The 69782-nt window shown below is 40.1% G+C and overlaps 2 protein-coding genes across 3 annotated transcripts; one reads left to right on the forward strand and one right to left on the reverse strand.

The window, feature by feature from the left end:
- Nucleotides 1–4356: 4356 nt before the first annotated feature.
- On the reverse strand, nt 4357–18869 carry GMFB (glia maturation factor beta). Of its 2 annotated transcripts, none has more exons than XM_004738817.3 (7): nt 18726–18869; nt 13840–13936; nt 12001–12050; nt 11314–11363; nt 10745–10827; nt 9670–9743; nt 4357–8058 (listed from the first exon to the last, which is right to left on the reverse strand). In XM_004738817.3, the coding sequence occupies exons 1-7, from the start codon at nt 18726–18728 to the stop codon at nt 7987–7989; spliced, it is 429 nt and encodes a 142-aa protein (XP_004738874.1). In that variant the 5' UTR covers nt 18729–18869; the 3' UTR covers nt 4357–7986. The 2 variants fall into 2 exon arrangements, with proteins under 2 accessions (XP_004738874.1, XP_004738873.1); XM_004738816.3 differs by having other exon boundaries at nt 10745–10830.
- Nucleotides 18870–29615: 10746 nt separating this feature from the next.
- On the forward strand, nt 29616–60078 carry CGRRF1 (cell growth regulator with ring finger domain 1). Its single transcript, XM_004738815.3, has 6 exons — nt 29616–29827; nt 43526–43665; nt 50497–50674; nt 50829–50976; nt 58234–58341; nt 58728–60078. Exons 1-6 carry the CDS (start codon nt 29724–29726, stop codon nt 59046–59048), a joined length of 999 nt encoding a protein of 332 aa, XP_004738872.2. The 5' UTR covers nt 29616–29723; the 3' UTR covers nt 59049–60078.
- Nucleotides 60079–69782: the final 9704 nt, after the last annotated feature.

The raw sequence follows: 69782 nt of genomic DNA on the forward strand, positions 1-69782 counted from the left end.
AAATGTCATTTTCCCCCAAATTAATTTATATTACCATGATTGTAATCAATACCCCAATGTGATCTGGAGCTAAATTAAAGTTGACCTTAAGGGGCACGTGGCTTCGGCACAGGGCATGACCCCAGGGTCCTGGGATCAAGCTGCATAGGGTTTCCTACACAATGGGAAGCCTGCTTCTCCCTCTTCTGCTCCCCCTGCTTGTGTTCCCTCTCTCACTGTCTCTCTCTGTAAAATAAATAAATAAAATCCTTAAAAAAAAAAAATTAGGATAATTTGAGCCTTTGAGAAAGGGCTAGACTACAGTCTAGAAAGAGATACCGCAGTCCTCAACGTTCTCCGGTTCCCATCACTAAGCCTAAGGAAGGAGGGGAAGTAGTGGTTACGAGGATTCAGAAAGAGAAGTCTGTCAAGTGGATGAATGACTTTCCGTGGAAGGCCACTGCCTGCCGAGCCCCTAATGGAGTGATGAAAGGAATAAGTACCTGTCTTCCCTCTCCATGCTCCCCGGAGATTGGCTGACCTCAAGAGGAAATAGGGAGGCAAGGGAACCCCTGATGTAGTTCCTCAAGCTCAGCCTCCTGGGGGCAGGGGCCAGAGTGGAGAAAGGTGGAGAGTGATTCCGGAGAGGCAAACGGAAAACGGAAAACATCCGGCTCAGGAGCCAAACCACCGATCAACTGTGAGGTTGGAGTGAAAACATTTTCCAAAATACGAAACCTCTCCTCCCATGTGCCATGGGCTTCAACAAAATGGGTTAATAAAATAGGGAGATCCAACCAAGAGGCTCCAACTAAGAAGCAAGGGAGGGAAGCTTCCAGATGACACATTCATGCCTGTAGAGCCTCCAGCACAGTTTTAGAGGAAAGACAGATGGGGAAGGACGTCTCCAGGAAGGAGGGGGGGAGGGGGAAGAAAGAAAGAAAACCTAATAAATTTTCTTTTTTACTTTTCCCTGGAAACTATTATTTAACTACATAATTCTAAAACCTACATAATTTCGATTCTCCTTTCTTATTTCAAATCTTCGGAATGGACAGATTTTCTTATTTGTTGAAGCATTTGGTAGAATTGCTAGGCATTTGAGCAATCCGTTGGAAGTATCTGGGGGAAAAAAAAACAATAATTACATTGAAAACTAGGAAAATGGGGACAAAATATCATCGTTTAATTCAAGTCAAACAAAAGTTATAGAAAGGGGAATCATGAAGAGACCCTACAATGCCATACAAAGACGCAGAAGATGACTTCTAGGAAAGAGTCAGCATTGGAAGGCTTGCCCTACTCTGGGAACTCAAGGCCTAGCATTCAATAGAGAAGCAACAACATCCAAAAGAACAGCAACCTACTTACCAGCAACATGTGCACGCGTGAAAAAGGAAATGGACCCGGCAGGTTAGAGTCTATGGCCCTGGGCAGGCACATAAGCTAACGTCTTTTCTGTCTCTGCCTTCATGTCCCCAGCACCATGGGGGAAGCGCCAGTGGCAGGACAAAAGAGCAGAACTTGAGGACAGGTGCTCCCTTCTGCCCCTCCCAGAACAAATTTAACGTGTGCTGAAGGAGAGAAGAGGTTTGAATCTATTAGGAGACTAAATTTTTAAAAGGAACAGAACCAAATCTTAGTAACAAAAAAAAGCACTTGTAACTGAAATATTATGGAACTAGATCACCAAGGATGCCTTTTAGCCTGAGGGAAAAAGGAGAGGTCTGATGGGGAATGGAGGTATCATTTTTTGAAAAACACCCCCCAAATTCTTATGTGATGACTTTTGAGAGTCCTTCTTCAGACCAGTTACAAAAATTAGACAACGATCAGATGGTGGTCAGTGCTGGACAGAGAATTAGAACAGCTGGGACGTGATGGTGAAGGTGTTGCTACCTTGGGATGAAGGATCAGGGAGAGCCTCCGTGAGAGGCTCAGTGAAGCTCACTTCAGAACAAAGGACTCAGCCAAACGACTACTGGGGAGGTAAGTGCAGAAAAGGAAAAGTGGGCAACCTTCCTGGGAAGAAGCTACAGCTAGTGAGAACGCCTAAGCTCGGCGTGTTTAAAGAACAAAAATGGCAGGGTGCCTGGGTGGCTCAGTGGGTTAAAGCCTCTGCCTTCAGCTCAGGTCATGATCCCAGGGTCCTGGGATCGAGCCCCACATGGGGCTCTCCGCTCAGCAGGGAGCCTGCTTCCCCCCTCTCTCTGCCTGCCTCTCTGCCTACTTGTGATCTCTATCAAATAAATAAAATCTTTAAAAAAAAAAAAAAAAAGAACAAAATGGCTCAGGTGTAGTGGGCTAGAAGAGGCCAGAAGAGGGTCAGAGAAGCGTGTACGGGTAGATCTGAGAGCTGCCCCTGATGGCGGAGGAAGCAAACTGTACCCTCCCTGATGGCAGCAAGGCAAAGAGACATGCTTCTTGAGGGCCAGTCTGAACCCTGAGGAGGGGAACTGAACAGGAGACATAGAGCATGCTTGCACGAAAGGAGGGTATTTAGTTAGGCTGGGGCATGGTGGCAGGTGAAACCAGAAGTTGTACTAGAATTAGCTTCTCTGGCATGCAAGTGAACAGACATGTCCACATTAATTTAATTCCTGGTAGGGGTGGACACGCAGAGGAACCCAGAGAGAGCTAAGCAACCAACCAGGCTTCAGAAAGAGGGACTCTGAGGAGCAGCCCTGGGTCAGAGGAGGCCCTAGGAAGCTAAAAGGCGGGAGTGTGGCTCTTCAGCGTGGGGCTCTGCCTTTAGTGTGCTTCAGCTACTCTGTGAGCCTGCTTCCTTCTAGGCTGCCCCAGCCAGCATCTTCTCTCCCTCTTCTCCATCTAATGGCATTCTTCCCAGCTCAGTTGCCCTTGGAGAGAACGGGCACCTCTTTCCAAAGTCAGGATTTGAAAAGTACCTCTTGGTAGCGACACTGGGAGAATTTGGCCCAGCTCATTGTTTGGTCCTAGTCAGGCAAACATCTCAGAGGCGAGGCTCTTGAGTTCAACCAGGGGGTGCTGGAAGTGAGAGACCCTGTGCATCTTGAGGATGGAGAGGAGCTGCGGACAGCAAGTACAGCCATCTGGGACAAGTCATGGCGACCTGAAGGGCTTTGGCAAGGAGGGGTGGCAAATGTTCTGCAGCCCTACCTCACGAAGGGCTGCAGAACATTTGGGCTTGGCTGTCCACCACAGGTGAGAAGTGGGCCAAAATGCTAAGGGTCTTACATTCTAGGATGAGAATCTGTGCTTAATCATGTAGGTGGTGGTACAAGGAATGTCTCACTCACGCACGCTCTCTCACACACGCACACGCGCGCACACACACACACACACACACACGTATTTTCTCTGGGGACTACAGCATGGCTTTTGAGTGCAACCTAGGCATTCTGCTTTTTCTTTCCTGTAATTGGAGAAGGGGGGTTATCGAGGCAGGGCACTTTCAAGTCACCTGGTGACAGATCTCAAGAACAAGAGACGGTGTGAAAACTCCCTGACGCTCAGCAGTAAGATCTTTAATTTACTTGGCTCCTCAAACTAGCGAAAAATATACTGGAAAGGATTCAATATCCACTCAGGGTGTGTCCTCATGCAAATGATAGTGGGCCCACCCTGGGATATTAAGTGGTTAGAAATGCTTTTTGCTGCTGAAAAGTGAAAAGACCAAAAAACAAAAGCAAAAACAAACAAAACCAACCAAACAAAACCAAGGTGAAAAAATTTAGGAGCTGGCTGTTTTGAATAGGTAAATGGACAAATTTGAGAAATAATACCTGTTTCCAAGCTCTGGGCAAATCTCCTTGTGAGATTCCTGAAGACAGGAAGACAATAAACTATTCCTTTCACAAACGTGAACAAATCATGACTTTTAGCATGTATTCAATCACAGGAAGTGTATGGTAGGCTCTACAAATTAGGTAAGTAGTGGTGTCTTGTATTCACTCGATAGCTATGAAACACAAACCATGCAGAATAGTTTAAAACAAAGGCAAGATGGACCTTCAATGGATGTCTAGTAAATAGTGACATACTATATTCAATAGAAGATGCTTCAATTTGATTTTTTAGAAGTGCACAGCCCCTTTAATTTATGGTTTTCCCTTTGAGAGCAAAGGGTTCATCATTTGAGATAATGCCCTCTGCCACTACAAACAAATCATTTTAGCCTCAGAACAAGTTTTAGAAATCTTTATAGCCTTGTTAAATTCTCCCTCACCCATTCCGATCTTTGCCAAGTAGTTCCTATTTATCTTGCCTCTCAGTTTTTTCCAGAGAAAGCAAACTGCTGAATCTGTGTGGCTCACGCAAAGGCCACAACTGAGCCAGGCAGGTAATGGTAACTCCAAAAGGGAGAGGAGGTGAGAAAAAAAAATGACAAGCCAGAAGTCCTTTCATGTTAACATTTTATTTAAACCAGTACAAGCACCATGCTTAACATAAGACTGTCCAAAATAAACATGCAATAATGAACTAGCAGAGACTGAAATCACAGCTTAAGAAGTTGTGCCAGTTGTTGAGTTTATTAAATGATGACAGGGAACTGTTAAAATTCACAAGACTAAACCATTAATGTTTCAAGCCTCCTAAATGAGATTATATTGGACCATCCAGATCAGTGGGAACTGCCCTGGCAAGTTAGTGATCTCAAACAATATTCAAGTAATATATGTGTATGAACTATATTCCAAAAAGCAAGAAAACACAGTTTCTATCACAACCTTAACATAGGTGTTCTGAATATTATAGGAACATGGTCACTGATTTGAAATGTCAAACGGCATAACAAGAAACAAATTTTCTCAAGAATATTCAACTTGGGACCATTGGTGTTAAGTCACCTAAGAAGATTTACATTCTTCCAGAAATACAAAATAAGATTTGTCCAGAAATGTTTGAGACACTTTTTCACACAAGTTGTAAAGGCTCAAGTTCTATAGATTCCAGTATTATCAGTCCATTGAACAAATAGGGAAAGCAACCGTACTAAGAATATTTGAATTGACAGAATACAAGTTACTTTCTACTTCCACCAAATATCAGCATTTAAACTCTTATGAAAATATCTATTCATCACTAGTCCACATTATGGATTAATGACATTGCTCAGGTTTTAAAGTAGTCCAAACGTTTTTTTAAGGATACCTTCTTTACTATCTATATAGATGGGGAACAAAGACAGCCAAATTTAATTTGGCAATAAATTCCTCTAACTGGAAATTTTTAGTTAAAGTGTCAGACCAGGATACAGTTTATGGCTACATTTGACTCCTGAAAATAGGAGATAAAAGGGGAGAGAAAAGTGCTGACAGACATTTTGCCACAAAGGGTTGTAACGGTAATAAAAAATTTAGTAACACCCTCTTAAACAAGAGTATGTTTAACTGCACTATGCATTTGGTAAACTTTTTAGAAATAGACAATTTGAACATTTATTTTAGAAGTCAATTAAACAAAAAACGGTCTAACAACCTTTCTCCTAACATGATTGCTTCAATACCAGAACAAAGCGAAGACTATTCAAAACTCTGACATTTTGGAATTTCAGCATAGTAACCTGAGAACAGTTTTCTTCATATGTCATTTATGTTGCCACCAAAACCGTACTAAAAACATGCTAGGATTACTAGTTGACTCTATTAGATGCTATGCAGAACTTATGCAAGGCCAACAATTTCAAAACTAATGCTGACTTAGAAGACCATGAAGGAGGTTCCCAGGAAAAAAGCTGATGCCAAAAGGGAAAGATTACGACATGAATGGGAATGGCTGCACCAGAAAGCTATGGAATGTAAAAATTGGAATTATCCAATCTGGAGTTATTATATGAGAGAAGGCAGAAAAAGAGCAAATTGAACATATACTTGAAAAGAAGAATGCAAAATTTGATTACATGGAAAGGAAGTTTACATAAAAGTCCGAGAACATTCTAGAGCATTGGATGTGTAAATCTCCCTAATCTCCCTATAGGACAGAGGGAGCCAAAACATGTTGTTGTCTTGCAAAATACATGTTATTGATCAGGAGTCAAACAAGCTCAAAAAAGCATGATTTATCACAGCTCTTTGTCCCTGTTAGAGAACAGGGGAACTAAGTTCTGTTTATGGAAGTCAGTAGCCTCTGACAATATGGAGGACTTTCAAATTTGAAAACTAACCAAAACAACTAAAACATGCAAGACAAAATAAAGAACCTCATTAAAAAATACATTCTTGCAGCACTAGCTTCTCTTATTGCTGCAAACACGGTGAAATGAAATCTCATTTCCTTCATTTAAAAACATTAAAAACACTCTCATTCACCTGGGTTATATCTGCATTTCCACAGAATTATAAGCATTATTCTCCAATATCAAAATAGCTGTTTAAAGAATTCATAATTTGTAAACTTCCTGGGTGAAGGTGTCTCTTTCTCTCTCTCTCAATCCCCCTGAAAATTGGAATAAATAATCCTTCCCATTCATTAACCAAAACAAATGCCCACTCTAGCACTTCCTCTTCTCCAACTAACTTCCTATTGCTTCCCGTTTTTAAGGTTAGTGAAGCCAAACAGTGTTGGCCACAAAAGAGTCAATATTGTGAAAATTCCAACTATCTTTACCTCTTTATTAGTGTTGGCACAGAAACCTTAAAAAAAAAAAAAAGCAGAGAATATATAAATGAAAAATACACTGACATAAAATAATGCCTTTATAGTTTTGAAATGACTAAGATATTCTTAATATAAGAATTCGCTCACCAAATTTGGTTAGTCTTTAGAGTCCTAAGACCTTTTGTCAAATTAATGTTGAACAGTTACTTCTATATTGTTCTTAAAGTACACTATATATTACAATCCTTGCTTTATGCCAAGGATGCCAACAAGATGGATGTCCAGTTCATAATATCTTCTGACATTTAGGACAGAAGACGCAATTTCTATTGATGTGTTAATATTATTAACTCTGGCCAAGATTTTAAGATAAGTTAATTTTTCCCATGGCACATGGGTAATCATAAATATATCCCAAATTATAACTTTCAACTGCCATATATTCACCAATGCAAGCAGATAGTTGGAATTTTTAAAAATATGAAGTTGATTTTATTACAAATTTCAGATACACACATTAGAAAATTGTTTTACTTGGACCCCTTACAAAAGTATTAATTTCACCAAATCTGGAATACTGGCAGTGTAAAAGTCTTAAACTAACTTTAAAGCTAACAAATCAAAGGCACAGTATTAACACATTTAAAATAACTTGTGTTCACAGGACAACATTAAGAGGTGCTTTATAAATAAGGTGTTATTCACCCAGATGCAAAACTACCCATGGCACAACAAGGAATGAAGTTCTTGATTAGTTCCAATCTATCAATTTCCAAGACTACAATGCTATTTTCTGTAAGAAGAAAACATAATAGTCATAACTACTATAAAATCTAACACCAGACCTTAAGAATGAATGATTGATGAACAAAGTTTCTGCACTTGATTTAAAAGATACAGGAAAGCACAGAAGGTATGGAATTGATGACAAGTGTACCTGTAATGCAGCTTACACTACAGTAAATTATTTTTCATGGCTCTGTATTGGGTCATTCAAGTCTCTTACCCCAAATTAATTTTAAAGATTTGACAAGTGATAATATGCTATTTTCATATATAAACTGCTAATATCCAGTATTTGTCAAAAGGAGGCAACTGTTGTCTATCACAATCTAATACCCACTTTCCAATGGTGTCTGTAAATAGTAACAAATTCTGAACCATAGGTTATAGAAATTAGTCACAAGAGTGCAAAAAGTCCCTGGAGAGAAGTAGTCCACCTAACAATTACAAATATAAGGAAACACTTTACAAATTTCATTACTATGAAGATGATTTCCCCTTTGTTCAAACTTTGAACAAATGAATAATTTTTCATTGCAGGAAACAAACTGTAAGTAACAGTGCATTTTTAGGCATAAGTATTTATGTCTGGTTCCAGTATGGTCAGGTTAATACATAAATACTTTAGAAACACAGAAGTTCACATTAGTGGAAAAATCCAAGTTTCTCACGTAACCATTCTTCAGTTAGGTCTTCGGTATTTCTTATTTCAAATACCTTAAGAAAAAACGTTAGGTCATACTTTGAGACTCTCAAAAAAAAAAAAAAATCAAACACATTGTATATAGGAGTATTAAATACCTAATTCTCCTTCCTTTCATTCATGTTGGTCAGGACTTATCTTTGTAAATTAGCTATACCTTTACTTTTTTAAAATGCTAAGTACTGACTTACCAAAGTTTAGCAGTAAGATGGCATAAAACCAGAACTCTCTTAAAAGCTATGAATATTCTAAAAGAATCTATGGATCAAATCTACTAACTCTAAGAGTTCTGTACATCTTACCCATTAGAAGAGATACCCCAAGTACACAAAACTAAAATCAATCTAGTTAGTTAGGAAATGGAAGAACATACGCTAGTCTTCCATAGTTGGAGGAAAGACAAGCTGTAGATTGTTCTGAAAAGGACGGACTACAGGTCCACAGCCATCAATCTCTCCAACAATCTGTACACAAAATGGCCCAGGAAGTATAACGGCTCTACAGAAACAATGTAATAGAGCAGAAAGGATGGGTTTGAAACCCAGCAGTGTCATTTACTATTATGCAACCCTGGGCAAGTCTTTCATCTTCTGAACCTCAGCTCTCCCATCTCCAGAACAAGCATAACATCATCAACCTCAGGACTGTGGTGAGGATTCGATGTGATTATTTATAATAGTAACATATATTGTAATGTCTTAATACCAGCACTTGATGGTGTGCCGTGGGATTAGAATGGAAATGAGGCTGTTAACAGAGCTCCTTCCTTATCACCCAACCCTCTTAGAGCAATTCCAGGGTGTTCCTAAGGTACAAATGAGAAAAAGTAGTGTCTATAAGTTGTTGGTGTCAATGACAATTACATGAGCTAAAGGGAAAAGGCAGAGGGCACTTAAAGACATCTCATGGGCTCATGGTTAAACATTAAAGGGGAAAACACTGATGCTGTACTTAAAACCTGAAAGGAAAGGTTATTTAATATTATTTTAGTGATATAATATCCCATCTCAAAACCTTAAAAGTATATACTTTTTTCAAATAAACTAATACATGGATATTAAATAAAGTTTGAGAATATATACCCCTCTTACCGTTAAACTTCAATAATGCCATAAAACAATGGGGGCATGCTAAATTTTAAGGAAAGTGTCTCATAAAAAACAGAATGGTCTAGCTTAATAAAGCTAGTAAGTATTCTTAACAATTTCAGACTTGGGAAAAATATACAGTTAACTACATAATATGGAATTCCTGCACAGAATGTGGTTCACTGAGCCCATGGTAAAGAGCTCTGAGAAGCTTCAATGCTTACTTTTATCTACTAGAAACTACAGTATGGAAAATGAAAAACTCAAAATAGATTGAATAATGGCAGTGGCTTTTCTCAAGCTGCCTATATTTTAAACATGATTTCTGCTAATCAATTTATCATTTCCGTTCAAAAAACATACTTAGATTAAAGACTTCTATCATTCTATTTCCAAACAGTAAAACTCTTTTAAGTTTACTGCTCTAAATAACATTCACCTGAATAAAAAATACCTAACTCTTCAGCTTACTTTAGCTAATACTCTAATAATGAGGGAAAATATTATCTCAACAAGCCAGTCAAACACAAATACCACCTTGGTTAGTTCAGCTGTTTGAACTAGCTTATTCTTACTCCCAGCATACATCATCTGTTGTTCAGGCTTACACCCTGGAAAAGAGATTAGTATAGAAATGAGACTTAGAGTTTAAAAAAGTGATAGGTTTTCATTTTGTACTTCTACAATGACACATCCAGGATTTTCTTAAGCACTCAGGTTTAGAGAAAGCGTCAGTCTAACTGTATATGGTTGTATTTCAAGAGTCTTAACACTGCATATTGCCTGCACAGAGCCATAGCTAAATGACAAACAAGTCCCTGGGGTTGTTAAAAATAAATGTGACTAGATCTCTGCCGATCTTTTACACCTCTGTAAATACTTAAGAACTTTTCAGCACAATATTAATTTTGACATTAAATATCAAGATTAGTTTTATGGATGCCTAACATATATGGGTTTGGAAATGGTGATGGATCAGTGTGGGGAGATCTGCTCTGGAAAAAAGTTACAGGCTGCTTACATATTAAGTTTAAAAAGTACTGTAGCTATTTTAAGTGATAAGTAAATGATACAAGTAGTAAAGTTTAGAGAAGAGTTTGGAGAGTTTAATGTGGGCTTAAATGGTAGTAATACTAGGAGTTCTGGGTATAATGGATATATCTTAAATAACAGGAAGTGACTTCAATATCCAACGTTAGCTATTCTGGGACTATCTGTAAGGTTACAGGCATATCATCATTGAGTACTATTTTAAAGATAAGTGCAAATATGTATATAATTATACATGAAGTTCATGTACTTCACGAAACCTAAAAAGAAAATGTATGTTGTTTTAAAATGTCGCTACATTTTACATCCCTTAAAATGTATGTACGATTTGACCGAAACAATTACACTTCTAGAAATTTATCCTAGAAAAAAGCAAGTTCTAATAGATGACACTTTATAGCCACTTCTTTCTAGGGATGAATTCACGTGCACATGCACACATAACTCTATTTAGGTTTTTCAACACTTCACATCTTTAAAAATAAGCACACAATTTGTCTCCTAGAAAAATGGTTTAATTAGATCAGAACCAAACATGCGCTATTCAAAGAAATTCACTCACCAACAGGACTGGAGAAAATAAAGCACAGAGGATATGAAACTCTTCCATCGTCATGTTGGTATTTATAACTATACACAATGAAGGTTTTTCTCAAGTTAAAGAAACTAAAATTACTGCTCTATTTGACACAAGTACTTACCAACAAAGTTTTGAAAGAAAATACACACCTGGAGAGCTAGTGAGTAGTAAATTTCTGTCCTCTCCATTTGAGCCATACCTTTATTATCATTATCTTTCCACAAAAGCATACATGAGCCCCAAAGATAAGGTACAGAAACATATAATCTGTTAAAAATAAATTTATTAAAAGTATGGATTTTTTTCTAAATTTTTACTGTAAACACATAATAATAAAGGGAATTTTTTAAAAAGGAAATAATTCATCCCACTAGTATGTCAATTTCCCATTTTTCTTAGTCCAATATGTGTGCACCTTTTGATTGTGATCATGGTGTAGGAGAAAATTTTGTAAAATACAGGACTTTTAAAAATTGAACAAACGAACTTCATAAATAAAATTCTAACCACTAAAGAAAACAAATCTTTTTAAAGCACTAAGAAAAGGATATCGAGGTTGTCGTTCAGGTAGTTCATCTTTAAGTTCATCTGGTGAAATGCCCTGGCACCATAAAGAAAAACAACTTGTAAGCATTTTCTGACCCCTAAATCCTTAAGAAATATTCCAATCACCCATTCTACTAACAGATATAAATTCATAACCATATACCACAACATAAAATCTTATGTTACTAAATTGTATATAACCTGAGATTACTCAACCCTCAATCCATTGAAAGCCCACTCAGTTTAGTTCCATTTATTAACAGAATAGTTGTACTCATGCTCCAGCTATCAGGAAATAACAGAATAAGATAATAAGCCAACCATCAAAAAAAATCAATGTCTGATTTAGGGGAAAAAGTGAATTTCTTTTCAGTCTAAATTAGTTACTTAATTTGACAAACTAAGTGCTTAGGTTATAGCATTTTGGTTTTTAATTACTGGCCAACCAATTGAGAAGTTACACCAGACATGTAGCCTTATCTTCTATCACTTATTACACTGGATTTCAGTAATGTTTTAAAGAAGGTGATACAATTAGCAAGACAACATGCTACCTAATAATTTGCACAGGCTTTTCATGCATAATGAGCATTTACTTAGACTCATTGTAAAAGTACACATAACTAATATATCAACTCTTAGGCAATAAAAATTGCTTAACTATAAAAATGTACTTAGCTGATCAAACAAACCTCAAGCTCTTCATCCAGTACCACCAGGCGCTTATCCTTATCAATCTTCACTAAAATAAAAATACCGTGTAAGTAAACTGTGATTCTAATGGACCTTCATCTCCCCAACCCAGAGTCTCAGCCCTTTTTCAGGCATCTAAAATTAAAACATTAAGAAACACAAACATAAACCTCCTTTGCAGTTTTGTGTATGGTCTATTAGCTAGCTGTGCTTTTCAAGCAGTCAGCATTTAAAGGCTTTTACCCAGAATTTCCATCACCTAATTTGCGTATTTAGAATTTTATGTCAACTCCTTACATTTTCTGAGTATCTGAAGAATTTTCTAACTCAAATGCAACTCCCTACATAATAAGGTCCAAAAGGGTGACTGTAAATGAGACTGGTCTATGTAACATGGTTAGAACTGCAAGGGACAAGCAGACCAGGAGTTATGATAGAACCAATTCCCAGCTTCTCCAGAGCCAAGACTTCATAGAGCAATGGGATTATTATGAGATAGTGGATTACCAAATAGCAGTGAGATCCATATCCAAATATGCGTAACATAACCCAAAGCCAAGCTGAAATACGTTTAGATAATCTATGCCTTTATTCTTTCTATAACTCTAAAAAGTTGGCCATTTTTCATTTTACACTAATTTCATAGTAAATTCCGTATGATATTAAGGTCTCAAATACCTTTACCTTTCACAGCACAAAAGCATGGACACGAATTTTCACTTTTAAGAAATATTTGCCTACATTGTATTTTTTTAAGTGGTTTTTAAAAATTTATTTATTTGACAGGGAGAGAGAGACCACAAGTAGGCAGAGAGGCAGGCGGAGAGAGAGGGGGAAGCAGGCTCCCTGCTGAGCAGAGAGCCAGACCTGAGCCTATCCCAAGACCCCGAGATCATGACCCAAGCTGAGGCAGAGGCTTAACCCATGGAGCCACCCAGGCGCCCCAAACTCATTACAAGTTGTCATTACCTCATTAACTCCCATCTGCCAGATGCCTCTCTGTTAAGTATAGTCTATAGAGATCTATACTGTTAACCCCTTGCTCTTCTTTCACCTTTCTAAATCCCTACCCCACATATTAAATACTACTTAAGAATATAAAAGAAATCTGCATAACATCAGATAAGCTCACAGTGGGAGAGGCAATATGCAAATCATTCTTCCCACTGTCAGAAGTCAGTGACACTTAAAAAGTAATCTCTATGAAACTAGCGGCTCAAATCAAGAATTGAAATAAGGCCTCAAATCACTGTGAAGACAATGCTGAACACTTTAACATTTTAGGTGCAGGCAAAGGTTTCTGGCTCAGATGGAATGATCAGGCAATTTTTAGCCTCCTGAGAAGTTAAAGGATGGAGTTGGATGGGTCACTACAATGACTGGGTGGCTAAGATCATCTTCTCCAGAGCTGTACATGCAGCTGAGGAGAGAGGTAGGGCACTCCACTTCTGTTCTGGAATAACAGCTATTACTTACTTTTTAAAGTGATGTAAAAGCAAGGCGAAGGGACACCTGAGTGGCTCCATCCGTTAAGATTCTCCCTTTGGCACAGGTCATGATCCCAGGGTCCAGCAATGGAGTCCCCATTCCCCCACCCTTGCTCAGCAGGGAGCCTGCCACTCCCCCTGCTTGTGCACACCCCTGTGCGTCTGCATTCTCTCTCTCTCTGACAAGTAAATACATAAAATCTTTTTTTAAATGAATAAATAAATAAAAGCAAGGGAGAAGATTAAAACAGAAGGAGGCAAATTATTTCCTAATGGCTCAGTTTATTCAATGTAGCTACAAGATAAAAATCAATGAAGACCATGTATCTGAGGCAATCACGTTTAGCTTACTTATAATGGCAGCATTGTTCGTTTCTTTGCGAAAACGAAACTTTCTCAGCTTTTCCACTAAATCTTCAGCGACATCACAAACCACCAAAGACTCACTCTAGAAAAGAAAAAAAAAATCATGTATAAAACACCGTAACTTCAGTACAAGTATGTGTTAAAGTTATAAAATTTAATACCTTTAAAAACATATACTGACATCTACAAATGTCACAATTATGTGGGTTAACATGAAACACACGAATACTTAAAAAGGTTTTAAATCTACCAATGTTTGTATCTGAATTATATACATTTGTTCATCTTACATCTAGGCTACGCTTTCACTTTCTCTTTGTCTAATAAATAGCTTAAAGAACTAGATACAATAATGTGCAACTTCATCAGAATCATAGAGGAAGAGAAGAATATAGGAAATTCAAGGATCACTGTCTGCTGTTACAAAGTATGACATTTTTGTACTAGGCAGGAAAGTAATCTTTATTATACTTTGAATTAATAAGACCTTGGTTCATTTTTGTGTCTCACAACTATGAAAAAATAACAAATAAAGTATGAAAGATGAACCACAAGAGTAAAGACCAACAACATTTTCTATCTTAATGAAATGACTATGGGAATTTAAAAAAAGAATTATTGAGAATTATGAAATGAGATGCCTGGCTGGCTCAGTCTGTAAAGCATGCAACTCTTGTTCTTGGGGTCACGAGTTCAAGCCCCACATTGGCTGTAGAGATTACTTAAAAAAAAAAAAAAGGAACTATGAAAACAAAACCAGATGAATAAATATAAAAACTAAAAGCAGGGGCGCCTGGGTGGCTCAGTGGGTTGGGGCCTCTGCCTTCGTCAGCTCAGGTCATGATCCCAGGGTCCTAGAATTGAGCCCCGCATCAGGCTCTCTGCTCAGCGGGGCGCCTGCTTCCCTCTCTCTCTCTCTGCCTGCCTCTCTGCCTCCTTGTGATCTCTGTCTGTCAAATAAATAAATAAAATCTTTAAAAAAAACAAAAACAACTAAAAACAGCTTTTACAAATTATGAAAAAATGTAAGAGATCCATTGAAATGTGGCAAGGAAATGACCAGAGGACTCTTCTCATAGTAATGCAAATGTATTACTGATTGTAAACACAAGCATGGATTTTTTTTTCCCTTTTTTCAATGTGTGAAACTTTGAACACATACAAGAAAATAGTATCGTGGAACCCTATGCACCTATAATTCAGCTTCAAACATTATCAACACACAGCCAATCTTATCACATGATCACTCTCCACACTGCCTGATGGACTGTCAAAAGGCCCAAAGTTATTTCAACTATAAATATTTTAGTATGTATCATTAAAATGACAGTATGTGACATTAAGAATATAAGGACAAAAACATTACCTCACCTTAAAAAACTAACAATAATTCCAGTATCAAACAAACAAGCAGGATTCAAATTCCCCTCAATGTTTTGGTTTTTTCCCCCAGCAGATGGTTTAATTGAGTCAGGTGCCAAACAAGGTCCACATTCTTTAATCTTTTCATATATAAGGCCCCCACCCCAAACTCCCCACCCCAACTCCTTCAAGAGAATTAGAAGAGTTCTGAGACTAATGCTAAACACAGATGTGTCATTATAACCCGAAAGGATTAATGTTTTCAATTTTAAGTTAAAACACAAATTTAATAAAAGCTTGCTTTTTTAACCTCATGTTGGGTAAATGAGAGCGTAAGTTAAAGCAGGAAATAGCTGTCAATTTTAAATTGTCCTTTAAACTCAGAACACTGGTAATATGTAAGGTATGATATATCCCAGGATATGCTATTCACAGTAAGAAAGGATATCCCACCAATAATTATTATCCAATGAATAAGACTCCTGCAGGAGTCAAGTACATGCATCTTATTAGTTCTCCTTAGAGAAAAAGGTGCTAAGTCATATGGAGCTTCCTGAAAGTAGTATTCAATCCTAGTCTATTTTTTTCTCTCTTTCAAGAAAGATATAGAGTCAAAAAACTAGACTTTTCATTCTCTCTTCAACCAAAGGTAGAACCCATTAGTGAAACGAATAAGTGTTTTAGATTACTCTTCAGGCAAAGACCAATTTATTACAAGTCTTATCTTCCACCTCTCATACTCAGAGCTGCTCATGCAATCTTGACCTTCTAAGGACCAGAAACCAAGTGAAAAACGTGCTGTGATTTAATTTATATAGCTCTTTGGGGGGGCATATTCACCCCTCCCAATACCATAATAAGATTCCTTTCTACAAGAAAAGGGACCCAGGCTCAGTCAATTCTAATTGCTTAGTAGAAGCATTTAAGAATAAGTGTAACACTCTGCAAACAACTCTATATGAGAAAATATTAACACACAGTTAAGGGCAGAGTTGAACTCAAGTGTTCACCTACTGGTTTATCCACATCAGGAACACTTAGTGAGTGTAAGCACTGTGCTAAGGGCTGGGGATACAATCGGTCATATAAAATAAATAATATGGGCCTGCCCTCAGGGAGCTTCTAATATAGTCTATACAGAACAGACCTACATCAAAAGGATCACATAAGAAAACATACTTGTTTGCACCTGTAATAAGAACTAGACAGTAGAAACAAAGGCTGCTACTAACTTACGACTGAAGAAGAACACCATAATCACAAAAGATCTGCCTGAAAAAGGTATCTGGAGGACCAAAACTGCCTATGCATAGACTCAAAGAGCACATCTAAGTTAATGAAAGGCCTGCATGACTCAAGCACAGAGAATGAGCTGGAACATGGTATAACAGGAAGTTGGGCAGGGGCTGGACCATATAGGGCCCAGTGGGTCATATTTTGGTCTTTATCCTATGAGCAATGGGAAGCCACTAAAGTGTTTTAAGCAGAGTGGTTATGGGAAACGTGACCAGATCTGCATGCAGGAAACAGGCAGAGTGCCAAGATGAATAAAGCAAGACTAGTTACTTGGCAAGCTTAGTACAAAGGAGAGATGAAAAGTAGCTGAGGTTGATGGAGATCAACAGAAGCAGAGAAATAACTACTAATAACAGTTAACATATATTAAACGCCATGAGAGAAACACAGTGCAATATCTTTTACATGCATCTCCTCTCATACTCAAAAAAATCCCTTAGGATGAGTTTGTTCTATTATCCCCATTTTGCAAGAAACTAAGGGTTAGAAAGGTTGTTTCTTTCCCAAAGTTACACAACCAGTTGAAGCCTGCTCTCTAGCTAACACTAAAGGCACTAGTGACAGATTGGGTACTGGACGGGTGAGTTAGGAAAAAGTGTTATCAAGGTGACTGGGAAGCTTCCCACTTGTGTAATAGACCAAACAATAGCTTTCACTGAGTTAAGAACACTGAGGAAGAGCAAAGAGCAGGTCTGCAGGGCAAGAGCACGAGTTCTACTTTGGACAAACTGAGGTGGCTCTGAGGCACCCAAGTGGAGAAAAACTTCCTAGAGGATAACTAAATAATAGGATATATAGATCTGGACTGGATCTCAGAAGCAAGCGTGATAAAAATTCACAAGTCATCTGCTTACAGATAGGAGTTAACTGAAGCTATGAGTGTAAGGAAAGATGGAAAGAATACAGAATAGAAAACAAAGCATTGGGGCACCTGGGTGGCTCAGTGGGTTAAGGCCTCTGCCTTCGGCTCAGGTCATGATCCCAGGGTCCTGGGATAGAGCCCCGCATCGGGCTCTCTGCTCAGCGGGGAGCCTGCTTCCCCCTCCCTTTCTCTGCCTGCCTCTCTGCCTACTTGTGATCTCTGTCTGCCAAATAAATACATAAAATCTCTTTAAAAAAAAAAAAAAAGAAAAAGAAAAAAAAGCATTAGACTGGAGCCTAGAACTCCTACATGTGATATTCAGGTAAGGAGAACAGTCTGCATGGGACACAAATGGTCCAACAGGAAAAGTAGGAGAAAAAAGAGAAGCCAAGGGAAAGCGTGCAGGAAGAGAATGCTTCAAAAAGGAGAGAGTAGTCAACTGCCTAGAATGCAGATGAAAAGTCAGGAAAGATGAGAACTGAAGACAGTCCCTTGGATTTGGTGACCATGACAAGATCTATTAGATGGAGGTGGGTTGCGAAATGAGTGGGAGGTCAGACCTAGGACAGTGGGGGATTATGTTTGGTTTCTAATCAGAGAAAGGAGCATATTTAAACACCAGGTAGGAAAAGATCCAGCAAATTCTTGTTAAGCAATTTATTTAATTCTCCACTTTATTTTTGAGTTAGGGGTTCAGTCCATTCGAGAACGGAAGCGAAAGCCCCCAGAACAAACTAAAGCTTTTGACAGTCACTTCAAGGCTAATTCTAAAACCGTAGGTCAAAAGATTTCCAGTTGCCCTAACGGAGGAAAGCAATATGTAAAAATCCTTTTAAAGGCAGGCCGGGGAAGGAGGAGACAGAAGCTAAGGCGAGGCCGTGAGAATGGAATCTGAAATTTCGAGCCCTTCCTGCAAAGGCCGCCAGGCGGAAGGTGCTCAGCGCCTGTGTGCCCTCAAGCCTGGCCCGGGTCCTGGCACATAAATTGGCGTTTGGGGGCAGCCCTTGGAGGTGCCAGACCCCCGGCCCCTCCGACCCTGCAGTTCAGGAGCTGGGAGCCTCCATCCAGAAAGATCGGGCGAGGATAACCTAGCTGTACTGGCCGAACCCCACTCCCGAGATCCGCTGGGCGGGTCGACCCCAGGCCCGGCTGGAGGATGCTGTCCTTAGGCGGGGTGGCAGCGGCGGCGGAGGGAGGCCAAGTCCCTGGCTGTGGGCACGCGCCAGCAGCCGGGGCGGAAGCGGCCGCCGACTCACCCCGGGCGCTGCCCGCCGAACTCGGCTCTGGCAAACGGGAGAGCCCGGCTGGCTGGCCCAGCCCTCCGGCCCCCGCCCTCCCGGCGGCAACTCACCATTTTCCTTCCGGCCGTCAGCGGCTCTTCGCCTTCCCTCGGGCCCCTTTAAGAATGGCACGGCGGCCGCCTCCCTTCCTGCCCCGGCGCCTGGCAGAGTCGCCCCCACCCATCAACGCGGCCGGGGCGGGCCGCCACGTGACGGCGGACGGCGGGAGGCGAGGCTCAAGATTCGCCGAAACGCGAGCGCCAGCTCGTTACTGTTCCTTTTAGGAAAGGAGATTCTGTCTGCTTTAGCCAAACTCAGGAGAGCAATTTCATGCTGACTTAATTAAGTCAAGTCAGTCGTTTCAATGGCAAGTATGTACACTGACCAGAGCCTACATTCCAAATTTAACTCTCCACTGTATTTTTTTAAAATTTATTTATCTGACAGAGACCACAAGTAGGCAGAGAGGCAGGCAGAGAGAGGAGGAAGCAGGCTTTCCGCTAAGCAGAGAGCCCGATGCGGGGGCTCTATCCCTGAGATCATGACCTGAGCTGAAGGCAGAGGCTTTAACCCACTGAGCCTCCCAGGTGTCCCTCCACTGTATTTTTGAGCATGGAGTTCAACCCATTCCAGAACTGAAACCAAAGCCCCCAGGTCCCTCCAAGGACCCTCAAACGTAGGCATGCCTGCCTTTCCTCCCACCATCTCTGAACATACCACCCCGGATCCCCACCACTTTGCAGGACTGGATGAATACATTCCTTTTCTGAACAGTGTTTGTTTATTGAAGTGTAATTGAATAATGACGGCTGTCTCTGTAGGTATTACGAACCACAGCCTAATGACACTTTAAGAAGTTTCTGTAGGAGATGCGAACTTACTAGAGCAAGATGATTTTTTAATGTGGTGAGGAACGTAGTTTGGAAGAAGCAAAGTTTGAACTCTAAATTCATGCAGTTCTGCCTTCAATAAAGAAACTCCCTAGGGGAGCCTGGGTGGCTCAGGGTCCTGGGATCCAGCCCCGCATTGGGCTCTCTGCTCAGTGGGGAGCCTGCTTCCCTTCTTCTCTCTGCCTGCCTCTCTGTCTACTTGTGATTTGTCAAATAAATAAATAAAATCTTAAGAACAAAAAACAAAAAACAAAAACCTCCCTGAGGCAGGATATCATTTAGTAACTTGTTAGCATGTTAATAAATAACATTAAGTCAGGGCTCAAAATACATAAACTGATACACTATCTACCTTTGTTCATAAGTTAGAAAAAAGTATTAGCTTTAAGAAATTCCACAGCTAAACTACATTCTCATAGTGATCTGCCCCCATAATACTTTTTACTATGAGAAGGGGACCGGTAAGTTTGACACATGCTATCTGTAACAAATGATGGAAGAGAAAATGATGTTAGTGGTCCATCAGCTTATTATACTCGACTTTAACATAGATTCTCCCACGAACTCTGCACCTTTTCCCCAGATCTCCTCTCTCTCCATCTATAAGAGAAATTGGAGGAAATGGTGAAAAAATTAAGCTGCATAACATCACACCTGATAAAAAGAAAACCCATTGTTATTTTCCCCCCTCCCCTTTCATTCTGTTTTTTTAACATTTCCCAAGTGTTACTGGCTATGAAATGGTTGGTTTTATATCAAACCAAAGAAAGGTTGGACTGGGTATACTGACAAGATAAGAACACTGGTTAAAAACGTGATTTATTTTCTTTTATGGGAGGTATAAAATTAATATAGACTATGTACAGAAACTTCTAACTCATTCTATACAAGTGTTTTAACCACAAAAAATATTGCAGCTATTTTAAATGGGGTTTGGAAATGCCATCTAACTTGATTTATTCATGAAGGGGGTTCCAGAATGTTTTCCAAAACTTTTCTGCTTGGCTAACCTGTATAAAAAGGTGAAGAACCTATCAATACTAAGATGTGTTGAAGTCACTGAAATGTGTTTTATCCCATGTCAAGCATCTGACATGAAAACAAGATCAGGGTCAATGGTAAAGGGGTATTCTAAGTAAAAATTAATGGAAGATCAGAATTAGAATAATCTTTTCTGGCCTGAATTTTTTCTAAGTCCTTTCTTCTCTGTAACAGCAGGCCTGCTAAAATATATTTGTATTATTTATATATTCCCGCCTGTTTATTCCAGCAATAAATATTAATGAGGGCTCATTATTTAATCAGCTCTGTCCTGAGCACAAAGATCCAAACAGATTAAACATCCCGACCATCCCTCCTCCTCCTAATGGGAAGGAAGAAGTAACAGAAAACAAAAATAAAAAATGAGTAAACAGGGGGCGCCTGGGTGGCTCAGTGGTTTAAGCCTCTGCCTTCAGCTTGGGTCATGATCTCAGGGTCCTGAGATTGAGCCCCACATTGGGATCTCTGCTCAGTGGGGAGCCTGATTCCCCCCTCTCTCTCTGCCTGCCTCTCTGCCTACTTGTGATCTCTGTCTATCAACTAAATAAATAAAATCTTTAAAAAAAATGAGTAAACAATATTGTATGTTAGAAGGTGATTAGTGTGTGGAGGGGATAGGAAATGAGAGATTGGGAGTACAGGGGAGGAGGGATTTTTGATTTTAAATAGGGTAATAGTCCTACTTCTCATTAGGAAGGTCATGTCTGGGGCACCTGGGTGGCTCAGTGGGTTAAAGCCTCTGCCTTTGGCTTAGGTCATGATCTCAGAATCCTGGGATCCAGCCCCACATCGGGCTCTCTGCTCAGCAGGGAGCCTGCTTTCCCCATCTCTCTGCCTGCCACTCTGCCTACTGGTGATCTCTCTCTCTGTCAAATAAATAAATAAATACTTAAAAAAAAAAAAAAAAAGGGAAGGTCATGTCTGAACAAAGATTTGAAGCTGTGGAGATTAGCCATGTAGATATCTGGAGGAACATTCCACATGGAGAAAACAACACTGCAAAGGCCCAGAGGCAGAAGCATACATGCTATTACAGGGGACAAAAAAAGCAATCAAATGACTGGAATGGATGCGCTGGGGTGAGTTGTAGATGAAGTCATAGAGGGATTGGAGGGCTGGATCTTACAGCCTTGTAAATGATCATAAGGACTCTGGCTTTTACAGAGTGAAGATATAGTGTTATTGGAGACATTGAGCAGGGGAATGATGTGGACTGTCACACATTTTAGCAGGATCATTCTGACTTAGTGTTCTTTTAAGATGACACTTTTCTGCTATTTTGTTAGACTGTAGGGACAGAGGTACTTCCAGAGCCAGCAAGATGGAGTAACCAAGCTACAATCCCTTTTTTTCACTGATTATAACTAAAATCTCTGGACGGAATAAAAACACAACTACCTGCGGACTCTGAAGAGTAAAGAATAACAAACTAGCCGATGAATTGTAGAAGGAAATGTTTTGATGATCTCCTCTTCTTGCTGTTTGTGAAGGAGCATTCCTGCCCCGGGGTTATAGAGATAGCCAAACACATAACCCTCAACACTAGGCAGAGGAGACTGACAGCAGTTTCCTTATCAAATAAACTCAGTCTGGGGGAGGGAGAAACCAAATGCCATGCAGGGCCAGGGAGTTGCCCTTGGGAACACAGTGAACAAAAAACTAGTCTGTGTGAGACAGGCTTAAAGAGGGTGTGGTGCCCGGGCTGGCGGGGGAACTTGAAGCCTGCCACTGAAGAATAAGCTGGCACTGTGCCTGGTTCCCATGATGAGAGTTGTCTGGTTAGAGGACCTTAACTACGCGAGCAGAGTAGGGAGTAGAGCTTGAACTTAGGTCATACCCAATGTTACCAAATGTGACCGCACATAACAGAAGACCTTAATTTTACGTCTTCCACCATAAGAAGGTAGAACCGGAAGCATAACCAGTAGGGTGTCAGTGAATTTTCTTGTTCTTTTTTCTGTAAAGGCCTTTTTAGCCAGAGCAGCTCCATCCTGACCCTGGCCCCACCCCTTCAGGGAACTTACTTAAAAACAAGTCCTGGAAACCAGTCCCAGGTAACAAAGCCCAAATATAAGGGTGGGTCAGGCCAGGTGGAGGTATCCAATTGGTGGGGGCACATACTGTCTCCTAGCTACCAAGGAGTATGGACCCTGCCCTTTGGGTGCCAATTCTGATCAAGGTGATAGGCTAGTTCAAATATCTACTATAGGGCAAATTGTAATTCAATTGGTCACTTATGTGTGACCTAGCAGGACTGTGCAGCTTTCTCTGTGTTACAATCTCATTGGTCACCTGTGCATGGCCAGGCCCAACCACATGGCCTTTGCCCTTAAAAGCTAGTCTGTAAAGAAGAGAGAGGTTGCCTCTTTGCAAGAGATGGGCCTGGCCAGTCAGTTTGATTCTCAATGCTTGGCGCGAAATAAAGCTTTGCTTGACCTTCGCTTTGTATCAGTCTCACTCCTTTGACCATGGACTCAACATTTCCCTCCTCCTCTGCCTGACAGGAGAGCAGGCTGGATCAGGGAAGACTGTGGAACAGGAGAAATGTGGAAGGAATTCTTCCCCCTTCCCCTTTTTTCCTCTCGTTGCCCTGCCTTGAGAACCACACCAACCGCCAAAATCATTAGCTTTGTCTCAGCAGGGCAGGAACACTGGCACCTAAAACCTGAGAGAAAATCCATCTTTCTGTGAGGAATTTGGAAAGGGGTCCTGTTGTGCGTAGTGAAGAAGGTGTGCCAGTTTTTTTTTCTTTTTTTTTCTCTTGCCATTTCATTTGCAGGACAGGCTCAGTCACAGAACTGTGCAACAGTGTAGAATGGAGAGCCCCATCTTTCAGACCAGAACAGGATAAGGGAGCCCAAGTATGTAAGGGAAGTCCTGAAGAGCAGAGTTTGAAACAGACAACAGGCACACACCCCCAGGTCCATGTTTGCAGAACACACCCACAGAAGCACAGCAGAGAATAGAGGACTTACCTACAATATAAGCCTTTGCCAAGACTCCCCGGTTCCTGGGAGGGACAGACCTAAAGAGCATAATAAAGACTTGGAAAATTGAGCTGCCATTCTGTACCTTGATGGGGCTAATGTTGACCTAATAGTGCTAATAATGACCTCTAGGCATTTGTTAGAACTCACAGAACTGTACATGTGATGTAATGAATTCTATTGTATGTACATGACAAATTAATCTTTTATAAAAAGTAAAACAAATTTTAAAAGAATAGACTATGGGAGATAGAGAAGCAAGAAAATCATTTAGGAGGTGACTGTGGTAATCCAGGGAAGATATGGCCTGGACCAATATGGAAACAGTGATTTATTTGGTGAGAAGTGCACAGAAAAAAAAAGAATTTTTCTGTCTCAGAGTTTCTCAACTTAGCAATACTGACATTTGGAATTAAATAATTCTTTGTTGTGGGGTGCAGTGTGCTGTGCATTGCAGAATTCCAAATACCATACGGGGCCTGGGGGAGTGGAGGTTGCACTGGAGGCCAGGAGCACCTCCCCACACTGGGAATCAAAATGCATCCAGACATTGCCAAATGTTGCCAGGGCACAGAGGTGGAAAAGCAACCCCAGTCAAGAACCACTGTCCTAGATGAATGTCCTAAGCTTTGGGCCACAGACCATGTACCACATAAATCATCAGTGTCAGCTCAGTTGGAATGAGTTTCAGGTAGCCTCCCGTCACATAGTATATACATAGATGATGAAGCCCAACAGCTAAGAACATGAGAAGTTTTTACTAGAGGGACTTGGAAATTCAATGGACTACTAGGAGTCAGGTTATGCCAAGGTACTACATACAAGATTTTTCACAATTCCTTTCTATGGGCTTATACCCAATTGTACATTCCTTGAGTTTGGTTGGGCAATAGTTGTCTCAAAGTTTGAAACTCAGAGCTATGATGATTATTATGTTCCTTCCAGTGTCTTCACATAGACATAAATTTACCCTTCCAAGAAATAATGTAGGCTATAGAAAGACCATAGAAAATGAATGGGTTAGCAGCTCCAAGAAAATTATATAATGCAGATAATAATTTTTAAAAACATGTTAATATTTACTTGCATTTCTCTTATGAGACTTCCTCCTTGGTCAGTCAGAAGCATGCATAAGCCTCAAAGGATAAACAGAACTGTGATGCTGGGAATGCAGAAGAAAGCAAGCAGCTTTTGACTACCAAAATGGGATTTTTGAATCCCCAGAAACACAGTAATCTAGAAAAAGCCAGAAACTACTGAGAAAAGTTTTATAAAATTTTAAAGCTCCACTAACAATTCAAAATCCAGACTATGGCAAAACTCAAAGTGGCATTCAGTCTATGTCATGTGGTAGAGGAAACTGAGGCCAGGACAGAGGTCCTATATCTGCAGAGTGTTAAGGAAGGGAAAGCTTTCCCTTCCAATGTGCTGGAGCATGGCAAGAAGGTGGGGCTTGACTAAGTACAGCAGGCCATACTGTACTGATGTAGGCTTCCCCTCCAGGCTGCAGTCTCAGAATGGGAAGGGGTGGGTGTAAATGGGACGGGGTTGGAGTAAAGCATCCAGATAGGTATGGTATTGGAGAAGCTGAAGAGACTGAAATTGGCAGTCCACTTTCTCTTTAAGAAAGAAGGAAAAGAGGGGTGCCTGGGGGCCCAGTCAGTTAAGCACCCAATTCTTGATTTAGGCTATGGTTATGATCTAAGGGTTGTAAGATGGAGCCCCGCATCATTGCTCAGCTCCTTGATGGGGCATGGAGCCTGCTTAAGATTCTCTCTCTCCCTCTGCCCCTCCTGGGATTTGCATTTGGCTCTGTACCACCTTGAACAGAAGCAATAGTGTTCAACAGTAGAGGTGGCTACCCTGAACGGAGACTGTATTTTCCAACCTTCCTTAAAGGTGGGCATGAGGCTGAGTTGTGGCCAGTGGAATAAGTAGTGCCTCCTTAGAGTTTCCTTAAACAGAAGTACTCTCATTCTCCCTCTCTTACCTCTTTGCTGGTAGCAAGAATATGGAAATGATGGCTGGAGCTACAACACACATCCTGAACCATAAAGTGACCTTGGGAATGGGGGCTTCACACGGTGGAGGAAAACAGAAGCCTGAGTTCCTTGCACTGTGCACCATATCAGTCCTGCCTTGACCCACCTCCAGACTTTCACCTGAAAGAGAAATACATCTCTATCTCAAGTGAATTACTGTTTTGTTTCAAGTTTTGTCACTTACAAATGCAATAATTTTTAACTAATAATCCACTTCACTGCAAGTCCCCGTCCCTATCCTAGTTCGAGTTACCAACACTTTTGTCTGGACCTTTTATTTTATTTTATTTATTTATTTTAAAGATTTTATTTATTTATTAGATGCAGAGAGAGATCACAAATAGGCAGAGAGGCAGGCAGAGAGAGGGAGCGGGAAGCAGGCTCCTTGCTGAGCAGAGAGGCCAATGTGGGGCTTGATCCCAGGATCCTGAGATCATGACCTGAGCCGAAATTGCCTGGACTTTTTAAAGAATCTGTTAATTGATATTCCCATATTCAATTATATCCATCCTAACCTCCTTCCAATAAGTTTTCTACACAATAGCCAAAATGACTGAAAATGCAAACAGAATGTCACTCCCTGTATTAGTCTGCCTGGCTACCATAATTGAACACCACAGACTGAGTGGCTAAAACAAAAGAATTTCTAAAACAAAAGAATCCTTGAGGTGAGAAGTCAAAGATCAAGGTGCCAGTGGGTTTTCTGGAGATAACACTCTCCTTGGTTTGCAGACAGCTGCCTTCTCACTGGGTCCCACATGGACTTTTCTCTGTATACACTTGCACACAGAGAGCAATCTCTGGTTTCTCTCTCTCTCTCTCTCTTTTTTTTTTTTTTTTTAATAAGGGTACTAGTCCTATTGAATTAGCATCCTACCCTTATGACCCCACTTCACTTTAATTACTTCCTTAAAGGCTCCATCTACAAATACAGTTATACTGGGGTCTAGAACTTCAGCATATGAATTTTAGGGGGACATAATTCAGTCCATAACATGCCCCTTCCTCAATCATATCAGTGGCTTTTCATTGCTCTAAGGGTACAGTTGAGTAGTTAAAATAGGAAGCCTCACATATGGTCTGGGCCCTACTTATCTCTCCTTTTCATACCCCACATGCTCCTCCTCACTCTCCATGCTTTAGGCACATTGGCTTTTCATTTTCTCAGGTGTGCTATGATTTCTCCCACCTTAGGGCCTTTGCACATGCTAGAGCTCTGTCCTAAATTCTTTCTCCCCTCCTGTTCATTTCCTCCCCTCTTGTTCCTCTCTCCACCAGCTCTCAGCTCAATCATCTGTTTTTCAGGGAAGGTTTTCCAGATTTTCCTTGTGTTTCACCATTCTCCCACTATATGCCTTCATAGCTCATGTATCTCTTTTTAATAGCACTTATTATAATTTTGCCTTTATATTTTGTTCAAGGTTCTTTGATTTTTTAAAAATTATTATTTATTTATTTGACAGACAGAGGTCACAAGTAGGCAGAGGCAGACAGAGAGAGAGAGGGGAGGAGGAAGCAGGCTCCTCGCTGAGCCGAAGGCCTGATGTGGGGCTCGATCCCAGGATCCCAGGACCCCGGGGATCACAACCTGAGCCGAAGGCAGAGGCTTTAACCCACTGAACCACCCAGGTGCCCCCAAGGTTCTATGATTGTTTGTCTTTTCCATTAGATGATAAACTCCATTAGAATAGAGATATGTCATTTTGGCTTATTATTGTACCCTAATGCCTTCTACAGTGTCTGGCACATACCTGACACTCAATAAACATTTTGTGAATGAGTAAGTAAGAGGTAAGTGGGTGGGTATCTCAAACAAGGAACTTAATACTTCATCCTCAAGGATATGTAGCATGGCAATCAAGGATTTGAGATGGTGGAATAAAATAATGTTTAAAAATGAAGATACATGTTAAAACTTTTTTTTGCCAGCACTGTGTATTATGTATTATATGTTAGAAAGAAATCAATGTTGTAAGTAAAGTGACAAGTTTGAATAGTTGTAGCAGATATCCAAATGGATATCCAAATAGATATACAGATATCCAAATAGATATCCAGGTATCCAAAGCAGATATCCAAATTTGTGTTAGTTCCTGTTCCTTTTGAGAATTCTTCAGTGTAAGTCAAGTTGAGTAAGTTTTAAGCTGAGTCTGGTTAGTGAATAATCCTTGTTCAGCTGTTTTCCATCTTCCAATATGTGCTGCTGTTATTTTATTTCCTGTTCTTGTTTTTGTTGATTTATTTTTTACATCACTTTACTGTAGTTTTAGTAGAGTTTGGGGAGAGAGCAAAATTATAGGCATATGTTTAATATGCCACTTTAACTTGGAATTCCCTGTTTTCATTATGAAAATTCCTTATCGTTTATTGCAATAAAATTGCCTTTCCCACTGGCCAAGTTTTTTAAGTGACAATATCAAATGATCGCAAAACTGACGATGAAAGTGTGGAAGCATAAGTCAAAACAATATTTCTGGAGAGCATTGCTTCCCTAAAGGCTTAAAACGTACAAACTTTTTGAACTAAAAGTTCCACCTCTAGGATTTCACCTAAAGAAATGATTTAGCTTTAAGAATGTTCATTGCAGGGGCGCCTGGGTGGTTCAGTGGGTTGGGCATCTTCCTTCCACTCAGGTCATGATGTCTGGGTCCTGAGATCAGCCCCCTGTCCCACTCCTTGCTCAGTGGGGAGCCTGCTTTTCCCTCTCCCTTTGCCTCTACCCCTGCTTGTGCTCTCTCTCTAATAAAAAAGTAAAATCTTTTTGAAAAAATGTTCGTTGCAGTGTTGTTTATAATTAAAAAAATTGCCCAGTGATAAACTATATACTATCATATATGTAGTTGTTAAAAATTATGTTATTGAACCAAGTTGCTTACACAGCATCACTCCATACATATACTACTACTACATACATATACAACAACATATACACTACTCCATACAATACAGGATCATTTGCCAAAAGACCTGTGAAGCCATACAACAAATTTATCTCATCTTTCTCCAGCATTGATTTTACTAGCGATTTGGAGTGTGGAGGGGGTACTACCTATCTACCCCACGGTCCTCTGTCCCTAATTTGTAGCAGGGGGTGTTGCTGCTCAGAATAAAAGACTACGTTCCCCTGTCTCCGTGGTAACTGGGTGTGGCCAAGAGCTAAACGCAACCCGCTGAGCTCTCAGGGGAGGTGTGAGAGACTTCCAGGGAGGCTACCCTGATGGAGCTGGCTGAACGGGGAGGAGGAGAAGGAATAAGCATTTCGCTCCTTTATTTAAAGGCTTCTTCTAGCTAAAAAAAAACAAAAAAAAAAAACAGACATACATACATACTTTAAATTATTGTTAAAGTAAAAATGAATGGGAAAAAAATCAAAGATCTAATTCTAATTTGAGGGCGGCGGGGGGCGGGGAGAAGAAGAGGAAGGGGAGAGGACGGACAGTTGATGTACTTCTATGAGAATCCCGATACGCAACGCTAATTATCGTCTATCACTAAATCCAACTTGAGAAGGCCGACAAGGCTCGTATAAACTGCTCGTGGGACTCCTTCCGGTCTTTCCTAGTCTCTAATAGTAACTTGTCTAGACCAAACAAGAGCAGGTGCGGGACTACTACTTCGCTTCGTAGAACCCGACATGCCGGCTCTTCTCCTCCTCTCAAATTTGCCGCGGATCCAATATGCGGGATTTAGACTCTGTGACGTGGATTTCGGACAGTGCCTCCTCTCTGTGTCACCAGAAAAACCTTACCTGAGCCTTGGACAGCTTTGGCCGCGATGCGCGTTTAGAATTTGCCGCAGAAAAGCCTTCACCGCTAGGACAGACGGACGCTCTCCGGGTACCAATCCCGTGAGTCAGTCCGGGCACCGCCCCTCTGCGAAGCCAATAGCTCGGGACGGGAGCAGGAGAGGCGGGGCGAGCCCTGCAGGCGGCGTCGTGATTGGCACTCCGGCTGCCGCAGCCGGCGAGGTTGCCCCGACGTCTAGCCCTAGAACCCAGGGCTTGTGCGTATCCACAAAGTTTGTCAGCTCCGACGCGCCGTAGTGGCTTTTACCCCGGCCGGGTGGGCCGGGCGGGGCGGGTGAAGCTCGGCTCAGTGTAGGACATCCTGATGGCTGCGGTGTTTCTGGTAACGCTGTATGAGTATTCGCCGCTTTTCTACATCGCAGTGGTCTTTACCTGCTTCATCGTGACCACCGGCCTGGTATTGGGATGGTAAGTGCCCCATGGTTAGAAACAAGGGACGTAGGGGCGGACAGCTGGGGCAGTGGGGTCGCGGAGGGCAGCGGAGGAGGGGTGCATCGGCGCCGGGGGATCCTGCGGGGCTGGGGTACCCGGGGCTGGGGTGTGTGTGGGGCGGGGAGCTGGTGTCGCGAACTCCGCCAGGCTCCGGGAGCAAAACAAGGTGCGGTGTGCACCTGCATCACGGCTCTGCATCTCTGTGTCGTCCCCGTCGCTGCGGGTATCTGGGGGTGGTGCCGGGTCGAGGTATTTTACCCAGCTTTGTTTCTAAGAGATAAAGCGGTCTGTCAGGGCCTGGTCTCGGTGTTGGGATAGAGTGCTTGACCGGCAGGCTTCTGTCCCGGATTGGGGCCTACGGTGTGCCCGGAGTGAATCGGTCACCTGCGGTACAGTGCACAGACGTGGACAGTAAGCACAGCTGATTGTTGTTCTCACCAGAATTGAGGACTTGGCCTCCGATCTTTGAGCGTAATTTATAACTGAACTCCGTTACCGTTTGAGAATTTAATGGTTTCTAGATACATTCCACGCCTTTTGAAGTAATATTTAGTCGGTGGAACTGTGAAGTCATAATTTTAGAGCTGGAAAAGACCTTTGAGATAAGTTACATTAACGGGTAGGGGCAGTTTACATATTGGAGACAGGGAAAATAGACTGTTAGGTAATCCTTGAGCAATTGTTCTAGCTCAGAGATTCTAAAATTTCTCTTTCGAGGAGATGCCGTTGTATCATGTTTAGAGAAGCCTTATAAATACACCTAGTTGAAACCATCTTACTAATTCATCCATTGCGGAGGGAAACATGAGCGCGATTTTGAAGAATCAGTATTTTGAGAAATAAATGAAGTTAAGTCTGTATGGTAGAGGATAGAAGGCATTTCAGGGGTACAGCATTAGCATAGAGAGAGGAAGCGTGTTAGTGAATAGATCTGCCTGTGTAAAACGAATCTTAAAATACCCTTTGATCACATATATAGGATTACTTTACAGAAAGGAAACAAGCCCTTGTTAATTTCTGAAACTATATGCCTTCTTGAGAACCTAAGCCCAGTCTTAATATTTCCATACTGCCCCTCACCCTGCCAGCTGTTGAACACAAAATTCCTTGTTTGTGGGTGGGAGAAGACGAAAACCAGTCTTACACAATTTGTTATTCTTGACTCACCAAATTTCACTGCTGTTTAGTGTTCATTTCAAGAAAGTTTGTAATTGGAATTTGCAACTCGGTTGCCTAAGTGAGTAAAGCAGTTTTAACACAGGATTTCTTAATGACTATAATGTCAGTGTTATTCTCTTAAAGAAATATGATTTTCCTCCATTAAGAAAAATAGGTAACTAGTTGATCATTGCATTTTATCCTTAAATTTTAATTTTCTGGGAATGCCTGGGTGGCTCGGTTGGTTAAGCAGCTGCCTTCAGCTCAGGTCATGATCCCAGTGTCCTGGGATCGAGCCCCGCGTCGGGCTCCTTGCTTGGTGGGGAACCTACTTCTCTCTCTTCCTCTGCCTGCCCCTCTGCCAGCTTGTGCTGTCAAATAAATAAATAAAATCTTAAAAAAAATTAATTTTCTGTAGGCCAGATAATTAGATATCTTAGGTATAGTACTGGGAAGAGGAAAATGAGTGAGGGCCACATGGCTAATGATGGCAGTATCTGTGGGTAAGGGTAGTCAGGAACCTCATGACCTCATGTTTGTACTGGTTAAGAGACAGACTTTGGAGTCAGACAGACCTAGATGCAAATTCTGGCTCTGCCAAGTTTAGGACTTGTTTTGAAAACGTAATGACTGCCTAACTACTCCATTTGGATATGACTTTGAAGGGTGGAAGGCCAGATAACTAGAATTTTTGAAAGACTGGGCTAAGTATTGCTGAAACCGTGTAAGTCCCAATCACTTTCTATCTAGTTATCTTGAACCTAACTCAACCATTACCTTTAGCTGGGTTACCTTTGTCTAGGCAAACTTTTTACTAGTGTTTATTTGCTAACATAAGCCAAGGCAACAGGTACATTGAATAGAAACAAAGAAAACCATATAGATCTCATAAAAGCAACTTTCTGATAGTACCCCAGACAGAAGGTAAACCCATGAATCCACTATGCTTTTCACCTGTGTCATGTTTTTTTAACTTCCCAAAATATAATCCCTATTGGTTTTGTGTCTTCGCCATTATCTCAGTACTGCTCTGATTTTCTTTTCCACTGCTTCTTTCTCATGTTCTCCTTGTCTGCTTGCACTGTGTGGGAGTGGAGAAAGAACAGGAACATTTGAATCCCAATAGCAATAGCAAAGAATCGTGCCACTGAAGTATGGTATTTCTCTTTAACTCTTGGTGGTTTTGTGAGCTCTAATAGCTCACATTTATTAAGCTCTTGCTATTTGCCAGGTGCTGTGCAGAAAGGAGACCGAAATGCTATACATCCTTTAACAGTTTCATATAATCGGGGACCCTGACTCTGCAGCTGCCCCCTGCTTCCTCTTGACTACAGGTTATTAAGCTATTGTCCCTCAGCTTCGTAGCACCCCTTTAGATTCTGTTTTGTGAATCTGGGGCAGCACCTCTAAACCACGTTTCTTCTTTGCTAGCTGGCTGCCTAGCAGGCTTTGCCGGCAGGGGAGGGGGGGTGAGTGGAAGGGTAGAGGACAAAAGGGCTTGCTGCTTCCTGTGCGATTCTTTTCTTGTCTGTCTCACCACAGTGATAGTGCCTCACTCTGGCATTAACAGTTGGCCCCAGTTTTTCCAATTTGTAGTTTTCCACTTTCTTAGAACCAGCCATCACACCCCTTCAAAGATATCAATACCATTTCCTCAGATCTGAGACCCAGCTCCACGGCAGTCCTTGCTCCAAATTTCTCAGCTGTAGTAATTCTCTTTATCCCTGTTTTGGAGTGATAGCTGTTTCCTACTGGTACTACTTCTCTGATGCTCACTGTCCCCTTTTAGCGTTTTCAGTTCTTCAGCATATGGTTAACAATTAACCATATTAAATTCCATCTGTTAAAATAGCTTTTGTGGTTTTGGTCTCCTGGTTGGACTTACAAAAGATATTAATAAAGAAATTGTTACTACAATTGGAAACCTGGGGGTGGGGGACTTTCAAAGATGGGCTTCAGCGATTGCATCTTCGGCTCCTTGCCAACATGATATAAGGTCCTAGTAATCAATGGCAATTATTTGCATAGTGATTCATCAGATTGCTACCTTTGATTGATTGTGATAAAATGATTTCTGAAGTGTTTAAAGTGGTTAAAGCACTTTTTGACTCTAAGGACTGAAGGATGGATGGGATGGTTGCTTCTCAGATCACTGGAACCCTTACAGAAAGAAAATGATAAGCTAACATCTTAACACACTCAGGGCAACCCTTAGAGAATCAGAGAGGTTCTGGGTTCTAAAGCATTTTATTTCATGTAGCCACAGAACTAAATATTGAACAAAGTTTTAATTGTGCTGCTAATAGAATTATACAGCCTTGTCGATGTCTCATTGAGGACACTGAGTGGAAAGAACCAGACCCCTGAGACTTGGAATGGGAACATCTGAATTGGGTGGGATAAAACTGAGAGTCTTGAAACCCCGATCATTCTGACTCTCCTTTATAACCTTTCCTAGAATAATTGCTTTGCAAAGGATGTCTATACTCAAGACCTATCTTTATTACCTTTTGCTGTGAGGCCCAGATCTCTTCATGTTCCAAAGGACAGGAACAAAATCCAACTTGCTTGGAAAGAGCTTAGCCTCTAAAAGATATGCAAAATTTTGCTAATTTGTGTCATTGCAAACAATTGTTTGTAAATAGATTAGGCCAGGAAGGATAGAATGTAACAGTAAATCAGATAAAATGAATTACTTCTTTTCTTTTCTTTCTTTATTTTTCAGTAGGCTCCACTTCAGTGTGGAGCCCAAGGCAGGACTTGAACTCAGGACCCTGAAATCAAGACCTGAGCTGGGACCAAGAGTTAGATGCTTAACCAATTGAGCAACTTAGGTGCTAGAGATAAAATTTATTGATCTGGGTGTGTTCTTAAGAAATTCTGAATCTAAGGTATTAACTCAGATGTGGTTGACTGAAACTTAGACTCAGTGGTGGCCTATATGTAATAAGGTTAAGGTGCTAGAACTTTCTTGGCATAACGAGGAAAGAATCTAACAATTTAGAAAGATAAGAATATTGGACTGGATTTATTATGTGCAACCTGCATACCTTTCCCCCTACTGCATCCTTTAAGACTTCACAGAAGACACTTTTTTCATGAGGGCACTGAGAAATAAATTGCTGAGAGGAGACTTGTATCCTTAAAAATCTCTGTTCTTTCTAGGCTGTTTGTGATGGTGGGAGCTCCTGACCTGAGGTCCAGTGCCACCTCACCAGAGTCGAGGTGGACATATGTTCCATAATGGGCAGTAGAGGACAAAGAGAATGTTTTGGCTCACAAGGATTTTTGGCGGTGGCTAATGGATTAGAGTGTTTCTAGGAATAAAATAGATGGGCAGCCTACTAAATGCTACATGAACTACACAGAAGGAGAAACTCCATGTCTGGAGCCAGAAACCTGACTTGAGTGTTCACAACGGCAAGTTACCACCTTTCACCCAGTTTATAGATATAAGCCAATCCATAGACCTGGAATGTCTGATTAAGGGGAGGTCGGATCCCCTGGAGGAAGGACCCTGTACCCTTCTGTGCTGCCACAGGACATACTCTAAATCATCCTCCAGATCTTTCTCAAAAGCTGTTGTCTCTCAGAAGCAAACATGCTCTTCTGTACTCCGCGTGGTAATACTGGGACAGGGACTTTGCATGTTACTCTTATCGTTTGCTCCCTATTAGAATCTGCCAGTAGACAATGCCAGAAAGAAACAGGAAGGCTAGAGGAGGAAGAAGGGACTTCCGCTTAACAGTTTGCTTCCTTTTCTTGGTCTGCATTCCTGTGGCACTGACCTTTGCCCTGGCACTGGCAGTTGACCTGAGTAGCAGCAGTTTATTTTAGTTGACAATTTTTCCTAGAACTAGCCTCATCACACTCCTTCAGCGGTATCAGTGCCAGCTGGCAACACTCCTACCACAAAAGTCTGCATGCCAGCTCTGGGGGAATCCCTTATCTAAGCTTCTAAATTATAATAATCCCCACTCTATGGGGCACCAGGGTGGCTCAGATGTTAAGTGTCTGTCTCTGGCTCTGGTCATGATCCCAGGGTCCTGGGATCGAGGCCCACATTGGGCTCCCTGCTTGGCGGGGAGCCTTCTTCTCCCTCTTCCACTCCCCCTACTTGTGTTCCCTCTCTCACTGTGTCTCTCTCTGTCAAATAAAGAAATAAAATCTTAAATCATCATCATCATCATCATCATCCCCACTTTTCCGTTTGTTTTTCCCCACCCTAAGAGTGATAACTGCTTCATGCTAGGATACCTCAGTGTCTTGCATTTTCAGTCTTTAGTACTTGATTAACAATTCTTTTGATAGACTGACCTTGACTATTTCTCATCTCACTTGTTGAATGCAGTTGGATGTCTCTGTGTGATGAGGTTGGTGATGAAGTACAGATTCTTCCTTAGGAAAAGAACATGACTGGTTTCTATTTGTTTAGAGTGCACAATACTCCACCCTTGCATTGGCAAGATTTTTTTTAGAGGAATCTAGAAGAAAACACAAAACTGTTAGAAACAACATTTCAAGCCTTTGGAGGGCCTTAAGGTCACTTATTTTAAACCCTCATTTTACAAGTAAAGGCATGGAGTTTTCGAGACTGGGTCATTTTCCCAAAGTCCTATCATTAGCACAGCAGTTCCCTCAGAGACAATCCTCTGAGTTTACCCACGAATGGCTTTTTTATCCTGATCCAGTGTCAGTATCCAGCTACTGCATGAGACCATCTTTGGGAGATCACCGTAGAGAGAAGGCCCCCCAAATTAACAAATGCATGTCTGTTTTCTGGCTTGAGAACTCAGAGCTGAAGGGGTAATAAAAATTGTTTACTGCTGATCCTAAAATTTTATCTTCAAAGTAACCTTTATTCATGAGGAGTTCTGTGAGACTCCAGACACAGGAAAGGAGGTCTGGTCTACCAATTCAGCTTCTTATTAAAAGCTTTGGAAGTGTGTGCCACAAAAGACATTATATAAGCAATAAGAAAAAATGTGGTCAGAATTGGAGGTCCAGGGCACCTGGGTGGCTCAGTGGGTTAAAGCCTCTGCCCTCAGCTCGGATCATGATCCCATGGTCCTGGGATTGAGCCCCACAATGGGCTCTCTGCTTGGCGGGGAGCCTTCTTCCTCCTCTCTCTCTCTCTCTCTGAGTAATTCTCTGCCTACTTGTGATCTCTGTCAAATAAATAAAAATCTTAAAAAAGAAAAAGAATTGGAGGTCCACAGATTATTGCTGTGTTAGAAGTTTAAACATTATGAACAAGTATAATAAACAATTTAGAAATGGGAAAAAGCAGGGGTGCCTGGGTGGCTCACTCAGTTGGGTGTCTGCTTTCTGCTCAGGTCATGATCCTGGGACCCTGGGATGGAGCCCTGCATCGGGCTCCCTGCTTGGTGGGGAGTTTGCTTCTCGCTCTCCCTCTGCCACTCCTCCCTGCTTATGCATGCATGCTTTCTCTCTGTCAGATAAACAAACAGAAATCTTTTTTTAAAATGGGGAAAAACATAATTATGAAAAATCCAGGAGGAATAAGTATAAAATTGTAACAGTAAAGTAAAGAGAATAGAAAATCCTCTTTATGGTAAAAAGGGGGACAAAGTTTAGGTAAAAGAAAGTAATGAATGTTTAGAAGCATTTGTTTAGTTAGTATGTCATTACTAACAGTTGCCAACTTGACTTCAAGTGGAAAAAGATAAAGATGAATTTATCATTGAAAAGATTGAAAAGAAATTGAAAAGAAAACTTGACAGTTTTCTCTTTTACTATTTTTATTATTCCTTGTAATGTCGTATCAGCTGTAATCTGATATATAGGGCATCAACATCTTTATTCTAGTTTTTGATTAAAAATGTGGAAAAAGGAGCACCTGGGTGACTCAGTGGGTTAAGCCTTTGCCTTCTGCTCAGGTCATGATCTCAGGGTCCTGGAATTGAGCCCTGCATCTGGGCTCTCTGCTCAGCGGGGAGCCTGTTCCTCCCTCCCCCACCCCCGCCTGCCTACTTGTGATCTCCTTCTCTGTCAAATAAATAAATAAAATCTTTTTTAAAAATGTGGAAAAGACCAGATGTTAGGGTGGTGGCCAGAGAAACGTCATTGGGTCTGTTTACCAGTATTTCACAGAACTATTTTTCAGCACCAATCATGGATTACTATTTGACCAGTCTCTAATTTTTAACCTTATTTCAGGTCATCTCTGCATATAGGCTTTTGAGTAATATGTTAAGGATAGAAACATTGATCCTCATCGAGCAGGTTAAAACTTGGAAGTTGTGAATTTTTGTGCAAAAATGAGGAAGTTCATGCTGGGTCAGGTATGTGAAAAGGTTTAGGATTATAGTAGGCTGAAAGTTCATCATGAGTCATCTGTGTGTTAGCTGCCCCAAAACCAGCTTACTTGATCTCAGACTACATTAAACATAATGCTTTGGAGAGGTGTGGTCAGACTGTGTGCAATGTCACTCTAGTATATAGTGAATTCTATCTTCCCTCACTCCCCAACACTTGTTTCCCTCAAAGCATAAGGATATTGAGGTAACAGGGCTGGTGAAGTCAGATATGGACCCAGAGCCTTGATTCAGCATTGGCCGTTCTGGTCATGCTTGACTAAATCCTTTAAGAGGACAGGAGTACAGAAATGTCTGAGATCTTAATTCAGAAGTGTGGCAGTGTCAGGACATAATTCAGATAAGCCGGTAATGGAAAGCCAAAGAGCAAGAGCATTAACCTTAAAGGAAAAAGTTAATAACTGTATGAAAACTAAGAGTTCTGTTCATCAAAAGATACCATTATGAACGTGAAAGGCAAGGTGCAGGAGGGGTGAAGCTATATCCAACAAAGGGCCCACATTCAGAACATATGAAGAATTTCTATAAATAAAAATAGTCATCTGAGAAATAGAAATTAAAAAGTATGTAGTGCATTGCCACCACATAGCTACCAGGTGGCTAACAAGGTTTTGGCAAGGTTTTGGCACAAGGGGGGCGTAGGAGGGTAAATTGATGCTACCCCGTAGAACAATCTTTAGCCTTCTCCACGGAAGTTGAAGAAGCACAGACCTGGCCAAGAAATACCATTCTCAGTATATGTGGACCTAAGAAAAAATGGGGGTACACCCATGTGCACCAAGTGCCTTGTATGACAATGTTGATATAGGCATTATTCGTGATGGCCAGAGTGAGGACAACTTAAATGTCCATTAAGAGTAGAACGAGGAGGCAAGTTACAGCATATTGATTGTACAGTAGAATATTACATAGCTACACAGATGTGCTAGATATAGCTGCATGATAAATCTGCAAGCATAACATTATAAAATAGGAAATAGAAGTGTACACAGCATCCTTCCACTTACATCCTTCCACTTAGTGTATCTTATCAGAAACAGATACACTAAATTACAGCAATTGAAGTCAAGATACTGGAGAGGGAAGGGATAGTGCCTGGGAGGGGACACCAGAGACTTTCTGAGAATATTGTCCGGGTCCTTCGCCCGAACACTAATTACTTTCTAATTCATTGAACTATGTTTTGTGTACTTTTCTGTATGTTACCCTTCAGAGTAAAAAGGTTATGTGTGATACAAAGGCCAAGGGTTTAGCATGATCCATAATACCAATTTTTAAAGATGCATTCGACTGAAATCAAGGACCTTAGGCCATTAGAAAATGCAGACCCAAGACAAAGCATGAGATGGAGAAATAAAAAATCTAGGGAGATGAATTTCTTCTAATAATAAGTGTGGTTTGGCAGCTCTTGATCTGATACTGGGTGAAGCAGCCTTGGATAAGCATGTTTAAAAAGAAGCACACTTTGCATCTCAAATTATTTCTTCCATTCCGAAGTGTATTCAAAGCCACAGAATAGATATGGTATATCTTCCTACAACACTGATGTTTTATAAAGATTTGGAGAAATAATACTTTTTATATTAAAACCAGATAAATCATAGAATAAATAAAGCATATTTTTTCTTGAAAATTTATTTATTGATGTGTAGTTGACATACAATAAATAAAGCAATTGCAGAGGAATTCTGTGCTCACAAAAGGCTGCTTCCAGATACTTCTCCAAAGCCCTGCTTTTTGGGTTTCTGACTCCTATACCTTTAAAGATTCTTTAATTGAAAATGTAAGGGGCGCCTGGGTGGCTCAGTGGGTTAAGCCTCTGCCTTCAGATCAGGTCATGATCCCAGGGTCCTGGGAGCCCACATCACGCTCCCTGCTCAGTGGGGAGACTGCTTCCCTCTCCCACTCTGCCTTCCTCTCTGCCTATTTGTGATCTCTCTCTCTCTCTCTGTCAAATAATAAAATCTTAAAAAAAAAAAAAAGAAAGAAAGAAAGAAAAGAAGATGTTAGGTACAATATGATAAAATATCTGAAATATAATGGTTGAACCTACAGTAGAACTGAACAAAATGAGCTCTGAATTCCAGTATTTACTGCTGGTAGTGTGGGTGTAAGGAGACAGGCAGTGGGGGTAAAGAAAAGAAAGGGGGGGTAGGTAGACGGTAGGAAGAATTAAAATGATGAAGGGGCCAGGAAATAGAATGAGTATATATAGCATCGAATGGTGTTTTCTCCCCTTGTTTTTTTCACTCCCAAGGGATGAAGGAAAGAAGAGGGAGGTATTATCTTATGGCTCTCATGGGAAGATTATATCTTGTGTCCTACCATTTCACATTCCTGACTTAACTGCTAAAAGGCACTGGGGCAGTGTTGGGCAGTGGACACAGTGGCTGCGGGGTAACTGATTCTGAGGTTCAAAAAGGAGAAATTACTGGATTTGTTCTTTCCCTCTAGCTCTTCTGCCAACCCCTGTGTCTACTCCATCATCGGCATTATCATCACTAGCACTTACTTAGTGCCACACTCTGTTACAAAGGTTTCCAGGTGGGAAACCAATTACAGAAAGGTTGAGCGATTGCCTAAGGACACATCGCTATTAAGTGTCTTGTTCCTGATTTTAGGAGGAAAGCAGTTTTTCATTAAGTACTATGTTAGCTCTGCATATTTATTGCTGCCCTTTACCAGGTTAAGTTCCTTTACATTCCTGGTTTGCTGACAGTTTTTATCAGGATGAGACATTGGATTTGAACAAGTGCTTTTTCTGCATGTATTGAGATGATCATATAGTTTTTCTTTTTTAGTCTGTTAATATGGTGAGTTATGTTAAATTTTTAATGTTATGTTAAGCCATCATTCGGTCATGATATATTAGCCTTTTAATGTATTGCTGGATTCCATTTGTTAACATTTTGTTAAGAAGTTTTGCATCAGGGCGCCTGGATGGCTCAGAGGTTTAAAGCCTCTGCCTTCAGCTCACGTCATGATCCCGGGGTCCTGGGATCAAGCCCCACATTGGGCTCTCTTCTCGGCCAGGAGCCTGCTTACTTCTCTCTCTGCGTACTTGTGATCTGTCAAACAAATTAAAAAACAAAAAACTAAAAAAAAAAGTTTTGCGTCTATTTTCCTGAATGATACACGTCTGTAGTTTTCTTGTGCATCTTTGCCCTTTCTCTGCAAACTACATGAAGTTGTCCTTCAGCTCAATGATGTTTTGGGTGATTTGGGGTTTTTTTGTCTAGCCTTTTTTTTCCTCTCTCTGTTTCATATTGTATCCTTTCTGTTGATAAGTCTTCAAATATACTACTCTTTTGTTCTATAATGTTAAGTCAGCTATTAATTTCATCCAGTGTATTTTTCATCTCCAATATTGTATTTTTTCATCTTCAGAAATGGATTTGGGTCTTTTTAAATATTTTCCACATCTCCATGTAATATGCGCAATCTTTACTTACTTTTCTGAAAATATGGAGTGTAGTTATAACAATTATTTCAATGTTCTTGTCTACTAGTTCTAGTATACCTGTCATTTATAGGGTCTATTTCTTTTGATTATTTTCTCTCCTCATTATGAGTCATAATGAGTCTCTTTGCATGGCTGTTAATTTTTTTTAAAGATATTATTTATTTATTTGACAGACAGAGGTCACAAGTAGGTAGAGAGGCGGGCAGAGAGAGGTGGGACTCAGGCTCCCTGCTGAGCAGAGAGCCCAGATGCGGGACTCGATCCCAGGCCACTGGGATCATGACCCGAGCAGAAGGCTGAGTCTTAACCCACTGAGCCACCCAGGTGCCCCTAGAGTATAACTTTATACTGTGTGTTACTTTTAGTGGTCTTCTCTTGGCATTAGATTTATTGAAGTGATTTGAAATTTTGGTTTGCAAACTTAATTTTAATGGTTTTCTTCCCTACCTTTTGTTATCACCCTTGCTGTTTAACCATTTTACGATTGTCTCCAACCCAATTCCTAGATGCCTCCTAGTTAAGGACAGGTATTATAATGACATTTCTTTCTTTCTTTCTTTCTTTCTTTTTTTAAAAGATTTTATTTATTTATTTGACAGAGAGAAAGAGATCACAAACAGAGGCAGGCAGAGGCGGAGGGGGAAAGTAGGCCCTGCTGAGCAGAGAGCCTGATGCAGGGCTTGATCCCAGGATCCTGAGATCATGACCTGAGCCGAAGGCAGAGGCTTAACCCACTGAGCCACCCATACACCTCTTATAATGACATCCATATTGATATTGTCCTAACCCAGCGCCTGGATTCAAATTATGAACCTCGGTCTGGCTCTTGTTTTGAATGGACAACCTATAAAGTCCTCTTACTATGGGAAGGCTTATTGCCACTGCCTGCTGCCAGACTTGGGACCTATCAAACCCTGGCATCAGCCTTACTCATTACTTTATATTTATTTCCCTTTTTTGGAACCGTAAAGATTGTCTTTGAACCCGCTATGTCTCTTTTTCTCCTACCATTTTATTATTAAAATTTTCAACATACAGAAAACTTGAGAAAAATTATACCATGAATATATATATGCCCATCATTTAGGTTCTACAATCAATATTTTGGTATAGAGTCTTTATTTCATATTTGTCCATCTTATTTCTTGATCACTTCAAAGTAAGTTGTTACTCTTCCCATAAACACTAAAGCATTGCATATTATTAGCTGGAGCTCAACATTTGGGTGTTTTGTTTTGTTTTGTTTGGGGCGGCAGGGAGTAGGAAAGGGAGAGAGGGGCAGAGGGAAAGGGAAAGAGAGCCCGATGTGGAGCTCGATTTCACGACCCTGAGATCATGACCTGAGCCAAAACCAAGAGTCAGATGATTAACCGACTGAACCACCTAGGTGTCCCTCAACATTTTTGTTTATAGTTCCTTTTTGTTCTTTCGAAGTAATATTTATACACAATGAAATATACAAGTGTTCAGTGTTATTAAATGCATCATCTATACTCAAACCTCTTCGCAAGGTATGCAACATGACCATCACCAGAGAAAGTTTCGTCATGCCATTTCCTGGTCAGTCCATACCCCTTCCCCCCACCTCAGATGCAACCATTGCTCTGTTTTTTATTTCTACTATGAATTAGTTTTGCCTGCTCTCAAATTCTGTATTACAGAATCATAGAGCATGTACTCCTTTGTGTAAGACTTCTTTTGCTCAGGATGTTGTTTTTGAGATTTGTCCATGTGGCTCTAGCAATAATTTATTCCTTTTCATTGCTGAGTACTACTGTTCCTTTGTTTCAACACAGTTTGGTTTGTTTGCTCATTTCAGTGGGGTCTTTTTGATTTCTCTGTTTATTTTTTATCCACCACTGCTAAGTGTCTGGAGAGAAGAAAGTGCATCAGAGTATGAATGCTATCCTATTAATTTTAAATTACCTTTTTTTTTTTTTAAAGATTTTATTTATTTATTTGACAGAGAGAGAGATCACAAGTAGGCAGTAGGCAGAGAGGCAGGCAGAGAGAGAGGAGGAAGCAGGCTTCCCGCTGAGCAGAGAGCCCGATGTGGGGCTCGATCCCAGGACCCTGGGATCATGACCTGAGCCGAAGGCAGCGGCTTAACCCACTGAGCCACCCAGGCGCCCCTAAATTACTTTTTTTTAATTGAGTGAACTTAGCTGCTTTCTAACTTGATAACAAATTGAGTTGGGTCTGTTTCATTTTCCTTTTCATCTGTTCAGTGTGCATTTTCACAGCTTTACCTGAAATTTAAAAGTAGAAAACATGTTATATAAATGAAGTGCTATGTTTGGTGTTTAAATAAAAGTTCTCCTGGCCCATAAATAATATCAGATAGTCTGCATGTTAAATATGAATTTGCTTTTATATCATGTAAAAAGTTCACTAACTCTTATCATGTTTTTGCTGTCATATTAAGTATAATTAATCTCTAATGACTGTACTACTTTGTTATCACCGACAATATTAAAATAGAACTCTTTGTTTCAGGAGTATGTCAGTTCAGCCAGCTGAACAATATATTGCATGGGGCCTCTCATCTGTCACTTCTAGATTAATTCTGTAATATAATGTAAACTGAATAAATGAATCTCTTTTTGTGGTACTTGTGTTAAAGGGAATAATTAATGAAGCCCAACATATTTCACATATAACAAAGTTTCAGCATTTGCTAGAATTATGTATTATTTTATTTTTATTTTTCTTCAGGTTTGGTTGGGATGTTCCAGTAATTTTGAGAAATTCAGAAGAGACCCAGTTCAACACAAGAGTTTTCAAAAAGCAAATGAGACAAGTCAAGAATCCTTTTGGCTTAGAGATCACCAATCCATCTACAGCTTCAATTACAAGTTGGTGGCTATTTTCCAAAGATCTTTTTCTTTCTATTCCCCCTTTCTTAGCATTTTTCTTTCTACATTGCTTTTTCTTCATTAGACTCAACAAGTATTTATTGAGCACCTATTTTATTCTGGGCGCTGTACAAATAGTACTTTGTACTATAGTTACAAAGACTAACTTAATCAACTAGCAAACAGAGGCATTCGTGTGAGAAGAATCAAGAATCTTAACTGTTAATGAGAATAGTTTGTTAGGACACTGCCATTTTCATGGGTCTTGAGTGCAGTGAAAAAGGTATGGATTGTATAGCATAAACAGTTACTGTAAGGCTGCTAACCTCAAGAACAAGTGTTTTTAATCTGAAATTGTGGTATTTTGGGTCTAAGTTATTTTAGTATAAGATGTTATTCTGGGAGATGGTAATAATAGATGACAATTGTTTGTTTCTGTGCTTACTTGGAAAAATAAATTGTCTGCAAGACTATCTAGGGACCATTAGAGTGAGGGAAAGAATGGGAGGGAAGAGGGAAGGAAGAAATTATTAAGTTCGGGCATATTCAGGAAAAGCCTCATTAAAGAATGTGCTGATTCTGTCTTATTTATTTATTTGTTTTTGAGTAGAGTCTTGAAAGATAAGTATGTGTTTATCACATGGGGTTGGGAGATATTCTAGGTAGAGAGAGAAGCATGAACAAAGCACCAGTACAGAAACAGAAGAAGACAGTAGAGAAACAATAAGTAGTTTGTTGTGGATAAAACACAGGGTGGAGCAGGTGAGAGAGAATAGTAGGGGAAGACAGGGTCTTCACAGGGGCCCCCCATAGACAGATCCTATTACCAGGATAAAGAATACAGGAGGAGCAGCAGGTTTTGGAAGAAAGTTAATGACTGCAGTTTTGAACTTCTGGGCTTAGAAATGCTCTTGTAGCAGGTAAGTAAAGACACGGAGTAGGAAGTTCTAGGTACAGTTCTGTGGCTCTACAAAGATTCCTGAGCTGAGACCATATCACCCTTTATACTTGGTCAGATTTCTGGAATCTTAAAAACAATCCCAAGCTTTCTCAATGTTTTATCGTATTGTAACTACTGCCTTCTTCCTCTTCCCTTCCGGCTTCTCAAAAGCAGGTTACATTTTCCTTCTTCCTTAGCCTGCTTTACTGTCACTCCTCAGATCAGTGCAGTCTGGTTTTTGCCTATGTCTCTCTGCTGAACTGGCTTTCCCTGAGGTCACCAATCTCCACTTCTTCCCCCCCACCCTGACCCTCAGGCATTGTAGGCTTGAGTTAACACTATCTCTGCAGAGTTTAATAGAGTTGATCAACCCTTCCTTCTTGATAGCCTTCTCCCTTGGCTTCTGTGACTCTTCTTGTTTAGTCATCTTTCTGTCTCTGACTTCCAGAATCACGTCAAAAATCAGTATATGGGGTGACTCAGTTGCTTAAACATCTGACTCTTGATTTTGGCTTAGGTCATGATCTCAGGGTCATGAGATCGAGCCCTGAGTCAGACTCTGTGCTCAGCAGGGAGTCTGCTAGAGAGTCTTTCCTTCTCTCTTTCCCTCTGCCCTCCCCTGCTCATGTGCGCTCTATAAATACATACATACACACATGCATACATAAAGTCTTTAAAAACATCAGTGTGCTTACTCAATAAGACTTATCAATCTTAAGTAAATACTGATTCATAATGAAGTAGTATAAAATTTCTTATTCTTCTTTATCTATAAATACTATATTATTACCCTATGAATTGAAGAGAACTAAGGACCTCTTTTATTCCCCCTCTAATGATAGATAAGGGGTTTGTTCTGACATTTTTCACTTAGGAAGACCAAATTTCAAGATATGATGAGAAAATTATCCTATTTAGAAAACATGCTTAAGGGAGTACCTGGGTGGCTCAGTGGGTTAAAGCCTCTGCCTTCAGCTCAGGTTGTGATCCCAGGGTCCTGGGATCGAGCCCCACATCAGGCTCTCTGCTCAGCAGGGAGCCTGCTTCCCTTCCCCTCTCTCTGCCTGCCTCTTGGCCTACTTGTGATCTCTGTCTGTCAAATAAATAAATAAAATCTTTAAAAAAAAAAAAAAACATGCCTAATTAAAATATAGAGAACAGTGGTAGTTTTGTAACCTCTGACCTCTGTGGTCAGGCACTTGCACCTGCTGCCATGTCACACTGGGATCTTGAGTAGGACTGCCCATACAAAAAACTGCCAATACAAAGCTGTCCTTCCTGCTACATAGTTCCACAAGCTGGGATATGCTGAAAAAGTAAGAACTGTTCAATTATAAGCCAACAAACACAGAATACTTGTGAGATAGAAAGTGGGAGGAAATCTGCCAATCTTCCTTTCAAGCAGAAATAGTATCATAAAGAACCTCCCCTGCCCCTAGAAACAAATGAAAAGATACCTAGGAAATAGAAGACCTCTCTCAGCTGTACACAAAATTTTTTTAAAAATGTGTGGTTTATAGCATGCTTATTGAAGTATTTTAATTTTTAAAATACTGGTGCTGGGGTGCCTTGGGTGGCTCATTCGGTTAGGCATCTGCTTTCAGTTCAGATCATGATCTCGGGGTCATGGGATCAAGCCTTGTTTTGGTCTCCCAGCTCAGCGGGGAGTCTACTCCCTCTCCCACTGCCCTCCCCTCCCCACCTCGTGTTCTCTCTCTCTCTCTCTCTCTCGCAAATAAATAAAATCTTTTAAAAAATAAAATGACCAGTGCCTATCATTCATTATATGTCTTCTTCGGGTAAATAAGGAGAAAGAATTTGTTGGGAATTATGTTTCGCAGGATAAAATTCATTTGTTTAAACTGTGGAACAGAGGATATCATTAAAGATGTCTAACCAGGCCATTAAAATAATATTCTGAGCAATAGTTGTGACATTTTAAAAGGTTATTTCATTTGGTGTGCAGATAGTTTAAGAATCCAGGTCTTTTTTCACCACTGTTCCCAAGGTGCTTGGCGTGTAGGAAGGGAAGGGGACTATCTGGAGATCTGATTTACTTGAAAATGAACGAGAGAATCAGTTTTAATCTTAGTCCTCTGTTTATCTTTAGCATGGGTGCTTTTTGGGATTTCTTTTGTTGTTATGTGATGATACTGGATTTGGATTTATGGTATTTCCATGTCCCCAGTGTAAGAAGCTCTAATGAAATGGAAAGGAGGTATTCAGGGTTTGCTACTTGAGTTTAATTCCTTTGGGTCAGAAATTTTCTTGTCCCTTTGTGACAGCTTCCTCATATTTTGGTTCATTCACCCTGGTGAGACCTAACAAAGGTGAAAGGGTTAGACAAAATGACACACATACCATTTTGGGAGGAATTTGTGAACCTCTATTCTCTACGACGTAAAACTTTCATCTCCCAATACTCCAGATTTATTATCCTCATGCAGGATCACCTGTACGCTAGTTTTTTCTCCGGGATTCTCCTCCAGGAAGTCTGTGGCTTTTCTGCTTTGTTGTTTCTTCTTTTTTTAATGCCTCAACTCATTGACTCTCGTCCTTGTTTTTTGCAGTTTTTTGCAAGGTTGTCTCATATGCAGGGCTCCATTTGCCCATTACAACTAGGCAGGTTGAAGGAAATCATCCCCGTGCTGCTTCTGTTAGCTTCAATTCTGATTTTTTCTGGTTTAAGGCTGTGTTCCAAGTCTGTTGTTGCTGTCGATCTGAGACGGCATTGTGTTTGCACTGAATCTTAGAAGATTGAGAAAATGTAGGGATGAGAACTGTCTGCAGAACAAGTGGAAAAAACAAAAGGGAGAACAGTTTTGCCTGGGGGATTTGAACTGTCATCAGTTAGTGTTAATCAGTACATTCTCTTTTCAGTCTATGTCATGGACAAGTGTAGGAGAGATTGTGGAGAGTAGAATTTACAGATTGTATTCTCCCTTCTCATTAACTTAATTAATTTCAGAGACATAGCTGTTGAAGTCTGATTAGTATCCAGTTGTCAGTAGTCTCTGACGCTCTCCCCACTTTAGTCACTTATATGCAGTCTATAAATAAGCCTTTTATGCAGCTCTGAATCTCTAGAACTCTGATGCTTTTTACAGAGCAAATAAACTGGGTAGTTTTACATGTTTTAGGCCTTATCCTTCCATGGTTCTTTTTTAGTGTAAACAATCACATAGATATGGATATCCCCTCCTGTGATATAAACAGGAATATGCTATATACTTGGCTCCATCTTGCTTTTTTCATTTGTGTATATTCTGAAGATCATCCCACTGTAGTATATGCAGGTATTATTCCATGCCTCAGTTCTTTTTTAAGAGCTCCATAATACTTCATTATAGAATGTTCTACATTTTATTCATTTAATGCATCTGGGTGCATCCTGTCATTTTGATATAACTACAATTAGATATAACTAACATCTTTTCACATTTACACATTTCTGCCAAGAATATTAAGAAATCATTTTCTGGGTTCCTTTTTTTCTTTTTCCACTTTCTTTTCTTTCTTTCTTTTTTTTTTTTTTTTTTTAAAATACTTTATTTATTTATTTATTTATTTGACAGAGACAGGGAGATCTCAAGTAGGCAGAGGGCAGGCAGAAAGAGAGGGGGAAGCAGGTTCCCTGCTGAGCAGAGAGCCCGATGTGGGGCTCAATCCCAGGACCCCGTGATCATGACCCGAGCTGAAGGCAGAGGCTCAATCCACTGAGCCACCCGGGCACCCCTCCACTTTCTTTTCTATGCCTTTTCTATTTCTCCCTTTCATATCTACTTCAGCTTTTTTTCCTTCCCTCATGATGTATGGTTCTATGGTGACATAGAGAAAAGGATGTATGATTTTTAATATGTATACTAATTTTAAATATATGAGCACAGTTATGTAGCATAATATAAATAGTATATATGAACATGACATTAATGTGTTTTGATATTTAATGAATAAATTAATGTAATTACATATTAAATATATATAAATATAAATATATTTAAATTTGTATTGATGGGGTGTTTTTCTTTGGCTATTTAATAGCTAATTAACAAATAATAGCTAATTAAATTTCCCATTCTTGAAAAATACCTGATGATTAGTGTCATATAAAACTTTGAAATCAAATTCTATTCCAATTACCTATGCAGTGTTCCTGCCAGTTAAAAGTTTTGCTTAATTATGATTGGCTATAACCCTGTGTCGCTGCTGCTACACATACTCCAAATGTGAAAGTCTACGTATGTACTACTAACTACGGGGAAGAAAAATAAAAACTGAATTTTTGGTATCCTGTAGAGCATCTTCTTGTATTTGTGTATATCCTTCTAAAACATACTCTGATCACCTTTTTATTTTATTTTCTTAAGGGATGATTTATATATATATTTTAAAAGATTTATTTATTTGTTTTACACAGAGAGAGTGAGCGCAGGGGGTAGTGGCAGAGGGAGGAGGAGAGAGAGAATCTCAAGCAGACTCCATGCTGAGTGCAGAGCCCAATTCAGGGCTCCATCCCAGCACCCTGAGATCATGAGCTGAGCCGAAATCAAGAGTCAGACACACACACACACACAAAGAGTCAGACACCCAACTGATTGAACTACCCAGCCACCCAATGATCACCTTTCTAAAACTACACAGTATATCCATCAGAATTCCTATTAATAAAGTAAAAAAAAGACTCCAGTCAAAGGATACTGGGTAACTTACAGAATTGCTGTTAGGTTTGGAGATCCAGAATCAGAGACCAAGGCTGTTCAGCAAGGAACAATCCCCAGACCACGTACTTTTGGTCTTGCAAGTCTGCTGCTGCCACTGAGCACCAGATACTATAGTTTCCACTGCCAACGGAATAGGATCCTAGATATTGCTGCCCTTGAACTTGATATTGCTGCAACTGCCATGAGCAAGGAGAAAAAAATCATATGGGTGGTAATAGTAAGTCCTATGTGAGTGTTTAATAAATAGTAAAATAGTCTAATTTGTATGCCCACTTATAATTTATTTTTCCACTTAATCAGGTTTATTCAAATTATAATGTGTTTTATTATACTGAAAGCAAATAAATGAACGAGGGCATTGCTACTAAGCCCTTCAGGTTTTGGAATCCCTACTCTTTCCTTAGGATGTTTGCATATCATGTGGGACATTAACTATGTGACAAGAGTATAAATGTTGGGGCACCTGGGTGGCTCCGTTGGGCGACTTCCTTTGGCTCAGGTCATGATCCTGGGGTCCTCGATCCTGGGATCGAGTCCCGAATTGGGCTCCCTCTCATGCTCTCTCTCACAAGTAAATAAATAAAATCTTAAAAAGAAAAAAAGTATAAATGTTGTCAGTGTGCGTATTAATATTAGTAAGGCTTGATTTCTTTTTCATTTTTTTTTCTACTCCAGTGATCATCTGAGGACCCCATTAGTTATGTATATCCACTTTCAGAGACAGTCCTGCTCTGTTTCTTAGAGTTACAAGGTTGTATATATCCACGTTTGGAGACAGTGCTCCTGTTTCTTGTAATTAGGATTATATATGCTGTTAGAATGGTAGGTTATCAATGGTGAACTATATTTCAGTTTTTAAACACTATGTGGGAGAAGCCTCTGAGTCCCAGCCAAAAAATGAACTTCATGATTTCCACGTGTAAATATACAAATAAGAGTTTACTGATCGTGCTTCAAAATTGTGTATAGATGTTGAGGTTTTTCCATTACTTGTTTAGGGACCAGTTCCTTCATTTACAGGCACGTGCCCTTTAATGAGTTCCTTGAACTGCCTTCAGCCGGGCCAGCCATCGAAAGGAAGCTTTTGTCATTCGCTGTGTATAATTGTATGAAAAACTATATTCGGTAATTTTCTTCTCTTTGTCTTCTTTTCTTCTTTGTTTTCGACAGCCGGCATAACTTTGACAACAGACTGCCTTGAAGATAGCCTCTTGACATGCTACTGGGGGTGCAGTGTCCAAAAACTCTATGAAGCTCTGCAGAAGCACTTTTATTGCTTCCGAATAAGCACCCCCCGAGCCCTGGAAGATGCTCTGTATAGTGAATATCTCTATCAAGAGCAGTATTTGTATCCTTTTATCTGATAGATCCGTTAACCAGTGAAAATCTCAGACATAAGACTTTTTAATGGAGAAAGTATTTGCTCAGTTATTATTGATCACTTTTTGTGTATTATTGTATTTTGGGTTACAGTGGCAATTTACCTTTACATTTTCAAAAAGTATTAAGAAGGACAGCAAAGAAGAAATATATTGCCAGTTACCAAGAGATACTAAAATTGAAGACTTTGGTACAGTGCCCAGATCTCGCTATCCATTGGTAGCGCTGTTGACCCTAGCTGATGAGGAAGACCGAGAAATTTATGACATTGTAAGTAACTTTAAAATTCTGGAAGCATGATGGGTCATGATTATTTGGTGAATAGAAAAAGTTTTATTTTAATTTCTGAGGCTATATGTTTGGCCCAGACACATTTGTCTTGAAGAAGGAATACCTAGGAAGTACAGGTATATGATTTTTATACATGTAACAGCTCCTTCAGAGTATGACTTCGTTAGACATATTATTTATATATATATAAATATGTACATATATATATAATATGTTGTAAGAATAGAATATTATTTAGAAAACAAAAGGCACATTATAGTTGAATTAAGTTAATTTTATCATTCTGTATTCTATCATGTTTGCTAGATAGAAAAACGTCTCTTAGGAAGCATGTTTATTCTTAGCATTTTTAGCACTGAATGAGTAAGCCTTGTAATCATCTGAAGTGCTCAGTTTTAAGACCATCTTCCCTTATTTCTCTACATGGTTGCAAGTCACCTTGTTTCCGTCATCACCCTGCTGCACCTACATCTTCTATGTACTCGATCCTTTGTATTTTCAGTAATTATAGTGATCTCCTTTTCTCATTATGTGCTCATTACTTCTTTAGTCTAGTAGTTTTTCCCTATTAGTAAGATAAAAGCATCTTAGGGATCTAAGAGGACCTGAGCCCTGACATTCCTCTGAGTATGGTAGAAGCTTGTACATGAAATAAACTTTTGGTAAAACCATTTCATGGTAGGAATGCCATCATACCCAATTTACTACTTTTCTGAAGTGCATGGTATTGATATGCTCATTAATAAAGACACGGTAATATTTTTATGATACTTTGTAACATATACAGTACACTGGCTAGTGTTAGCTTATTTATTTCTTCCAACAACCTTGTGTGTTAGGGCAAATCCTCTTCTTATAAAGACTGAAATGGGAGTCTGAAGAGAACTCTCAGTCATTCAGGAAGAGACGGGACCAGTAAGCCTCTGCAACCCTGTGCCAGTACTTTCAGAAAAAAAAAAAACCAAACAATTTCTTTTTAAGGAATATCTCCTCAAAACAAATGTACATTTTCTTGCATTTGGAAAGTACAGACCCTTATTGAGAAATCTGGACCCTGCTTATACACAGTTTGGGGTTTTAATCTTACCAAATTGAAGTTCCAGTGAACTGAAGTCAATTTGTTTTTTCTAGGTAAGTCATACCAAAACCAGTATATTTCCAGAACCTAACACAGTGCCTGGAACACAGAAGGTGGTCAATAAATGTGATAAATGAGAACAACAACCCAAAAAACAACCCAAACATAAGCAATGTTAGTGAGCCTCATGGAGCTTGACAGCAAGTCAGTCACTTGCGCCTGAGGAGCCCATATGAGAGATCTGGTTTCCGTCCCCTCCTCCCCTCTTCCCCTTCACCTTGTTCAGTTGAAGATAGATCAGAACTGTTAGGTTGGTGTTTTCATAGTTCCAGCTTCTGTTCATTACCCAGCCTACCCCAGCAAGGTAACCCTTCTGTCACCACCATGTCACCCGTGTCTTCTAAGCTCCTTTCTTCCTCACATTCAAAACGGAAAGGGTCAGATCTTTCACCTTCCTCCCAGCTTCTCCTCTTAGCTTCTTTCCCCCTCACTGAGGGTGATCGCTATCTCTTTGAGGTACTCAGAGTCCTCTTCGTTTTCTTTCTTCCTCAGTCTAAACAGCAGAGTGTGTGTGTTAAAATATATATAACAAAATTTACCATTTTAACCACTTTCCAGTGTATAAGTCAATGGCATTACAAGGAGGGAAAGATTTGCTTTCAGCCTCCCATCCAACTGGAAAGAAGACGGTGTGGCCTGGCTGAACCTGTGGGAGGCGCAACCCCACAGGGGAGCTGGGGCGGCGGGCCCTCGAGGTTAATACGCATTTTCTCTTTTCCTTTTGGAGTCTCCTTCTCTGGGTCTTTTCTTCTCATCAGCACATGCCCTCCCTTTTTTCCTGTTAATTTTGCTTCTCCATCTCTTAGCACTCAGATTGGGCCTAATATTGGAACTATAGCATATTTGTTAGCATAGTTTGTATTAATGTTCTCCTTCTTAATTTTAAAAGCAAACTGAGCATTTGGATTTTCCACCATTTTATCTGGGGATCAGAGTCTAAATCTAAAGAAAAAAAAAATTAAGCTCTACCATTCCCGTTGTAGCAGTAAAAACTGTGTTTTGATAGTGTAGTCAGTTTTTTATTTTAGGTAGAAGCAGGGGTTATTATTGCAATATTTTGATTTTGACTTTTTTTATTTTCATTTTTACTAAATTATATTTTCTCTGTTACTCAAATAATACATGTTTGTGGCAGGAAATAGAATTAGAAAATCTAGGTAAGCCAAAAGGAAAAAAGCATAATCACCTCTATTCTTTCATCCAAAGTTAACCACTGTCAATATTTGCATCTTTGCAGGCCTTTATAATATGTAAGTTTTTAAACAAAAACAGGGTAAAGGTATATGTACTATTTCGTGACCTGTTTTCATTCAGTGTATCTTGAGCATCTTTTCCATATCAAATATGAATACCTGGGAAGTACAGGTATATGATTTTTATACATGTAACAGCTCCTTCAGAGTATGACTTTGTTAGACATACCATTTATATATATATATATATATATATATATATATATATATATATATATGTTGAGATATATACAGCTACATATATATTTATAACTAGCATGATAGTAGCTTCTGAAGCTTTTAATAGTAAATCGAATGGCAGGATTGTTTGTGTGAGATGATGATATTACTGTCTTCTACCAGTCCTGTCATTTTGGTTCAATATTACAACTTCTGAAGCCATTGCCAAATTATTAAATCTTTATAAAGCAGTAAAGAATATTATATGTTTATAACCATAGTAGGATTCTTTCTTTAAACTTTTCATTTGGACATAATTTTAGGAACTTGCAAACATAGAAAACTGGAAGAATACCCCTATACCTTTTACCCAAATCTCCTGTTGTTCATTGTTGACATTTTCCAGATTGGCACTATTATTTGCCCATATGTGTGTGTGTATTTTTTTTAAATGAATCAAGAATAAGTTGTGTGCCTGATTTTTTATCCCTAAATACCTTAGTTTGTATTTCCTAATAATAAGAAATGTTCTCTTATATAAACACAATATAGTTATCAACTTTATAAATCTAACATTGGCAAAATATTTGATCCAATCTATGACCTATATTCCATTACGCCAGTGAATGTGTCAGTGTTCTTTACAGCATGTTTCCTCCTCCAGTACAGGTTCTAGTCTAGAGTCAGATAGTCTTTTTGTCATGTATCTTTAGCCTCCTTTAATCTAGAACATTTTCACAGCCCGTGTTTGTCTTTTACGATATTAGCATTTTTTAAGAATACAAGTCATGTACACCCTTTTTATAAAATAAGACAGTTGCCATTTTGTTTGTCTGATATTTCATCATGATCGGATCAGAGTTGTGCATTTTCAACCAGTCTACTTAGCATGGGTGATGATGCGGGCTTTTCAGGGCGTCACCTTTGGAGGCATGTGCAGTTCTTTCCTCTCATTGGTGATGTTAATTTTGATCTCTCTGCAAGGGGTTGTCTCATTTCTCCTCTGCTCTATTTTTTCCCCTCCCTTGCAAATGATAAGCAGTTGGGAGAGGACACTTTTAAGACCACACAAAATCCCAGTCTTTATGAAAATTTCCCCCCTGGATTTAATATCCTTTGATTCTTCTTTTTTTTTTTTTAATCTTATGTATTTATTTGACAGAGCAAGTAGGCAGAGAGGCAGGCAGAGGGGGAGTGGGGAAGCAGTGAGCAGAGAGCCCCATGCTGCTCTTGAGCCCAGGACCCCAAGATCCAGACCTGAGCCGAAGGCAGAGACTTAACCCACTGAGCCACCCAGATACCCCTATCCATTGATAATTCTTAACAGATTTTATCTTTACCATGATGGTTGCAAAATGATCATTTTCCAATTCCAGCTCTCCATTTAGCCCTCAGTATTGTACTATAAGCAAGTACAAGTATTATACTATAAGCAGTATTGTACTATACTATAGTACAGTATCATACTGTAATCATTTATTTCTTTATTTATTATCCATATGTCCTCATGAATTTCTTTTTTCCCCCAGTGATTTATAACTCATTACTGAATTTAATTATTTTGATGTTCAACTGCCCTGTCCTTTGTTTTCTGCCCAAGGATTTATAATCAAATTCTGTGTCCATAAATTACTTTGATTAGTTCTCCTGTAAGTGAAAAAACCATATAAAGAGGAAATGTACTCAGATGTTGCTCTCATCCCTTCCCAAATGCCTTCTTTTTTTTTTTTTAAACACTTTTACCTTTAAATAATATCAACACCAACAAGGGGGTCAAGCTCACAACCCTGAGATCAAGAGTTGCATGCTCCACCCAGGCCAGGTGCCCCCCATTCTTATATACCCCAATTCTTGTAGATAACCAAGTTCATTGTTTTCTGGTTTATTCCTGTTTCTTATTGTAATGATGAGAAAATACAGATATGTGTATTTTTTATTTTCTTTTTTACTCAAAAGATATTACACTTTTTATACTATACATGTTCTGGGCTTTTTTTTTTTTTTTTTTCACTTCATAGTATCTCTGGAAATCAGTTCAAGTGAGTTAATAGACCTGTTCCTCACATTGTTTTCCCGTGCTGTGTAGCACTCAATGTCTACACTACTGTGTAGACTGTATCGATGGGTACCATAGCTATTTAGCCAATCTCCTGCAGCTGGACATTCAGGTAATTTCCAGTATTCTGCCGTAACAAATAATTTTTCACTGAATAACCTGTGCATATGTATTTTTATATTGTTGAAGTTGCATGGTTGAAGGGCAAAGGTATGTCATTTTGATACATATTACCAAATTCCCCTCCATTTGGTTTATATCCTTGGAGTTGTACCTTTTTTTCTTTTTTTATACATTTCCACCAGAAATATATGAAAGTGACTATTTCCCCATAGACTATATTGATAAACATTTGCAATCTATTAATCCAATGAGTGGGAAATAATATCTCAGTGAAGTTGTAATTTGCATTTATCATATTATGGGTGAAATTGAATATCTTTTAATATGGCTGAGGATTGTGTTTATAATTTTGTGTGAATTGTCTGTTCATGTCTTTTGCCCATTTTTATTTATTTATTTATTTATTGAACTCTGTTAGACCAAGAACTCAAGAACTAACTGCTATTTGAAAGTTTAAATATTCAGACTGTGGAATACTTCCATTTCCAATTATAATTCAGTCATAAAGGCTGGATTTACTCTTTTTTTTTTTTAAGATTTTATTTATTTATTTGACATTCAGAGATCACTAGTAGGCACAGAGGCAGGCAGAGAGAGAGGGGGAAGCAGGCTCCCTGCTCAGGAGGGAGCCCAATACGGGGCTCTATCCCAAAACTCTGGGATCATGACCTGAGCCAAAGGCAGAGGCTTTAACCCACTGAACCACCCAGGCACCCCTTTGCCCATTTTTAAATAGGATTTTTGGTTACAATATTTTGGTTTTCAATATTTAAAAGTTTTTCATAAATTATGGATATTGTGAATATTTTATTACATTTCATCGAATGTCTTTTGACTTTATGGGGCTTTTTGTCATACAAGCTCTAAATTTTGACACATTCAAATAAATGCATCTGCCTCTGGATTTCAGTCATTGTTAGAAAGTCTTTTCCTGGGGCCGCCTGGGTGGCTCAGTTGGTTAAAGCCTCTGCCTTCTGCTCTGGTCATGGTCCCAGGGTCCTGGGATCGAGCCCCAAATCAGGCTATCTGCTCTGGGGGGAGCCTGCTTCCCTTCCTCTCTCTCTGCCTGCCTCTCTGCCTATTTGTGATCTCTGTCAAATAAATAAATAAAATCTTAAAAAAAAACAAAACACACAAAACAACAACTTAAAAAAAGAAAAGAAAATCTTTCCCTGGGGTGCCTGGGTGGCTAGAGGGTTGGGCCTCTGCTTTTGGCTCAGGTCATGATCTCATGGTCCTGGGATTGACCCTCGCATCAGGCTCTCTGCTCAAGGAAGATCCTGCTTCCCCTCTCTCTCTGCCTACCTCTCTGCCTACTTGTGATCTCTCTCTTTCTCTGTCAAATAAATAAATAAAATCTTAAAAAAAAAAGAAGTCTTTCCCTCCACTGAGAGTATAAAGGAATTCACATGTTTTCTTCTAGGGCTTGCATAGTTTTATTTTTTTATAATTAGGCTTCTTAAGCTTTTAGACTTTATTCTTCCATACGATTTGAGGAATGCATCTAATTTTATATTTTTCCAAATAGCTATCCAGTCCCAGTACTTCTTATAAAAAGACTGTTTGCCGAGTGATTTTAGATGGCAACTTTGTCATATTTGTATAGATAGTTGGGTCTGTTTCTGGACCGTTTGTTCTGGTCTAGCCACCTGTCTGTTCATGTGCCTGTACTATTTTAATTTTAGAGGCTTTGTATTATGTCTTAATATCTGACTGGGCTTGATCTTCCCCACAGCTTTGTTCCAGTATTTTCCTAGCTAATCTTACGTGTTCTTTTTCCTCATGGGAATCGTAGAGTCAACTCATACAATTCTATGAAAAAGCCCATTTTTATTTTTGTTGGGATTGCATTAAATTTGTAACTTTGAGTATAATTTAAATGAAATAACTCTGGCAAAAATGTGTTCCATAACTGGTTCCACTTTAGTGACTATGATTTAAATCACTTATTTTGGGGCGCCTGGGTGGTTTAGTGGGTTAAAGCCTCTGCCTTCAGCTCAGGTCATGATTTTAAGGTCCTGGGATCAAGCTCCACATCAGGCTCTATGCTTGGCAGGGAATCTGCTTCCCTTCCTCTCCCTCTGCCTGCCTCTCTGCCTACTTGTGATCTCTGTCAAATAAATAAATAAAATCTTTTAAAAAAATAAATCTTTTTTTTTAAAAAATCAATTATTGTAAGTTTTCTAATTTATCAACCTTTTACTTTTTTAAATTTTTAAAAAAATTTTAACTTTTGTAAAGATTTTATTTATTTATTTGACAGACAGAGATCACAAGTAGGGAGAGAGTCAGGCAGAGAAAGAGAAGAGGAAGCAGACATCCCACTAAGCAGAGAGCGCGATGCGGGGCTTGATCCGAGGACACTGGGATCAGGACCTGAGCCAAAGGCAAAGGCTTTAACCCACTGAGCCACCCAGGTGCCCCACCTTTTACTTTTCTTTTACATATCTGTGAAATAATGTAAGGAGGTTAAGTACTGACTGACTAGTGTTTAATTTTTATTTTAGATTTCCATGGTGTCAGTAATTCATATTCCTGATCAAACGTATAAACTTTCCTGTAGAATATTGTATCAATATTTACTCCTGGCTCAAGGTCAATTTCATGATCTTAAGGTAAGTACCCTGTTATCTTATCTCTGTCCCTTTATCTGGAGAGTTTCAAATAATGACCATGTATAAAGAGATAAAATTTTTCAGTTATCACAGAAACTAGCTATTATTTGCTATTGGGTTTGCTAGCTTACAAATTTTTAGCAGCTTTTATGACTCCCAGATTTACAGAGTAATTGTTTGGGTGCCTGGGTGGCTTAGTCATTTGGGGGTCTGACTGTTGATTTCTGCTCAGGTCGTGATCTTGGGGTCGTGGGATCAGTCCACATCAGGCTCTGTGCTCAGTACAGAGTCTGCCCCCCCTTTCAAATAAGTAAATCAAATCTTAAAAAAAAAAAGGAGTAATTGTCATTTGTGATTATCCTTCACCTTGTGTCTTTGATTTTCAGCAACTCTTCATGTCTGCAAATAATAATTCCACTCCCTCCAGCAATTCATCTCCAGAGGAAAAAAGCAGAGAGCGCAGTTTGCTGGAAAAGGCCGGGCTGTCCGAGAGCGAAGCGGAGCCTCCAGAGGAGAACAGCAAGGACTGTGTGGTTTGCCAGAATGGAACTGTGAACTGGGTGCTGCTGCCCTGTCGGCACGCATGCTTGTGTGACGGCTGTGTTCGCTATTTCCAGCAGTGTCCCATGTGCCGGCAGTTTGTTCAGGAGTCTTTTACACTTTGTAGTCAAAAGGAGCCAGAGAAAGACAAACTGAAAGCTCTTTGAGAGTGTTATTATGACTGAAAAGTATACTTTCCACTGAAGATGTAGAAATTTGTGTTCTTGGAATTGACCATAACATGGAATCTACAGTGTTGACCATCAGTGAAAATTCTATTTTAACTTCACCTTTGCATGGTACATGGATGATGACATGAATTCCTTCCTGTCCCATATGCTAAATACTGGAATACCATCTGTGTTAATACATAAAAAATGCATTCACCTCTTGGGAAGAATGTAAATGTTTGGCCTTTTATCAGCTAGCGGAGTTCACATGATGCTGATTAGGAAAAATCCCGAAGAGCAGTCCATCTAAAATCTGAGGAGGTAAAAGTCAAGATCTCTGGATGTTTTTGCCTTTGACATCATCTGGATTGCAATTGGGAAAAAACTGAATTCTTCCTAAAGTAATTTTATGTTCCCCAGTTTCTAAAGGAGTTGGAAAGGGCTTCTAACTCTAAATCTTTTCCTAAAATAACAGTTTTTATAAAGATCCATCTAATTTTCCTTATAGTCACATAAACACAAGTCTTAATTTTAATATAGCATCTTAAATCATAAATGTGAGATGCAATTCTTGTCTGTTCTCAGTGTATCATAGATTAAAATGATACTCATCTATAGGAAGCAGATATATAAAACTTGGATAATAAAATGTCTTGGATAATTAAATTTATTGTCAAATATGATTAGGTTAGCAGAATGTGACCTATCAGGGAAGAACTGTGAGACTTGTAATGCCTTACTTTTGATTTCCTCCTGTGTAGCAAATCCTTCTAAAACCAAAAAAGTTTTAGAGCCAGAAAAGCTGTTAAGAGAAACAAATAACTATTTTTTTCTACTCTATTTTTATTCCAAATAAACGCATATCCTCCAGAGTAGTAACCTGATAGGCAAAAAGCCCCATCCCTCCTGCTTTCCAAGATGACAAAGAAGAAAAAGGTAAATCAGAGCTTTTCTGTGTCTTCAGGGGAAATTACCTTCCATTGACCAAGAAATTAGATCATGGCAAATAAACTGAACTTCAGGGAAATTTTCAAGACTTCTTTGTCCTGTTTGTATTAAGAGTAATGCCTTATCTTTGTATCAGTGTTTCTACATAATATCATTTTATTCTAATCAAATATAACACTGAAAAAGATATTACCTATTCTCCATTTTATAAACCGAATCAAACTTTCATCTCTGCTCAGTAGCTATTTATTAAATACCTCCTAGGGGCCAGATCCCTCTTGGCAATCTGGGCTACAGAGAATCGGGCAAGACTTCTGGCCTCAAAGGAGGACTGGCAGCATTTTAGAAACATGTCCCCACCTCGGAAGTCCCAAGGCCTCTGCTCCAACCTTGCCCCTGGAAGCAGGGGTCAGGGAAAGCTACAGTTAGCTCATACCAGTTTATCTGGGAAACTCACCCTGTGCTGTAAATTGGGGGAATCCTCAAAGATCACTTTGTCCATCTCAGCCATCCTGCTTCTCTTTACCAATCCATTCGTACTGAAACGGTCTGAGCCATGTGGTTGCTTTCTCATCTGCGATAGATTTTCACCTACAATCTTCTCCATTCTTTGTAACTGTTTAATTGTAGTAAGATATACATACCAGAAAATTTTAACTATTTTTTAAGTGTACAGTTCAGGAACATTACGTACGTTCGCATGGTTGTGTGCCTATCATCAGTAACCATCTTCAGAATGTTTTATCACCCTAAACTGAAACTCTATATCCATTTAAACACTGACTCCCCATTCTCCCTCTTTTCAGCTTCTAGTAACCACTCTTCTACTTTCTGTCTTTATGAATTTGACTATTCTAGGTATTTCATATACCTGGAATCACGTAATATTAGTCCTTTGGGGTCTGACTTATCTCACTGGGTACAATGTCTTCAAGGTTCATCCGTGCTGTGGCAGGAGTCAGAATTCCTTCACTTTAAAAGCTAATATTCCATGGTATGGAATTTGTTTATTTCGCCCATCATTTTTTATAACTCTTAAAGATGATATGCCCTTAGCCTCTCTTACTATGACTAAAGTAATTGATCTTTCTGCCCTTTCTGGTAATTCATACGAGGAATTTGGTAGGTAATCAAGTAGAAACAAGTTCACTGACTCCTAGAGGCTTATGTCAGAATCTTCCAGTAGCAGTGAACAAGTGATGTTTTATGAGAACATCTACGTAAGTATTTTATTTGAATGGGTTATTAGAGAAAATATTTGGTTGATACAGATTAGTTGCTACTTTCCAAAAATCCCACCCAGAGCTTCATTAAGCAGACCTGACAGGTGATTGGATACCTCTCCTTCAGTGACTCTTTCTTCCCAACTTAGTGCATATGAGGGCTTTTACTGTCCAAACCAGTTCTAGAGGAGGAACCTAAAAACTCAAGGACTCAACACAAGTCATTGAATGATTTCCCATGGGGCTATTGTATTTTTTAAGCCTTCCCGTTTTTGTAGTGTGAAGAGCCTTGTCTTGGTTTGTGGCCATTTGAAGCATCAACATAGATAGTCTGGGTTTAGGAAGGGTAGGAAGAGATGATTTCAGCCTCCTGTTCTGCCTCAGATGGGCCCTATCGCTGGATAATTCCCTAACGCTATTTCCCAGATTTTGAAATTGCCTCTCTGTATTATATTCCTCCTGAATCTTCATCCTTGTCAGCCTGACCTCTAGTTCCTGGGTCCTTGAGTTTATTCTAATAATTCATTAACTCGTTCCTGGGTTCCCTGCTCACTATGTCAAGTATGGTTTTTTTTCCTTTTCAAATTTTTATTTAAATTCTAGTTAGTTAACATATAGTGTAATATTGATTTCAGAAGTAGAATTTAGTGGTTCATTACTTACATACAATATCCATGGTCATCATAGCAAGTGCCCTTCCTAATACTCATCCCCCATATAGCCCATCCCCCTCCCCACTTCCTCCATCAACCCTCAGTTTTCTTTTTTTTTTTTTTTTAAAGATTTTATTTATTTATTTGACAGAGAGAGATCACAAGTAAGCAGAGAGGCAGGCAGAGAGAGAGGACGAAACAGGCTCCCTGCCGAGCAGAGAGCCGGATGCGGGGCTCGATCCCAGGACCCTGGGATCATGACCTGAGCCGAAGGCAGAAGCTTTAACCTGCTGAGCCACCCAGGTGCCCCAACCCTCAGTTTTCTATTGTTAAGAGGCTCTTATGGTTTGCTTCCTTCTTTTTTTTTTCCCCCTTCCCATATGCTTATCTGTCTCATTTCTTAAACTCCACATGTGAGTGAAATCATAGGGTATTTGTCTTTCTCTGACTGACATATCTCACTTAGCATAATGCACTCTAGCTCCATCCACGTCCTTGCAAATGGCAGGAGTTCATTCTTTCTGATGGCTGAGTAATACTCATATTGCCCACATTACATACATATATATGCTACAACAGTCGATGGGCATTTGGGCTCTTTCCATAGTTTGGCTATTGTTGATAATGCTGCTGTAAACATCGATGTGTGTGCCCCTTTGAATCTGTTATTTTTTTATTTTGGAGTAAGCAAATTGTGTTTTTATCTTAGCTTGCTTTCTTGATCTCTCTGCTCTACCTGCCCCATCAACCGACAAACTTGGCTGAACTCAACTGTGTTTCTTTACTGCTGTTACCACAGAAGGTCAAGTGAACTAAGCAATTAATGGAGTCTACCACAGAGCCATGTTGTTTAGTTGTGTTCAGGCCTTCATTGCTGCTCAACAATCCTTTCATTTTTTTCCCTCTTGGACCCCCTATAATTCCTAACAGCTATTGCAAACCTCCTCCACTTTTCTCACGTTCTATATCCCACCAGTCCTGTATCCCTTCCAGCAAAGAACCTTCAAGATGTAGTGTGGTGTGGAGGTTAAGGTGATAGAGCCTGAAGTCCTATATCTTGGGTTTTTATCCCAGCTCTGCCACTTGGCCCTTGGCTAAGTTACTTACTCACTCCACCTCAGTTTCCTTGTCTGTAGAAATGGTGATAATAGAACCTACCTGTAGCCTCTTGAAAGGATTAGCCCAATTAATATGTGTAAAGTGCTTCGACCTGGGCAGAGCACAGAGGAAGCCCTATGTGTGCTGCGTAGTACTATTACTGCTTTGTTTAGATGTTCATAGCCAGTGGACTTTCTTTTCTCTCTTCCTTAAAAGAGAGATTATATCTACTTTTGAGACCAGCACTTACCTGTGTTCTTGATCACATTTCTGCTCCCTGAACTCATTTGATTCTTCATTCGATAATTAAGTAATTACTGAGTTCCAGACGTCACACATTGTTTGGGCATGAGAATACAGCAGTGAAAATAATAGGCAAGACACTTACCTTTGTGGCACTTACATTCTAGTGGGGAGAGAGAGAGAGACAAATTAGTAAAATGTAGCAGTTCAGGTGGAGAAAAGGGCTATGGGAAAATCAAAGCTCGGTTGGGCACACAGGGAATGTGAAGGATGGAAATGGGGTTACTCTTTCAAATAGTAGTAATGGGAAGGCCTCACCAGGGGTTTTAGTAGAGACTTGAAGGCGGCCAGGAAGTAAGCCATGGGAATGTCTACGCAGAGAGACCTTAACAACTACAAGAATGAGATGGAGCCACTTGGAAAAAGAGCAGGTTTGGAGGAAAAGAGCGATTTTTTTTTTGTTCGGTTTTGTTTTACTAGTTGGAAACCAAGGAAGAATATCAAATAAACAGGCAAAGATAGTACTCTGAAGTTCAGGGGAGAGATCCAGCTAAAAATACAAATTTGAAGGTCATCAATGTGGTATGTAAAGCCATGGATGTATGTGCAGTGGCTGAAGGAGTACACCCAGGACCAGAAGTCCACATACTGAGAAGATAATCTGACATTCAGAGAGATTGGACAGGAACCCGTAGACTAGTAGACAGTGAAGTAGGAAGAAAGCCAGAAGAGTGGTATTTATAAACCATCCCAAAGCAGTCGAATAAAGCAAGCACTATTTTATTATGCTCCTAGATTCTGTGGTCAGGTATTGGGGCAGAATATGGTAGGCATGAGCCTGCCTGGGAGTTAGGTTGGGAAAACTCAAATGTTTGGGAGTGTAACTCAAAGGCCAGAGGGCGAAAATCATCTGACGTCGTCTTTGTTCACATATTTGGTGCCTTGGTTGTGATGACTTCAAAGCAGGGCTGATCTGGGACATGTGGCCTCTCCTTGGGCTTGGGCTTTGTCACAGCCTGGTGGTCTCACCGTAGTCAGATTTCTTTAAAGGGGGCTCAGGATTCCAAGAGCAACTGTTCCTAGTGAACAAGGTAAAAGCTGCATGACCTTTTTTGTTTTGTCTTTTTCTTTTTTAACAGCTTAATGGGGATAATTTACATGCCATTCAATAGTTTTAGTATAGTGACTAGTTTTAGTATAATATGGAATTTTCCAACCACCACTACAATCAATTTCAGAACATTTTCATTACTCCCAAAAAGAAATTTTGTGCACATTAGCATTCATCCTCAATCCCTGCCATCTTGTTCCGACTCTAGACAACCACTGATCTCCTTCCAGTCTCTAAAGATTTGCCTATTCTGGACAGTTCATGGAATGGAATCACATGTAGAATCTCAAGTAGAATTATATGTGACATCACTTGACATAATGTTTTTAAGGTTTATCCATGTTATTGCATGAAAGAGCATTTTATTCTTTTTTATTGCCAAATAATATTTCATTACATGGATATACCACATTGTGTTTATCCATTTATCAGTTGATGGACATTTGGATTTTTCTACTTTTTCGCTAGTATGGGTAATGCTGCTGTGAACATTGGTTACAAGTTTTTGTGTGGACATGTTTTAATTCTTCTTGGGTATACAACAACAAGTGGAAGTCCTATCATCCTATTTTGAACACTTTAAGGACTTTCCCAAATGTTTTTCAAAGTAGTTGCACCATTTTACATTCTTACCAGCAATGCAAAGAGATTCCAATTGCTCTACATTCTCAGCAACACTCATTATCTTTTTGATTGTTGCCATCCAAGTGAATAAAAGTGATATAACTGTATTTTGTTTTTTTTTTTAAGATATTTATTTATTTGAGAGAGAGAGACAGAGGGAGAGAGGGAACACAAGCGGAGAGAGAGGGAGAGGGAGCAGTAGGCTTCCTGCCAAGCAGGAAGCTCCCTGCGCTTCAGCAAACTGAATTCAACAACACATAAAACAGTCATCCACCATGATCAAATGAAATTTATTCAAGGGATGTAAGGATGTTTCAACAGGCAAATCAATGATTGTGATACACCACATTAACACAAGGAGGGATAAAAACCATAAGATCATCTTAATACATACAGAAAAAGCTTCACAAAATGTTGAGCAGAAGTGGCAAGAGTGGGTATCTGGATAAACTAAGGTGAGGGACGCCTGGGTGGCTCAGCTGGTTAAGCGGCTGCCTCCAGCTCAGGTCATGATCCCAGCGTCCTGGGATCGAGTCCCGCATCGGGCTCCCTGCTCAGCTGGGAGCCTGCTTCTCCCTCTGCCTCTGCCTACCACTCTGTCTGCTTGTGCTCACTCTCGCTCCTGTCTCTGACAAATAAATAAATAAAATCTTAAAAAAAAAAAAAAAAAAAAAACTAAGGCGAGATCAGGAAGGGGTTGGTAAGAGTTAAGCTTTATCACAAAATAAAGAGGAGTCATTAAAGGGTTTTAATCAGACGTGATTTGATTTGTTTTATTAAAAACAACAGCAATGGGAAAACACTAGAGAGTTGAAGCACGAAGGTGACCTTATATGAGCTGCTCTTTATTTAAAAAAATAATAAAAAAGCTAGCTGGCGGAATGTGGAGAATGAACTGGTGTGTTGTTGGGAAGGAAGAGGTCAAGATAGAAGCCCCAGAGACTGATAGGAGACTAGTCATCTGGTGGTGGTCCTGGTGGTGGTGGGAAGTCTGACACTTGGATGGAAGAAATGAAAAGTGCGATGGCTCAAAGTGAAATAGAGCTTGGGTGTTGGAGGAACGCAGAGAAGGTTTGTGTGACCCGCACTGAATAAACAAGGAGGAGCCACGTGGATGGGGTTGGAAAGAGCACAGGCCTTATCAGCCACGGTAGGATCTGGGACTGTCTTCTGTGCAGTGGGAAGATAATAGAGTCAAATAGGGAGGTGACCTCGTTCAAATTGCACTTTTAAAAGACAAAGGGGGAACGGGTTTGGGGAAGGGGCTGTGCAAAACTGAGAGTTCCATTTTAGACATTTTAAGTTTCAGATGTGACATTACGCCTACCTTGTTTGTTTCATGTAATTGGTTGAACCTCTAGCATTTAATCTCATCTGTGTTTATCATAGCCACGTCCTACAGAAATTCTGCAAATTTGTCCCAGGTATAGGAGTGAGTCAACTAGTCAGATTAGGAGGAGCAGAAAGAGCTGTCGCCTAGTTTCCATGACCTAATCACTTTGTGGTTTGTGTGGGGACGAGGGTGGGGGATGAAGGTTTTGCCTCTAATCTCCAGACCACCCTTCCCTTCCATTCTCTGCTTTGTGATGCTGGGATAAGGCTCTGTGGACCACATTCATGCTTCCCCAGTGGGCTGCCTACAGAGCTTTGCAAATCAGACCAACAGAGGGAGTCTGGCAGATAAGAGGAAGAAAAGTTCTGCTCCTTGCTGTCTCTTTCCTGTGGGCTTCCTATTCCTGGGGGCATTACCTCAGTCTACGTGGCAGGGGTGGTTGGTTCCAGGAGAAGCTGCTGAACCCCCCCATCCCGGCCGTTCTTCCGACATTTGCTGAACCTGCTTCCTCGCCTCCCCACTCAGGACACCAGCCCCAGCCCAGCGGCACCCCATCCTCAGCGGTCTGAGAAGTTCAGCTCTGGGAGCCGCCCACCCCTCAACCTCCAAATGCCCCAGGTTTTATAATTCCACCTTCTTTACTGTGTTTCTCCAGCCCTGGGGAAGAGAGCCGCTCTCTGCTGCTGCTACCTCTAAATACCTTCATGTTTTCCTTTCGACTTTTCAGTTAACGACTCTTTATTATTAATAATCTCTGATAAAATGATTGTTATGGTTTTTGTCTCCTGGGTATACTCTAATTGACACAATTAGATATTATCTCCCGTAATCCTGGCTCAATTTACTGAGGTACACAGGAAACTGAGACCCACAGGCTAAATAGCCCCCATTACACAGCTACTTGATGGTAGAGTGGGGATTTGAATTCAGTTTTGCTGTCTCTTATTTTGCCTGAAGCTTGTACTCTCAGTCACTAGTTGCCTTCCTACATCGTCTGAAAAACTCATGGTTTTCCATCACTGAACTGTAGATACAATTTAAAAATTCTTTCATCACTTTTATTGCTTTTCTCAAGCCTATTATCAGAGCCATGCATTTCCTAAAACATAGTCCAGGCAATACTATACGACAAGACTACGCTATGAAGAATGGGTTCCGGGCTCAAGTAAATTTAGGGCCTGCCCTACCTACACTATACTCTCCAGAAAAGGCTTAATGAACATTAGCTCAATAAAGGCTTTGAAAAATCTTGCAAGAAAATTTAAATATGTAACCAGGCCATTTCTCGTAGCTTTTCTGACTGAGAACATTCTGAGGGTGTGGAAAATGTGGGATTCATCAATATTTAACCTAGCATATCCTGTGCAACAGTGCTTGTTGGTGCCAGCAACAGTGGGATCTTCTCATCCTACAGAGATTGCTGCAAAAAGTACTGGGGGAAAGTATAACAAATTACAAATATAACAAAGCTGACTAATACCACAAGTATAACAAAATCTATAATCAAACATAATATTAGATAAATTTTATTTTTATTATTTTTTTAAGATTTTATTTATTTATTTGACAGAGAGAGATCACAGGCAGACAGAGAGGCAGGCAGAGAGAGAGGAGGAAGCAGGCTCCCTGCTGAGCAGAGAGCCCAAAGCGGGGCTCGATTCCAGGACCCTGAGATCATAACCCGAGCCGAAGGCAGCGGCTTAACCCACTGAGCCACCCAGGCGCCCCTAATATTAGATAAATTTTAAAAAAGAATATTGGGGAAGGGAGAGCCTGATCTTTGAATAGATTGTAGAAATATGATCCGAGGGGCGCCTTGGTGGCTCAGTTGGTTAAGCATCTGACTTCCAGTTTCCACTGAGGGTCGTGAGATGAAGCCTTGCATGGGTATCCCCACTCAGGGGGAGTCTGCTCAAGATTTTCTCTCTCCTTGACCCTCTCCCCACCTGCCAAAATAAATAAATCTTTTTTTTTTTTTTAAGATTTTATTTATTTGACACAGAGAGACACAGGGAGAGAGAGAACACAAGCAGGGGGAGTGGGAGAGGGAGAAGTAGGCTTCCCACTGAGCAGGGCGCCCAATGAGGGGCTTGATCCCAGGACCCTGGGATCATGACCAGAGCCAAAGACAGATGCTTAATGACTGAGCCACCCAGGCGCCCCTGATTTTTACTCTCTTATGCCAATCTGGGACAAGTAATCCCTCCAAAATCCCTCCCATTTTTAAATTCTGACTATATTTAACCTTCTGACTATATTTATTTGAAAATTTACCTATGACACCTTGTGCGATGTTTTACTGTAAAAAAACTATAATTAATACTTCACACACTTGTCTATTTTTTAAAAAAGTGTGACTCCATCTGCGTTTGTGTTTGAAACTGTGGTTCATTTGCTAGTATTTATATTTTATTTAAATAACTGTACTAGTTAATTGGTTTGAATTATATTGTTTGAAATCAGTAAAAAATGTAGTGTTCCTGACTAAGTTCTAAAAATCAGAGTTAACCCCCTCTTATCTAACTCCATCTTAGAGAAAGCTGTTTCAAAAGCTTTCTTCATAGACTCTTTCTTCAGTCTTTTTTTTTTTTTTTAAAGATTTTTATTTATTTATTTGACAGACCACAAGTAGACAGAGAGGTAGGCAGAGAGAGAGACAGAGAGAGAGGAGGAAGCAAGCTCCCCGCTGAGAGGAGAACCCGATGCAGGGCTCGATCCCAGGACCCTGAGATGATGACCTGAGCCAAAGGCAGAGGCTTTAACCCACTGAGCCCCCCAGGCGCCCTTCTTTCTTCAGTCTTAAGGAGGAATGAAATTCTGATACGTACCACAATATGGATGAGTTTTGAGAGCATCACACTAAGTGAGAGAACACAGACATAAAAGGACAACACTGTATGATGCCACTTCCATGACGTCCCTAGAAATAAACGGTAGACACACAGAATAGATACTGGTTAGCAAGAGCTAAGGGAACTGGGAGGGAATGGGGCAGGGGAGGGGGGCGGTGGCAGTTGTTTTTTTTGATGGGTACAGGATTTCAGTTTGGGAGGATGAAGAGTTCCAGAAATAGTGGTGATTTGCTGTACAGCGTGAATGTGCTTAAGGCCACTGAATTTCACACTTCAGAATTGTTGACAAAAAGGGTAAATTTAATGTTTTGTTTATATATTTTACCACAATTTTTTTAAAAAGCCATTTTCTTCCTCGATTCAACATACTTGTCCAGTTCACATTCCAGTTGGACTCCTGAACAATAACTAATCATAACTACTTGTCAGGAGCTTTGGATAGTGGCATTCTATTTACCTAAACTGGGTTTAAGAAGTCTTTTTTGGTGGGGGAAGAAGTCTTTATTTTTTAATTTTTTTAAAAGATTTTATTTGTTTATTTGACAGAGAGAGAGATTATAAGTAGGCAGAGAGGCAGGCAGAGAGAGAGAGAGAGAGAGGGAAGCAGGCTCCCCACTGAGCAGAGAGCCCGATGCGGGGCTCGATC

This window comes from Mustela putorius, unplaced genomic scaffold (assembly GCF_011764305.1).
Source record: "Mustela putorius furo isolate JIRA1106 unplaced genomic scaffold, ASM1176430v1.1 tig00000129_pilon_pilon_pilon, whole genome shotgun sequence".
In the NCBI taxonomy this organism is placed as follows: domain Eukaryota; kingdom Metazoa; phylum Chordata; class Mammalia; order Carnivora; family Mustelidae; genus Mustela; species Mustela putorius.

Coding starts and splice junctions, on each gene's coding strand:
- GMFB (XM_004738816.3), bottom strand. Junction 12,051..13,839: donor GAACAATGCTGCCATTATAA/GTAAGCTAAACG, acceptor TTTTTATTTTAG/TGAAGATTGATAAGGATAAG. Junction 11,364..12,000: donor TACTGGATGAAGAGCTTGAG/GTTTGTTTGATC, acceptor TTATGGTGCCAG/GGCATTTCACCAGATGAACT.
- CGRRF1 (XM_004738815.3), top strand. CDS start 29,724: ATGGCTGCGGTGTTTCTGGTAACGCTGTATGAGTATTCGCCGCTTTTC. Junction 29,828..43,525: donor ACCGGCCTGGTATTGGGATG/GTAAGTGCCCCA, acceptor ATTTTTCTTCAG/GTTTGGTTGGGATGTTCCAG. Junction 43,666..50,496: donor ATCTACAGCTTCAATTACAA/GTTGGTGGCTAT, acceptor TGTTTTCGACAG/CCGGCATAACTTTGACAACA.